The 59220-nt window shown below is 36.5% G+C and overlaps 2 protein-coding genes and 1 long non-coding RNA gene across 4 annotated transcripts; 2 read left to right on the top strand and 1 right to left on the bottom strand.

Moving 5' to 3' along the window:
• Positions 1-38519: 38519 nt before the first annotated feature.
• LOC110914156 lies at positions 38520-39197 on the top strand. Its single transcript, XM_022158969.1, has one exon. It carries the CDS (start codon positions 38520-38522, stop codon positions 39195-39197), a length of 678 nt encoding a protein of 225 aa, XP_022014661.1.
• Positions 39198-42094: 2897 nt separating this feature from the next.
• LOC110912396 (ABC transporter B family member 27) lies at positions 42095-47261 on the bottom strand. Of its 2 annotated transcripts, none has more exons than XR_002577891.2 (17): positions 47009-47261; positions 46083-46157; positions 45963-45998; positions 45808-45882; positions 45573-45697; positions 45401-45500; positions 45131-45302; positions 44595-44713; positions 44408-44518; positions 44186-44330; positions 43615-43747; positions 43451-43526; positions 43287-43352; positions 43097-43204; positions 42888-42995; positions 42608-42824; positions 42095-42525 (listed from the first exon to the last, which is right to left on the bottom strand). XR_002577891.2 is itself a non-coding variant. In XM_022157092.2 (17 exons), the coding sequence occupies exons 1-17, from the start codon at positions 47090-47092 to the stop codon at positions 42319-42321; spliced, it is 1938 nt and encodes a 645-aa protein (XP_022012784.2). In that variant the 5' UTR covers positions 47093-47261; the 3' UTR covers positions 42095-42318. The 2 variants fall into 2 exon arrangements, 1 of the variants encoding a protein (XP_022012784.2); XM_022157092.2 differs by having other exon boundaries at positions 42608-42805.
• Positions 47262-52160: 4899 nt separating this feature from the next.
• LOC118487287 lies at positions 52161-55015 on the top strand. Its single transcript, XR_004881226.1, has 4 exons — positions 52161-52290; positions 52419-52709; positions 53109-53332; positions 53518-55015. It is a non-coding gene; the product is annotated as an uncharacterized LOC118487287 (long non-coding RNA).
• The last annotated feature ends 4205 nt before the right edge of the window (positions 55016-59220 follow it).

The raw sequence follows: 59220 nt of genomic DNA, 5'->3' as shown, positions 1-59220 counted from the left end.
TACTCCACGGTCATCCTTTTTGCATTTATACACCCAACGGGTACCAATCTTCTTGTAGTTCTTAGGTTTCTCAACTAGCTTCCAGACACCTAGCTTCTGTAATTGTTGCAGTTCTTCCTGCATTGCTTCAACCCAAGAATAATCTTTCAAAGCTTCTTTAATAGATTTTGGTTCTTCTTGTGAAACGTAACATGCAAAGGACCAATCATTTTGTTGACCAGATTCTCGAATCGCCGCATACAAGCCTGCATTGTTGTTGTTTCGCAACATGTTTCTTGTTTGAATGCCACTCTGTACATTTCCGATGATGTTTTGTTGAGGATGGGTATTGTGAATCCTTGTTGCTGGATTATCTTGAACTGGAATATTTGTACCCAGATTGTTGAGATTGAGATCAACAACCAATTCAATACCCGGAATTGACGAAGAGGATGATGCAATAGCTTCAACTGTTCTAGGGGCGTCCACTGGAGGTGTAGCCTCTGAAGTACCATGAACTGCTGTTGTTGGAGCTTCTTGATCTGCATCGAGAAATTCTTCATCCTCTGAAGATTCGTTCAATTCGGTAGCATCGTGAAAATCCTATTGTCGAGAGCATTATTGTTCACTGAAGATGGTTCTTGATTGACAATAATTGGACGAACCAACGGTGAATCTGTTGCGTTGTCACTCTCGGAAAACATCCTTGCTGCAGCATTTTCTTCAACTGCTTCAACATTGATCGAATTGAAAAAATCATCGTACTCAAACATCCAAGGCTGACCAGGACATTTGACTGGCAATGTGTGTACTCTGACCTCAGACCATTCCTCGACCCTTTTAGTCTCTAGATTCCAGATTCTTAAGTTCGGGGTGGCATACTCAAGAAAGTATCCCTCAATTGCTTTTGCCCTAAACTTTCCATTAGGATCGATTATTATGCGTGATAAATCTGGTTTCCGTTTGTTAAGAAGCTCAAAGCAAGTCTTGTTGTGCCTTTTGACTGTAAGGACTCGGTTCAACGTGTAACATGCGGAGGCCACAGCTTCACTCTAGAATGGAATGGGCAACTGCGACTCTACCAACATAGTCCTAGCAATCTCGATCAATGTACGGTTCTTACGTTCAGCGACGCCATTCTGTTGAGGAGTGTAAGCCGCACTAAATTCGTGAAGAATACCTTTTGATGTGCAAAACTCAACCATGGCATGATTTTTAAATTCAGTATCATTGTCGCTGCGTATCCGTCTAACTTTCAACTTATACAAATTCTCAATCTGAATGATCAAGTTTTTGATAATACCGAAAGTTTCACTCTTGTGTGCCATGAACGCCACCCAAGAAAATCTTGAATAATCATCAGTTATCACGAGGCAATATTGATCATTCTGGATGCTTTTATGCTTGACAGGACCGAACAAATCCATGTACAAACGTTCGAGCGGAACAGCCACCGTGTTGATCTTCTTAGTCGGGTGTCGCTTCTTCGTTTGTTTTCCTTTCTATTGTGATGGTCCCCCTGAATTTGTGGTCTTTTTAGGTTTCCATGTCTGTTGAGTTTTACCAGTTTGATTGTTTGAAAATTTAACTTCGTGATTGTTTGAAGTTTTTGAAAACTTTGAACTTTCTGGTTTAACTGAAACAGATTGTTTTTTAACCACATCAGTCTTAAGTGCTTTCTCAATTACCTTGACTTGTTGGCGTTTCTGTTTCTTTTCCCTTTCTCGTACGAGGCGAGGATCTTGTTTTGAAGAAACAGATTGCTTTTGGTAATTTCGTTCACGGGGATCATCAACTTTGGCTTTTAACTTATGAAGATACGGACAATTTCGAATGATATGCCCAATTTCACCACATTCAAAACATGATCTTCGTTCAACAAACCCCGAAGTAACATGTGATTGTCTTGTCGATGATGAACTTTGTGATCCCGAGGTACTTGGTTTTGAACTCTTTGGTTCATTTCTTTTCAATACTTTTGCTTGCTTAACAAAATCTAAGTTAGATTTGTTTTCAAATGTTTCAATTTTGTCCGTTCCCTTTGATTTCACAAAGTTCACCTTCTTGTCCTTTTTCTGAGTCTGTTTCCTTTGACCTTGAGTCGGTAATTTACCTTTTGGTTTGGTATGATTTTGCTGCTTTTTCACTGTCGGTAATTTCTGATTGCCATATTGTTTTCGAACTTCGGCCTTTGGAATCGGAGGGCACTGTGTTACCACAACATGTGAACCCGACTTTCCCAAAAACTTACTTATCGAATTTTCAAAAACTTTACTGATTAAAGATTGATTTACATTTTTAATCGGAAAATCTTTGTCAGAATAGATTTTATCATCACCAACAAGAGTGTACAGCAAATTCACACTCTCAGACTCTTTTGCAGATGTGGACTCGATCGGAACAGTCTTAGCAGGTTTTACGGGAGGATCACATAGAATATGATTCTCAAGAGGTATGTCCTCTTCTTTGATTACCGCATCAGACTTTGCTGAGTCAATATCATCGGGTTCATCATCAGAAGAATCAGCATCCTCAATAATAACTGGAGGATCCTGATTCGGTTCAGCAGAAGACACACATGTATCTGCTGACACATCCGAATCTGATGATACTTCCTTCTTGTATCCAAGTCCGGTCGCAAATTCCTCAATGTCTAAAGGAACAGATGGTTCAAAGTAAGTTCTATCTTCTTCATCAGGCATGGCATCATAATTGTGTCTAACAGGTGATGGACATTTCTTATATCCAATGCATGTGACATCCTTTTTCTCTTTCTGAACATCAATGATGTGATCCAACACATAGCTAGAGCTTAAATAACTGTCTAACTTGAGCTGGATCGCCTCACTTTCAGTTTTAACACAAGCCATCTCTTTTTGCATTATCTCAAGGCGATTGATATACAACTTTATGTCAGTTTGTTTTCTTGAAACCATTTTTGTCAGCTCGGTTTTATCTTTCTTTAATTTTTCAATCACCGATTTAAATTCCTTTTCATGGTTTTCATAAAACATGTTGGCTTCTGTGCATTTAGAAAGATCTACTGTCAACTTTTGGTTATGGATGAATGTCACATTATACGTGTTTTGCAAAGCCTCATGTTTGCTTTGCAAATCACACCACTTAGCATTCAAAGAAACATGTTTGTTTTGCAAGTCAAACAAATTAGCTTTTAAAGCATCATGTTTGCCTTGCAACTCAGACATATTTGCATCCAAATCAGCACAATTATCACAATTAACAACACTAGGTTCATCGACACATACCTGACTTGATGAACTGCCAACATTAGCCATAAAGGCTGAATGAAGAGAAGAAGAAGAATAAGCAGCTTGATCCACCAATATAGATCTTCTATGATTTCCTGCTGCAGTTTCTCCCAATAGCTCATCAACATCTGCATCGACTGACACACTTGACGTGTCATCCAAATGATCATCGCCTGAAGTTGAGGATTCTTCATCTGAGCTTCTACTGTAACCAGAACTGTCTTCGTCTTTAGAAGATTCATCACCGTTGGTGGAAGATTCTCCACCACTGACGTGTTTAAGATCCTTGACAACCTCAGCAAAACAAGCTGTTCCATCCAGAGTATCATTTCCCAACTGAATTGACCAATCACAACCTTCATCTACTTGTACCACAAGAGCCTGGTTGGCATTTGATGGTCCTGCTTGACTTGGGTTGTTAACAGGTATCAACGTACGCTCGTTATTCCTGTTCTGATTCTGTTGGTTGCCTTGATTGCCTTGATTCCTGAACGGCATCTGGTTCCCATGCTGAACTGGCTTTGTACATTCTCTCTTGAAGTGACCCCGTTCACCACAATTGAAGCACTTGACTGACTGTTTGTCGAACCCATACTTGGTATCTTTCTTGCTTTCCAAGCTGGTTCTGCCAGTCCTTTCCATGAAATCCTTTGCCCGCCTTACAGCACTTGCGAAAGCCCATTTGATGTCCATCAAATCCATTTCCTCCTTATCGGTCTGCTGATAATCTTCTTGTGTCAGATTGATGTTTCCGATCTGACCTTCTACTAACCCACAATACGCGCTCACCAAGGTGTTCAGTAGCTCCATATGTTCCTTTGCTACTTCAACAGTTACTTTCGAGAAGCTTGAAGTGTAAAGCCGTACTGTATTTGGCTTAGATGGCTGACCAGCAGATGATGTGCTCCCATAACAAGCTTGTTGTTGAACAGGAAGTGGATTCCCGTATAAATCAGTTGCTACAGTAGATGGCCGATAGACTTGCTGTTGTGGAGCTGGTTGTAGAGGATTTCCATACAAGTCTGTGGTTGGAGTGGCTTTACAGGAACTTGTATCAGATTGCCATATAAATTTGTGCTAGTAACAAACGCCGTTTGAAGTGGAGCATGTGAAACTGGTCTTGCAGAAGTGCTGGAAGTTCCATAATACATATCAGGATTTTGTGGCACTGGAACCCTTTTCGCCTTTAGGGTTTCTTCCTGATCTTTGTTTTCCAAGAGCTGAACGAAGTCATTGATGTTTGTCGTAGCCAACACTCCATTGTATTTCAGGATTTCCAAGAAGCTATTCCATTGAGGTGGCAACGCATCAGCAAACTTTGTGACTACCTCTGCTGGAGTTGTTACTACCCCATAATTACCCAATTCAGTCAACAAGTGATAAAACCGACTAGTCAAATCTCCCAAGGATTCTTTTTCCATACACGTGAAGCCATCAAACTCTTTCTTGAGTAAGTCGTGTTGCAATTGGCGAGTCGCTTCATTTCCTACACCTCTCGTCTTCAACGCATCCCATAATCGCTTTGTCATTTTGAAGCTGACAAATTGATGATAGATATCCTTGCTCAACGCCTGAGTTAGAATAGCATATGCCTTCTTTTCTAAATCATATGCCTTTTTCTGGTCTTCCGAAAGATCGGCAAATGTAGCGGCAGTCGAAGCAGCAACCTCAAGAGCTTGATTGAAATCTGTGGTAAAACGTAACCACAATTCCGTGTTTTGCCCAAGGACATATGTATGGAATCTATCTACCCATCCAGGATATTCGTTTATATGCATCAATTTCGGTGGGCGATAGACTTCTGGTCTCGCTTTCGCTTAAGAGAATGCTTTGAATACTTGGAGTTTGATTTGAAACAAACGCCCATTGACCTGTCGAAATTGCATTTGCTTGTGAAGATACCGGTGCGGGAGATTCGGCCCACGAAGGTCACAAACCCGTACTTCTATACTTACTTTCTGCCGTAGACGGATTACCCCACCAATCCGGATTCATTTTGAATACCTAAAACTGAATATCAGATAAGATCACCTGAAACAAGTAGTTAAGATACTTTTGCAACCCTTTTGTTAAAACTTGACAACAATGCGACGAAATAAGTATACGACGAAACAAGTTGATTATGATGTATGACGAAACAAGATTGATTATGATCGACGAAACTGATGATCGACGAAACTAAATAGTCTCAACGAAACGTTTTGTTTCGCCAAAAACAATTCCTTTTGGGCGATGAAACAAAAGCCCAACTCTTGATCGACGAAAAGGAATCCCAAACAGAAGCCCAATTCTTGTAGCAAGCCCAATTCTTTGAGTGACGAAACAGATTTTAAATTTAGGTGCGACGAAACAAGTCTTGCTTTGAAACCCGACGAAACACCTTTTGAATCCTTGGCGACGAAACTGAATGACCAAATGATGATCGACGAAACAAGAGTCGACGAAATGCTTGTGTTTCGTCGAAGGTTGTTTCGCCTGCTTGTTTGTTTCGTCGAACAAGTAACAGAGAGTTGGTGAAAAAGTTGGTGAAACTTTTCAGCTCAACCTTATCTTTACTGACACAGACACACGACTTTTCAAACCATCACCATGCTTCTTAACCAAACAAAGTATGTCTATCAATATTTTAATCAAGTTACAATTTTCAATACACAAATAACTTGAACAGTTACTTAACAAAAGATCTAAAGGTTGATTTTATGAAGAACACTAAGAACATGATGAAGTTTCCGGTAAATTTATGAGTTTTCCGGTGAGCCCAAAATTTTCCGAACACGAATTTTGCTCGAAATGTTTAATAAGAACCAATATTTAACATGAAGACATGTGCTCAACAAGGTTTTTAACAAAACAAACAGCAAAACAACAAGATTTAACCAGATTTAAAGTGTTTTTCCAGAAAATATGAACTTTAAAAACCCGAAAAACAACCCGAAAACACCTCGGTTTTAACAAGGAGAAGAGCCAAGGCTCTGATACCACTTGTAGGTCCGGCTAGGGGAAGATCTAGTCGCCTAATCCTTGTGTACAAACCAACCCGGTTGTGCGGAATCCAACCGAGATAGCAAACCGAGATAGAGATCAGGAAACACGAGATACTGGACACGTAGATTCAACGATTAACATCAATGTATTAATACTTGAAAACAGTTACAAAGCAAGGTTTACAAATACACTCTATAAACTCTCTCTAGTTCTCTCGTGTGTGTGTGTTCTCACACTTGTGTCCTCTCACGTCTCTAACTTCTTTCTGTCTTGAGTCTTGTTTATATAGGATCAGGTACGGCGAAACAGAAGCAGGTCTTCGACGAAACGCATGAGCAGACGACGAAATAGAAGGGCAGTCGACGAAACTCAATCAAGGTCGACGAAACAGACATGTTTCGTCGACATTATACATGTTTCGTCGACTTGGGCTTTGGCCCAAACATTTGAGGCCCAAGACTTGTTTGTTTCGTCGACTTTGTTCAGCTTGGATCTTGTAATCCGGCCCAGTGCTCAATGTTTGGCTCTCAACTTCGTGTATCGAACTTTGGAACGTACGACGGAGGAATGTCGTGACGTTGGACTTGAGTCGAACCTTAGACCAACCGAACTGAGTCGCGTCCACATATCGAGTACTAACAGGTGGGTTGCTATGTGTTAATTAAAACCCTAGCAACAGGTATAGATTTCGAAATAAATAAAAGCTCAAAGAGATGATTAATCGTCGGCTAACTTGTAACTAATCTATACGATACTACGTTAGGAGGTGCATTTTAACATACCCAAAAAATAAAATAAGAACTTATTCCCTCTTAATTTATAGATACACACTTAAATCCTTGAGTTTTAACAAAATTGTGGATAATTAGTTATATTTTTCTCTCTTCACAACAAACTTAATTCTTTTAGGTATTTTTTCCATATATTATAAACTATGATGTTTTAAAAAAAAAATTGAAAAGTACTGTGATGACCTACTCATTTTTGTCGATGTTTCGCTAGTTGTCTTGCTCAGTATTGACGTGCTGATTAAAAGGTACAAGTAGATGATGCCTTAGTGTGCAAGTGATTAAAGCCTAACGTACTTGATCATTATAATAGAATGGTTAATAGCTGCATAATGTTAAGTGATTAAATATCGTCAATGCCTTAGAATGTTTAATAGTTACTTTGTTATAGAGATTTATTTAAAAAATATATATCAACACATGTGTAAAAATATCAATGGGATATCTCATAATGAGTTAAACTTATATAATCATTTAATGAGTTAAATAATTGGTTTTATAACATATTCGTTTCAAAACTTTTAAAACTAAAACTATTGTCAAATAACTGATTAAACAATTTCTTTATACTTTAGTCAAATTTTAACAAAACTTCCTAATTTAAAGGATTAGTCAAATGAGAAATGTCAACAAAAACTAAAACATAACTCCGTGATTTAAAGGTTAAGTCAAATATGATAAAAACTAACAAAAATTCCTAATTTAAAGGATTATTCAAATTTTAAAAGAAACTAACAAAACTTTATCAATTAACACATAAACGCGATGGAGCTGAAAAACCAGTCTGCCCTTGCTCCTTCCTTCGTCGCTTCTCACCTTTAAACTTCCACATCCCCTCAACGCCCTCATCTATTGCAGATTAGTGAATGTTGCAATTGAAGCGTCGTGCATTTATAGGGGTAAGGAAGATGTTCATGCTGTAAAATCGTTCTCGGTTGTGTTTTCATTTGGGAGAATATCTAATGTCGTTCCAATTGTTCTTATGACTAGATGGATTTGTTTTCACTGAATTTATATGAATCGCCATGATATCTTGCCGGAAGAGCAATCAACGTTGTCAGATCCTAGATCCGTGTAGCCGGTCAAGCCGTTGATCATGTCAGCTGCAGTCTCTAAGGCAGTAACCTCTTTGAAGAACGAGGTAAACCCTCCATAATCTTTGTTTCACTTCAGTTCATGATGCTTCTATTGGTTGTACTTACGTGCAGTTAATTACAAGTTTGTTTTCTTGTAGACGTACATGTTCAAGTATGAGTGTATGACAAAGTTCATGGCCAATAGAAACGTCATGAACTTAAGATTGAGGACTAACCGACTAATTAAGAATCATTTGTTGGTATATCGTTTATCCTCTTTAATTAATCAGAGGTTTTTTTGTATTAATAGGAACCTAGAAGATATATCATGGGGTGCAGCTGGAGCCAACTTTGTGATCGAGTCCACCAGGGTCTTCACATGCTAGGGGTCAAGGACAAGGCTGCCGCTCACTTGCTTATAATCAAACAAATGGAATAGGTTTTCAGTCTTAACTTGCTTAAATGGTATACTATTCTCTGATTTTATTACTATAGTTGCTTGGTAAATGATCTTTTTACCATTTTATTAGTTCTGTTAGTGGTGATTTGTCATTGTAATTTGATTAAGCATGATCTGAATTTTGTTTGGGGGGGGGGGGGGTTGGGGTTGAAGATAAAATGGAGATGCTTTGGCAAAAGGGTCAGGTTGACAAATGAGAACATCTTACTAATCGCCTTTTGTGTTCATTTGGTGCAAAGTGGGTGGCTTAGGTGGGTTGGGTAATGCGTTACGACTCAAAATTGCTAATATTTGTCCAAGCCGAAACAGGTTGGATCGGGTTGTGCCAATAACAAAGTACAAATTGTGCCAAAGTTTTAATATATAATTAGCATGTCAAATAGTTTTGACAAAATTCATATAAGTTCTAATCCTTTATATAAAATGATCTAGAAGGTATTACGAAGTAAAAATATACATTCGGATGCTTTCGACCCATTGACTAATTTGATGGTTTTTTTGTGTCAACTAAAGCTTTTGACTTTATCTGATAAATATAAAATATACTCCGAATCAACCCGCTAATAAGTTAATGGATCAAAACCATCACCTTCGTTAAAATTAGCAACTCTAGGTTTTGAATATTAAGTGGTTGGAGTTCTGATCCTGTGTGATTTGGGATACCATTATCTTATATTACAAAAGGGTAAGTTATTAAAATTTCATGTGCTTGGCACTTCAATCAGATGCTCCTAAATGAAAGTGCTGCTGAAATAGTTGCAGAATCATTTAATATGACTTCTGAATTTGAGGTATATATTAGTTGAATGAATTGTTTGAACTTAAATGAGCGCTAAGTGTTATATGTGTGAGTTTATACATGCATGTATGTATTTTGTTCATACACTGCAATATAATGTTTTTAACATACCAAATTTATGTAAATGACAAAATCTTGCTTTTCTTTTTTGTTTAGCAATATTGTAAGATTTAGTTGATTTTCTTTTTGTGTTATTGGGTATAGGTTACTGTAGGTTCATGATTTCGGACCGAAACTGTGATTAGTGTGTGATTAAGTTCAAGACGGGAAAGATTAGAGACAAATAAACACTTCTTTGTATTAATCCGGTAGTATAACGTTATAAAGCGGCCCGATTACAAGCTAACCGAACAATACCAAAGGAGTATACATCCGGGGAGAGACCAAGCAGTGATCTCTCCCCCAAGGTCCAAAACCTTCCTCACACTCTCTGCAAACTCTCTCTATCTTTGCAAATGACCAAGGGGTTGGTATTTATAGCCACACCCACTTGTCTTGCAAACACACACACGGTCAAACATATAACCCTCTCGTTTGACCACTTCAAACGAGCGGGTCAATACACGTTCGTTTGACCATTTCACTAACTATTACATAATCAGCATAAAATAAAACTAATCTATTCGAACAGCATCGGACACAAAAACTGTACCAACAAATTCCCCCTTGTCCGTTGCTGTCGAATGCTGAAAATGCAACTGCAATCGATCTTCAGTTAAGTATTTGTTGATGTTATCTTCTCTGTGTTAACAAGTTCCCCCTTGACCGATGATCCAGGTAAGTAGTATCTTCACTTGAATCTTCATACCAAACCCTTGAAGCTTCTCGTATAATATTTCCCCCTCAAAGTAAGCGTATCCGCGTTGGATGTTGTGCAATCTCCTCGCAAGGCTAAATTGACCGATCTTCCGCTGACTTTCAATACTCCAACCGGCATTTGATAAGGGTTCCATTCTTTAAAAACTGCATCAAGTCTTGATCTTGTCATAAGAACTCCATTTCATTCAAGCATACTACATTGGTAGAGTTTTCTGGTGAACTATCTTCTGTAAACCATCGGAATCGACCAAGTAATGCACTTTGATCCTCAGCATCAACACTCAGGAAGTCAGCTAGACCGAGTATATCACTTGCAAGCTCAACCAGCATGCCTAGTTGAACTACATACAGATCTCATTGTCTCGCCTTTGTGAAGTTGACCACGTAATGCACTACGGATCTTCAGCATCAGTACTCAGGATGTCAGCTTGAACAAGTACATCGTTTACGAACTCAACGAATTGAATTACACCCAGATCCCTGTAAAATCTCATAAAGATTCCCCAGGTCTTCAGTGAACAGCGCTTTGAAACTACTGTAGAATTTAGATACCTGTATGTTTCCGTGCAAAACCCTTCACGCTGGCTGGAGAATTAGTTAAAATCCTCAAATATGTGTTTTTGCAAAACATTCCACGCAGAACCTTTGGTGTCACCAGAAAAACACAAACTCCACCACCTGTGATTGCTTTTAGAAATTTACCGAAGAAATTCCAAAACATATGAAAATTTTTATCCCCCCATTTCTTTGGTAAAATCTCTAAACCTTGACAAATTCCCTCCACTGAGCAGAACTGTCGTCAACTACACTGAACAGATTCTCTCCATTGAGTAGAATCTTTCAAATATTCTCGGTTTTTCTAAAAATCACGAAAACGACTTTCTTCTTTGCATATTCTAGTTGATAGTGAAAGTCCCCTAGCCCCGTAGGATCCGACTTGTATCCCCCCAAAGTTCTGCTAACACCTAATTCGAAAGCTTCCATCATAGGCATAACTCTTCGACTTTGTGAACTCGTTAGGACCGGTCTTGGCTCTCTAGGTTCCTCCAATCGTTACCAAATGCGAGAATATGACAATAAACAAAATTCTTTCGAACATTTACGAATACCGATAACAAAACAAATTTTCACGTGCGGAAGAAAAATATACCGTTTTTGGCCCATAATAGCCACGTCACCAATTTTGACATTTGTACCAGTAACCATGACTACGCGACGTTTAACGAAAATCAAGTTTTCATCATCCTCATTGATCCGCGCGCTCCCGAACCCGTATGAATTTTGACGTTAAAAAAATAAGAGTTCGGTTCAGATAAAGCGAATACCTGACCCCACCTTGCCAATCGCGTAAAAATTCTTGGCCCATGAAGTGATCGTGTAGTCCCGGTCAATATTCAAACAATCTCACGAGGCCCATATTGAACTACGAGTCCATCTGGCAAGAATTCCAAACAAGTGGGAACCTTGTCTCATGGAATAATTGAAAGATCATATGCCAATTATACTAGATTCCATGTGTAGCCCAAAAAAAGTTTGTGAGGCCCAATAGTTATCCAGCCCATGCACACTCCAAACCATTGCTACACCCTAGCCGCAAGGATGTTACCAGCCGTAAACAAGCTTCCATGCTCTCTCTCCTCAATCTCTTCGATACACCTTCAGCAACTCTTTCTCTCTCTCTCTTCGATACACACCTGTAACCAGCATCCACCATCTCTTCTAAATTCCACCTATCAAAACAGCCGACATTAGCTCATCAGATCGAGCGGCGAGATCTTCTCGGAGCTTGATTGCATTGTTTCCGTTACGAATTCAACAGTTTCACGAAGAAACGAGTGTTCACCGGCGAGAATCCGGTACATTCGAATTGAAAATCGGCTTTTAGAGAGAAAATTAGTGTTAAACTTTCATCTGCCATGTTGGCGTTCTTCCTCTGGCTTACTAACAATCATGATTTGACGAACACTATATGTGCCTTACGAACAATCATGATTTGACGAACACTATACGTGCCTTACGAACAATCATGACCTGACGAACACTATATGAGCCGACGAAGAGTTAAGGCTTACCACGAAGACTGAAGTTCACGAAGATTATAGGTCCACGAACAATTATGATGAAGAGTTGTAAGGTCTACAAAGAATGGGCCTATGAACAATTTGTGTTCGTTGCTGTTTGGGCCGACGAAGAGTGAAATTGGGCCGATGAAGAATCACATTGGGCCGACAAACAAACTACAACCAACGAACAATCAAAGGCCTACGAAGATTTATTCTTCGTTGGATGGTAAATGGGCCGAACAATTGACTGGTGAACAATTGAATAACTTAACAATTGAAATGGGTCGACGAAGTATCATGCCGACGAAGACTCATTCTTCGTCTGTTCTGGAGTCTTCGTCACATGGAGTCTTCGTCACAATGGATTCTTCGTCCAAAGGAGTCTTCGTCCAAAGGAGTCTTCATCGATGCAGATATGAAGAAACCCTAGTGTTTCTTCAACAGCCGTCACCCATCTTCAAGAACACAGCCATTGTTCTTCTGCAGATCTGATGAAGAACCTTCAAAACAAGATGAAAACTTTACTTTCTTGGTGTAAAACAGAAAACCCAACTCTTTGGTATGAACCGATTCATCTCTGACCCATGTAAACCCAACTCTTTGGGTTTTCTTCATCTTTACCCACTTTTACATCTCGAACAAAAATCACAAAAAATCACAGATCTAGAGCACATGTGACTTAGCAAACTATTAGATTCACTAAATCGGGTACCATGGCTCTGATACCAATTGTAGGTTCATGATTTCGGACCGAAACCGTGATTAGTGTGTGATTAAGTTCAAGACGGGAGAGATTAGAGACAAATAAACAATTCTTTGTATTAATCCGGTAGTATAACTTTACAAAGCGGCCCGATTACAAGCTAATCGAACAATACCAAAGGAGTATACATCCGGGGAGAGACCAAGTGGTAATCTCTCCCCCAAGGTCCAAAACCTTCCTCACACTCTCTGCAAACTCTCTCTATCTTTGCAAATGACCAAGGGGTTGGTATTTATAGCCACACCCACTTGTCTTGCAAACACACACATGGTCAAACACATAACTCTCTCGTTTGACCACTTCAAACGAGCGGGTCAATACACGTTCGTTTGACCGTTTCACTAACTATTACATAATCAGCATAAAATAAAACTAATCTATTCGAACAACATCGGACACAAAAACTGCACCAACAGTTACATTGGAAGTCACACATCATAAACTTGTAAGTGAATCTGCCACAATATTTGTAGAAATGTACCTCAAAAGGGAAAACTTAATTGTTGAATAACGTTAAAAGATTGCTTTTTGATTTCATAGTTTCAGTTTTAATTAGAATTGATAGTTTTGACCCATTTACTTATGAATAGGTCATTTTGGGTTATGATTTATCTCAAAGGTTTCAAATATTAAAGGGCTAGCTAAAGGATTGCTTGCTTCCTTGTCATTTAAACTTGCCCACTCTTCCTATTATTGATAATAAAGGAGAAAATTTAGGCATACTATAAATCATCACAGCTTTTTATACTTATCTTTGATGGCAATGTAGTGTAGCTAATGATCCGCTATGTGTTATACTTGCAGGTCAAAGATGTTGCTCTGTTGTGAAGCATGTTACAATGAGTTTACCAAGTAATTTAGGCATGAGACTTGAAGTGAACTTATTTATGTTTCTAAGTATATTTTACATTAAATTATAATTTAATTTGTTTTTTTTTTATTTTGTGTGTTTTTACTGTCACTAAGTTAAGAGTTAATAAATATTTTTATTATGTAAAACGTTGCCCCTGTTTTAAAGATAGTAAATATTTTATTTACATGAATGGTCCAGCTATAATATTGTGATAGCTACAAATAGGTCAAGTAAATTTTGGTAAACAATATAGATTCTATTAAACATAAGATATACATGAATGTCTACATTAAACACGAAAAAATGAATTTAGTAAATTCTTAAACTTGTTGACATTCATAAAAAAATAATATTTGTTATACAAGGTTTATATAATTGTACTCTACTTTTAAACTTATTTTAAAAAGCGAAATTACATATTTTTTAAAAGTTGTTTACCACTAATTTTTTAAAATTTGTTTTCAAGCATGTTTAAACTTTTATTTTTTTTTATTTATTTTTTTTTGTAATTTTCGATAAAAAGCACCATATTATAATATCTCTAATTCGTAACATTTTTGTGCAATAAAGGTTGTACGCAATGTTTAATAGGTTTTTTATGCTTATTGTGATTCTATATTGTTGTACAACATTCTTAAGCACTCCCCATGTGTCCATCACCGTACATTCTTAGGTGCTCCCCACATGTCCATCACCGCTTACAATGCAACGGTCTAGATAACCCTCTGTCCCTCTCACTTTTTCTTCTTCTTCTTTAGTTGCGATGGTGATTTTGGGGAGATGAAAAAGAAGTTTCGGTTCCAAAAATGGAAGAATCCAGCGCCACTGTGAGTGGCGTTGCACGTATTCCGATCAAAATTGTAACTATGTAGAAATTGAGAAAATCCGCACAATTAGTATAATAATAGTCATGCGTAATAATTTACAAAATTTAACATTACAAAATTTATCTTGTAAGTCAAGAATTTTATTATCCGTAAACCCATGAACGGCGTCAAAAAAGGATTGTGTAGTTTTAAAAAGGCTTCCAAAAATTCTACAAAACAAAAACAAATTTTGCATTACAAATTGTCGCCTCCGCACATCGCGCGGGTTTCCTACTATTACTTCTACAATGTGGATAAATAATATTATGATAGTTTTCTTATTAATGATATACTTATTTCATTGGGTTTTTTTACATATTTCCCCTTCCTTAGTACTTCTACAATGTGAAATAATACTATAATAGTTTTCTTATTAATGATATACTTATTTCATTGGGTTTTTTTTACATATTTTCCCTTCCTAAAAGGCCTTATTACATAGTTACCCAACCTTTAAAATCAATTACATATTTCCCCTTCTTAAACCATATATATTACATATTTCCCCTTCCTAAACCATATATATTACATATTTATCATTTCCACTAAAATTACTGTTATTAAATTACTACTTTACCCTTAACAAATATATTAAATGATTATTTACAATTTTAAATGAACTTGTCGACATAGCCATTCACCATGAAAGAATTTTCATACCATAAATTTATCAAATTCCGTGATACTTACCTTCAATTTATTTAAGATCGTTCCCTAAAATTATTATATCTATACTTTCTATAAAAGAAGAAACTCCAATGACATAAGAAAAGCTGGTGTGTCAGCCTGGAGAGGCTGTCCAACAAGGCTTTTCTTATGTCATTATCGCATCATAATCATTAATATATAAAATCACTTTAATTTTCAAAGGTCTGGCCCACTTCTAGAAAATCACTTTAAAATCAATTTAAACATCTGCCCACATCTACAAATGGGCAGTTGTTTATAAAACCACTTCAAACCTCTGCCCATATTCAAAATTTAAAATCAAAATTCTGGCTCCAAATTCAATATTCAAACTACATATGAATCTGCCTCCCTATAAATAACATATGTGAATTTGGCTCCACATTCAAATTTCAATTTATCTCTCTCCTTTATATTTGCGATCATATCTCTCTTACTCAAATGCATAGCTCTCATGATTGAGCCGGTTAATCTTCGATTATAATTCTTTGTTCCAATATCATTGTTCCAACATCGTTGTTTGATTGAAGCTCTGTTTCACACACTCACCTTTGACCTTGGCTTTGCATATCATCTGCGATTACAGCTTTTTGTACTTCACGAAATTTTTCCAACATCATTGTTGCAACATCATATTTCTGCTGTATACCAACACATCATTAAAGAATATCAACACCGATTTCCTTAATAGCTTTTGAAATACCGAGTTCGTTAACCCTTGAAAAGTAGCAGGAGCATTTATTAATACGAATGGTAAAACTAAGAATTCAAACAGCCCTTGATGTGTTCTGAAGGCAATTTTATGAATATCATCTTCATACATTCTTACTTGATGATATCCAGATCTCAAATCAAGCTTAGAGTACACGGTGGCCCTACCAAATTCTTCCAACAATTCCTCAATGAGGGGTATAGGAAATCTGTTTTTAACTGTGTGCTCATTCAGTTTCCTATAATCAATGCAAAGCCTCCATGACCCATCTTTCTTTTTAACCAACACCACCGGTGATGCAAATTAACTCACACTATGTCGAATGATTCCCAAATCCAACATTTCTTGCACCATCTTTTCTATAATATCCTTCTGACCCATTGGATATCTGTATACTCTTTGATTAATAGTCACTGTTTCATCAATCAACTTAATTCTGTGATCACAGCTTCGACTAGGAGGTAAGGATTTTGGTTCTTGAGATACATCATCATATTGTTGTAATAGTGCTTGAATTCTTTTATCATTCTGGTTGTCTTCAATCCTGGTCTAATGTTGAAATGCACCACCCATAACACTTTGCATGCTGAAAAATTCCAGCTAAACCATGGAACTATCTTTGTTTAATAAACCGGACAACTTCTCTATCGAACATAATGAAATATCACTCTTAGTTATGCCTTTCAACTCAACCACCTTAGAACATGCCTTAAACTACATAGACAGCTTCTTAAAATTCCATACAATATCATCCAAGGATTGTAACCACTGAATACCCAAGACCATATCATAATTATCCAATAGCAATAATAATACATCTGTTTTAAACCATACCCCTTGCATTAACCATTGGAAATCTTGACAGAGTTTATTACACTCTAACTCTTTCCCATTCGCCACCAAAACTTTCATTAAAGGTACATCTTTAGTATGGCAGTTCAATCTAAATGCTAATTTGGAATTTACAAAGTTATGTGTGGAACCAGAGTGAATAAGAATGTGAATTTCTCTTATACCAATAGTTCCCACTACCCTCATAGTATAAAAAGTGCTAATGCCTGTTATTGCATGAACATAAATATGAGCATCCAAATCCCTCTCTTGTATGATATTCTGATCACATTCTTCTTCCACTTCATCATCATCGTGAATTTCTAAAACATATAGATGTTTGAACTTGCAATTATGTGTTGGTGATACTTTTCATTACACCAAAAACACTCTCCTTTAGCTCTCTTTTCCTCAGCTACTCTAGCAGGAACCTTTTTTAACATTCTTTTCCAATTTGTTATTTGATGGAGTAGGTAATAATGCCCAAGTATTAGTTGTATTTCCTATGGTCTTATTACCCATAGACGACCCACTGGAGTAAGTAGAACCACTATTGCTTATACTATTATTCACCGACTTTTTCAACTCTTTTTCTTTAGTCCCAAACAAGGTTGAGTAAAAAACAGTCTGTTGTTTAGCCATAGATATGGCACCTCTCATAGTTTTAGGGTTAAAGATCTTGACTAAACAACGTATCTCAGGTTTCAAACCACCCACATACAAACTTGCAGCATATTCATCATGCAACTTTACTCTATTTAACAGGGAATCAAATTCTTTAGTGTAATCAAAAAGTGAAGCTGTTTGATTTCAGTTTTTGAGTTCTTCCATTGGATCCCCAGACAATCTTTCAGAGAACCTGTTGATAGCTGATCTTGAATACTCATCCCACGTTATATCCTTTATGCTCCTATTCTGGCTATCTACATAACCTTGATGCCATTCAAGTGCTGAACCCTCTAAATTGATAACTGCATAATGCAGTGTTTTGTCCACCATGAAAAAGTGATTACAATGAATAATCCAACCCTCAACCTCACTGCCATTGAACTTTGGAAAGTCCAATCTTCCAGTTCTAACCATTCTTTGTTCCTGATAACCCCCAATTTGTTGCTGATTTACCAATTTGTTGCTAATTTCGGTCATTTGAGAAACCAACGTCGTCATTCCGATCTGCAGCATCTTAATAGCTTCTGAGTTTTGATCCAAAACCGTTTGCTAAATCTCAAGAGTTTTTACATTCTCTTGAGTTGTCTTCTCCAATCTTTCCATTTCTTGTTGGCGAGTAGTCATGTTTTTGGAATCAATCGAACAATGATTAATCCCGAATTGAATCAAATCGGACTAAAATTGATCGAAAGAATGATCAATTTCTAACAATCAAACGAAACACGGTGAAATTAATCGAAGGAGTGATTAATCTCGTTGACAACTGAATCGAATTTTGGAAATTTCTGTGAATTAGGGTTCAATCGAGAGCGTCCAAAGGATCGAATCGCTCTTATACCAATGTTATGATAAGAAATTGAAGGAAGAATCGTAAGAGAAACGAAGGTTCAATTCATTATCGAGATACCTTTCTTACAACGATTACAACTGCTTATAACAGCCCAAACAACGACTAACTAACTAATTTCTACTTCCTACCTTCAAGTTTACAATATTACAGAATACATCCTTGTAATTAACTATTCTAAAATGACCAAACAGCCCTTTTTATTCTAACAACCATTTTAACATGTAACATGTTTGTAAAGACATTTGACATGTTTTTGATAATTATATAAATTTTAACTTGATATTCTTTTGTTTTACATGACCTGGCCCGATATGAACCGAATTTTTTTATATACCAAATTTTAACTTGATATTCTTTTGTTTTAAAAATATTATGCACCCTCATGAAATAATTCATGGGTCCGCCACTGATTCAAACAACCAGAATAAAGTACACATGAGATTTAATTCCCTGTTATTCAAAGATTTAATTAAACTACAAATGAGATAAGAATTTTTATTCAAACCCCTTTGAATAAACATAGAGTTGCAGGAAATATATATAAACAGGAAAGAGCAAAAGTCGTTTGAAAGATGTGAACTCAGAAATTGTTAGGAAGGTTTCATTTTAGATTATTATATATATAGTTGGTCTGTCTTTTATCAATTTTAAAATGTGTAGTTTAATTTTAATTGTCTACCCAACAGTATAGAGGTTTCTATGAAGTTTTCTCTTTAGATTATGCAAATGTTGCGGTGAATCTCATTTAGATTAGAATGGCTAATGGAAAATTATATATTAATTTTAAAAAGGAAACTAAAAGTTATTTAAACAGTACTAAATATAACTCGTATTGATGATTAGTTGTTTTGACCCATTTATGCTAGACATCACTATATAGTCGTGTGACAAAAAAAGTTGTGACGATTATATACTCGAACGATTTTTTGTTATAAATTTGTGAACCCCAAATTTTGTATAACTTGAAACTTGAACTTTTATAAACATTATAATATAATTTATCAACCTGGGACATACCAAGTTTCTAATATGATATCAAGACCCAAGTTTAAAAGCTTTTACACCTAAGTTTGCATTACCTTCTATACAAACATCTTTTGTAAAAAAATACACTCATAGAAGATTTTTTAACTTCATTGATAATATTTATATATCACATTTATCTTTATAAGTATTATTATTATTATTATTATTATTATTATTATTATTATTATTATTATTATTATTATTATTATTATTATTATTATTATTATTATTATTATTATCATTATTATTATCATCATCATCATTATTATTATCATTATTATTATCATTATTATCATCATCATTATATGGTAAGTTGAATCACAAAAGGTGAGAGTACTTGTCTCTACAACGACGAATTAGAGATCTATCTCCGGCGATTGCTCCTGCGCTGTATAACAGCCTGTAATTGATCGTGCGGACTCTCGTCTTGCCGATCATAACGAGTTTTGTTAGTAGTGCTTCGAGCCCGTTTGGATCGGTGGGTCTGTTCGTCTTCCCCGGTGCCCCTCAACTGCTGTTTTCTCAACCGGAGTTCTCTCGATTTCCTCGCTTCCCTCCCCGTTTCGTTAGCTTGTTTGCCTCTTCTCCGGAGTTCGATTCAGTCTCTGTATAACAGCCGGTGATTGATCTATGCGGAGTCTCGTCCTGCTGATACGAGTTTGTTAGCGGAGTCTTGAGTCGCCCGGTTTTTGAAGTATGGCGTGGGAAGGTGAGGTGGATGGGGATACCCCTTGGTCGGAAGTTCAGTATCAAAAGAACAGGAAAAGTAGAGGCAATGGTGTGGAAATCACTTTCTTGGTGCAGAATTTGCCTAAGCTATGGTGTGCGTTCCAACCCCATGGCTTTGTCTCAGATGCGTACTTGGCCCGTAAGAAAGATAAAAGTGGGAATTGTTTCGGCTTCATCCGTTATGTGGGAGTAGAAAACGTGGATGCTACTTTGGTGGCTATGAACACAGTAAAAATACTCGAAGCAAAAGTATCGGTTGCCCTGGCAAAATATGATAAAAATCACAAAAAGTTTATCTATACGTCCAAGATTGTTGGTGAGAAAATATGGAAGCCAAAAGATCAGATGCATGCAAACCAGCAAACCCAAATGGGTGTTTCTTCCGGAGGAGCAACGGTTAAGGAAGGGCTCTCTTATGCTGACCTATTTCGTAAGGATAGCCATGTTAACAACTTGGGCTCAAAGACGATTACTATTGATATCAAAGGTTCTAAGTACCCGTTACACTGCATGGGACGTTCAATCCATGGCATTATTAAAGATCTCAGAACTCTCAACAGTTTAAATCAAATATTAAGCAATAGTGGACTGGAGAACTATGGTCTGTCATACGTCGGAGGACTAAGTGTACTTCTCACACTCGGTCTCAACAGTTTAAATCAAATATTAAGCAATAGTGGACTGGAGAACTACGTCGGAGGACTAAGTGTACTTCTCACACTCGGTGATCCTGGTAGAGTTAGAGATATTATGAGCAACCATGCAGATTGTTTGTCAAACATATTCAGTCGTTTCCATGTGTGGAATGGTGAGGATCTTCCTATGGATAGGGTTGCGCCTCTCCGGATTACCGGCGTCCCGGTCCATCTTAGAGATAATGCGATATTCGACCAAATAGGGAGCCTCTTTGGTAAGGTCTTACAGGAATCTTCGTTCTCTTGGGAAGAATCTGACAACGCAGATAGCTCAGTAGTGGTACTGGTCCCCCTCGGTAGAAGAATTGAGGAGTCTGTGGTGCTAAATTGGAGGGAAAAAAGATTCGTTGTCTGGGTCACCAAAGACGTGGGCGTTTAGAAACCAGAATTGGATGAAGAAAAATCTATGAATGACAATGAGTTGGAATCCGATGATGATGAGGAGGAAAATATGGAGGATGACATGGAAGAAGGGGAAATCAGGCGAGATGAGTCGCCGGTCGATGGCTGTAGTCCTCAAGGAACTGAAGAGTCTAAGGAAGATCAAAAGTCAGCCAATGATGTTCATACCAACAGCTTTAATTCGCTGCATGGGGACATGGAGCAGCCGTCTCTTAATCCTAGGTGTGAATTCCAAGAGGACAATGCACGTGGGGAAGAGATGGTGAATGATGGTTTGCCAAGGAATAATGAAGTCCCAGTCAATGTAGTGGCGGCTGACCCTGGGCCCCAGGTTATTAATAATGCGAATTGGACCAAGGAGCAAAATGGGCCTAGTAATACTCCTGGGCTTAATAAATTACAATTGGGAAAAAGAGATCGCAATGTTAGGAGCCCACCTTCTGTGGGCTCAATCCAAGGTAATGTCACCAGGCCCAGACATAGAAATGAAGATGTATCAGATGGGTCCATCGATTTAAACCGTCCTAGAGATAATAGTGACACACCTGATCCGGTGCCTAGCAATTCGTGTCATTCCCACCAGGTATCGCCCCTACCTATTCGTCACCTGATAACCGTCGTCAATCCGCTACTCTGGCTTCAGATAATACCCAGTGCGATGAAGAGATTGGAGCCACAATCAGTATCGGTCAGCGTGTTGGTATGCAATTGAACGGGTTTGAAGAAGAATTGAGGGAAATCATAATAGGCGAAGTTGTACAAATCGGTCTACAATGAGTATTCTATCTATAAATCTCAGAGGTGTCCGGGATCCCCGGAAAGTAGACTGGATTCGGGGTATTAAGACTAGTCAGGGGGTGCACTTTCTGTGTGTACAGAAAACAAAAATCAGTAATTCGGATGGGTTTCTATTTAACCAGATGTGGGGTAAATCAGCTTTTAATTTGGCTTCAGTTGACTCGCATGGGAGATCGGGTGGATTGGTATCGCTATGGAATCCTACCGTTTTTTCAGAAGTAGAAACAGTAAAGCACATGTACTTTCTTTGTGTTTGTGGCATTCTCATTCTCTCTGGTATTAGATTGAATTTGGTAAATGTTTATGCTCCAAACGATGCGTCGTAGAGGAAAGAACTATGGTCGGATTTGTTGCTTCTCAGAAATTCTCAACAGGGGTTGTGCGTTTTTGTTGGAACCTAAAGGTTTATTCATAGAGGGATATATAGTTCAAGGGTTAATGTTTTTGTTTAGTTCATTTCACTGTTGGGTCGATATGTTTAAATGGGTTTTGTATAAGTTTTCGAGTGGGCCTAAGGGTTTCGACCCATATGTTTAGTATTTAAGTAAACCTTTACCATCAGGTTTAGGTTGATCAGTACGTAGAAAGGAATAGGCGACCGAAAGCTTGTGAAGTCTTGTATCAGTCTCGTTAATCGTTGAATGCAAGATTTTCTGGTTTGTTTTATTTATATATTGTTTCGGTCTTGATTGTTTATACTTGAATCAACTTGTGATTGATTTCCGCACATTCACAAGTACCTGTTTGATATCATTGAAAGGTCCTCTCGGATTTTACAATTGGTATGAGAGCCAAGAAACCAATTCTTGGTTCGGTTTTGATATCATTCTGATTCAAGGATATATCTTATATTACTGATCCGGTTTTTGCTAGTGTTTGTTTGCAGTGACAATAGTTTCGATTGCATGTTCAGTTTTTGGATCATTCAATCTTCAAACTGTTCATAGAAAATATTGAAAGATTGTATTGATTTTGGTTCGTGTGATTTCAGTGTGTTGTTTGCTGATTTCTCGGAGATTTGGTGATCAAAGAAAATTTGAAGATTTCGATATCTTTGAATTTTCAAAAGTGTTGAAAATCAGGGATTACGAGTCAACAACATTATCTCACAATTTTTTTGCAGCTCTCGACTCAAAATCAGTTGCAGTCTCGAGTGGTCAACATCTGGTCTCGACTCGCAATCAGCTGTCTCGACTTGTCAACATCACTGTCTCGACTCGCAACCTGCTTTAGTCTCGAGTTATCAACTTGCCTGTTTTGATTCACAACTAGAATTAGTCTCGAGTCATCAACTGCTAGTCTCGACTCGTAACCAACTAAAGTCTCGATTTGTCTACTTTTGGTCTCGACTCGCAACCGTGATCTCGACTCGCATCGACGATTTGCAACGTGAATTGGCCCTTGGACTTTGAACTTTGAACATTGACCTTTGGACCTAAAACATAATTAATTAATTAATTAATTAATCATGTCTACAAATAATGTTGACTTAGCTGCTCTTAACAAACAACAAGAACTGGATTCAAAGGTTGGAACCACTACACAGATTCCAAGGTTGACTGATGCAAATGACTTTCCTGAGTGGAAGTGGCGTTTTGAAAAACATGTGAAGGTGAAGGATTCTAAAATTTGGAGATGTATTCTAAGAGGTCCAAGGGAGATAATGACAGATAGTCCTACTGAACCTGGTCTGAAAATAAAGAAACCCAAAAATCAATATACTGAAGATGATCTTGATATAATTGAAGAAGACGAAAGAGCACTGTCCTACTTGACCTTGGGATTGGGTCCAGACATTGCTATTGGTTTTCGTGCCTGCAAATCCGCCAAAGAACTGTGGGAATCCCTGATCGATGTTTATGAAGGGAATGAGGACATGAAGGAGAGTAGAAGAAATTTGCTAAGACAAAATTTCAACAATTTCAACCATATCTATGGAGAAACTGTTGATAACCAACTTCAGAGGTTTGTCAAACTGGTCACTCAAATGCAGATGGAAGAAATTCATACATCAAATGCTTCGATAAATAGACAGCTTCTGAACGCGTTGCCGAAAAGCTGGGATCATCATGTTGCTATGATCAAGAAAACAAAAGATCTTGCTAGGTGCAGTCTGTCAGAGATGATTTCTCACATCAAAGCTTGTGAACTAGATGATAAACAAAGAGAAACCAACTATAAGAACAACATGCTAGCTGCAGGATTCTCTGTTGCTCCTACTTTGTCAAACAATAACAACGCAGCTCTCTTGTCTCAAGGAGGATTTCAAATGTTTAGCAATGCAGCGTCTGCTAAATCTTCTCCTACCTCAGCAAATGTCTATTACTCTGGAACTTCTGGAACTTCGACTCAAGCTGCTCCATCACGATCTACTGCTGCGCCATCTTCAAATACGTCTGCTGCTGCTTCCTCTTCCGCTGTGAAAAATGAGATGATTGCTTTCTTTACACAACAGTCTAAAGAAAATCTAGATATCGCAGCCTCTGTCATAAACTGTTTGAATGCATTTGTTGCAGGAAAAATTGATCCTCCTAAATGGTGTGGTGATGACTTACATCAAATTTATCCTGATGATGTTGAAGAAATGGACATCACATGGCAGATGGCTATGGCTGCTTTCAGGGCAACTAGGTTTATGAAAAGAACTGGCAAAAATAAATGGGGAGCTTCGTTTAATGGGGCTTCAACAGTTCCTTTTAATTTTCGTTGTTACAACTGTCATGAGGAAGGACACTATGCATGAAACTGCACCAAGCCACCGATTAATAGGGAAAAGACTCCAGCCCCGCCTGTTACACCTAATCGTGAAAGAGCTCTTGTGACCACATCAAGTATAACGGATGATGCTGCTGTTAGTGGAAGTCCTCAACCTCTAGTATTAGCTCAAGCCTTGGTGGTTCAGCCTGATATCAACTTTGATTGGAGCTCAGAAATTGAGCGACTAAATATCTCAGCTCCAGAAAAACAAGCAAATCCAAACAACATTGCTTTTATGACCTCAAATGTTCAAGTTCCTGCCATTGGGGATGAAACTCTAGCACCTGAGGAGGAGATTTCAGCTGAGAACATTGCTCTCATGACTTAGATTCTTTCAGCTCCAGTCAAAGGTCTCACCAAAGAAGAGGTACTTTCTGTTTTCTGTACTCCTGAATGTAGAGAAAGAGTTGAAGCATATCGAATTCACAACACTGAGCTAATTCAAGATTATCAAGATATAAAAAATAAAAATTTTACTTTATCAAAAAACGAAAAACTTTATAAAGAAAAGATTGAAGCTCAGCGAAAAGACATCATCAAACTTAAAGATGATGTAACTGTAAAAACTACTTAACTCTTATATGTTCAGGAGAAACTATGCAACGTGACTAAAGAGCTGGAGGATATCAGAGATAGATATAAAATAAATGAGCTTAACATAAAGAAATTTGATTCTTCCAGCAAATTAGTCAAAAACTTGTGTGATCAACAGCTCGCGTTCAAGGAAAAGAAAGGGCGTGGTTTGGGTTATAATCAGACTCCTCCTCCCTACAATGATAATTATACTTATTTACCAATGACTGAGGAGGAGATGATGAATGAAGGTAACATGACTTATGGTCCTAAAAACAATAAGTCATCATTTAAAGAATTACCAATTGAGAAACAAAGGTCTATTCATACAAATTTTGTTTCTAAAGGCTTGATTGATCCTAACGTTTCGTCTTCATGTGCAGATGAATTTTCTGAAGTAAAGTGTGGAGATGTTCTTGGGAGTGAACCAGTTGTTCAATTCTAATATTTCTGAAAATTATTTTGAACAAACTGAATCTGATATTGCTTTTGGTCGGTCTTTGTTTGCGTCATTTTCTACTTATGTTTCGTCTAGTGAGCCTGATGTTTTGGGCAAAACTGATAATGTTTGTGTTGAAACTTTGAACAATAAGTCTGGTGATGAATTTTCTTCGGTAAATGATTGTGAATGTGATGTTTCTGACCCCTTGGTTGATGACAGTGTTACAGGTGAGGTCCCTCAGGACACATTCAGTGAAACCACTGAAACTTCTTCACAAGAAAATCAAGAGTATCGTGATTTTTCTTCTGAATCTGTCTCAGTGGGCATCCCTAATGTTGAATCTAGTGGGATCCTATTGGAAACTGTAGTTGAAATTGAACCTGAATTAGTTTCACATGATAAATGCGTTGATGAAATGTATATTGATGAGACTTCTGCATGTTCAAATACTGAAACTGAATTTAGTAAAGAAGAACAAGGGCTTGAGATAAATAAAGAGTCATCAGAAAATGTTTTTGAACTTAAAACATCCACTTCGAATGATGATCACAGTAAAGAAAGTGTGTCAAATTGTTCATCAACATCACATGATTGTTCTAATCAGCAGACACCAAAATGCTCAGAACAACCACAAGCAAAACATATTCGGAAAACCAAAACGTCCAATCATTCAAAACCAAGCAAAGCTTATCAAAATTTTCAAAATACTCACAAAATGAAACGTCAAACATGTTTTAATTGTGGAATTGCTGGCCACATTGCCAGAAACTGTGTTCAACTCCCAAGTGCACAATACAATAAGAAGTTCATTCAAAATCAGAAGGTCAAGTCTAACCGATATCGTTGTTCAGAGTCAATGATGACTGAAAGGTCTAAGACAATGAAGAACAACTATCGCAAAACTAAACCTTCTGATCAAAATTGGAATGCAACCAAATGTAGAAATCAAAATCAAAGAAACAGTCTTCAAAGAAATCAAAATAATTGTTTTGATAACTATAATTCTAATTGGTCAAACACTTTTTGGAAACCTAAAACTGGTACTGCACAATCTAATACATTTGGCCAAAGGTATCTAATGAAAAATCCTTCAAGATATCTGATCAAAGATAATCTCATTTGGCAAAGAGTGACATATTTTGATGCACAAGGGAAACCCGGATCCACTATGGGTTGGGTTCCTAAATCTAACTAATCCCGCTAATCGTGCAGGAACAGCTGTGGAGGACTACCGTGCGCCTCTGGTACATGGATAGTGGCTGTTCCAGGCATATGACGGGAGACTTGTCTCAACTGGTCAATGTAAAAGAATTTGACGGTGGATATGTCTCTTTTGCGGGAGGAGAATCAAGAAGAATCACGTTGAAAGGAACAGTGAAAAACGGTGTTTTAAGCTTCGAAAATGTGAATTATGTCCTAGAACTGAAACACAATCTGTTGAGCATTTCACAGATTTGTGATCGAGGAAATTCAGTCCATTTTACTAAGAAAGGATGCTATGTGTTGAAGCCAGGGATTGTGATTCCTGAAGACTGGTTTTTAATGTCAGCAGAGAGACGTGGAAACGCTTATGTGATTGATATGAACAAGAAACCATGTGAAGAAGTTACTTGCCTATTCTCGAAGATTTCAGAACATGATGGTCTACTGTGGCATCGTCGCCTTGGGCATGTGAACATGAAGAATCTGAACCGACTGACTAAAGGTCAACTAGTCCGTGATCTTCCAATCAAAGATTTCATGTTGGTTGAAAAATGTGTTGCTTGTGCGAAAGGAAAAGCTCAGCGAAAACCTTACAAGTCTAAACCTGCACCCTCAACGAAATCCGTCCTCGAATTACTTCATATGGATCTTTTTGGTCCAGTGAATGTGTTGAGTATTGGCAAGAAAGCTTATTGTCTCGTAATCGTTGATGATTATTCACGTTATACCTGGGTGTATTTTCTCAGCCACAAGAATGAAACTGCAGTCTTAGTGAAGCAATTCATCACACTGGCAGAAAATCAAGCAAGCACCAAAGAGAAGGTTATTCGATCTGACAATGGAACAGAATTCAAGAACGTTACTTTGGATACATTCTGCAATGAAAAGGGAATTGATCGCCAGTATAGTGCACCTCGAACTCCTCAACAGAATGGAGTAGCTGAAAGAAGAAATCGTACTCTTATCGAGGCTGCACGAACTATGTTGGCTGACTCGAAGCTTCCTAGTTTCTTTTGGGCTAAAGAAGTTAGCACGGCTTGTGACGTCCAGAATCATGCTTTAGTAAATAAACGTCATATGAAAACTCCTTATGAGATTCTGGAAGGACGTAAACCTTCGGTTTCACACTTTCGTATCTTTGGATGTCCATGTGTATTATTACTTATGGACTCTAATGGAAAGTTTGAAGTCAAAGGAGACGAATGTTTCTTTGTTGGATATGCTAAAGGATCTGCCTATAGAGTGTACAACAAAGTAACTAAAAAGGTCGTCGAGTCGTGCAACATTGAATGGCTCGAAGAAAATGCTACGGATGCTAGAGTTGGACCAGATTGGTTATATGATTATGCAAATTTGATTAAATCATTTAACATTTTGTCAAGTGTTTCTTCAGATGCAGACATATCTACTCCAAAGCAACCGTTATCCTTTGAAGATACTGAAGAAGAAGAACAGACAGAAGGAAGCTTCAGACATCACACCATTGACCCACCGGGAATGCTGTTTACACAGCATCCTCTGCCCCAACAAATGTCTCATCAATCTCCTGAAGGTGCACAATCTAGTGGAATTTCACCTAATACAGCTGGATCAGAACTGTTTGCTAATCCTATTCCTGAAGAGTATACTGTTACCACTCCCGTGAATCATAGTTCGGTAGCACCTAATGAGGGGGAGTCAAGCAACATGCACACATCTCTAGACGAGACGATACCTGAATTTGTCATTCCAACAAGTGTTCAAAGAAATCATCCTATTGAGAATGTGATCGGTCCTATTAGTGCATGCGTTCAAACTAGAAGCCAATCAGGAACCATTAATTTGTGCTTATACTCTAGCTACATTTCTCAAATTGAACCTAAAACTATTGATGTAGCGTTGCAGGAACCAGGATGGGTTGATGTTATGCATGAAGAGTTAAACCAGTTTGAGAAGCTCGGAGTATGGAAACTGGTGGAGTTGCCAAAGGAAAACGCAAGCTTGGAACTTGCTGGGTTTTTAGGAACAAGCAAGATTCTGAAGGAGTTATTGTTCGTAATAAAGCACGATTGGTGGTCCAAGGATTCAAACAAATAGAGGGTCTGGATTATGATGAAGTATATGCTCCGGTTGCGCGACTTGAAGCCATTCGAATCTTCTAAGCCTACGCGTCATATATGAGGTTCACTGTGTATCAGATGGATGTCAAGACAGCGTTTTTATATGGAGATGTGAAAGAAGAAATCTTTGTTGAGCAGCCACCGGGTTTTGCTCATCCAGCTCATCTAGAATATGCCTACAAGCTTGACAAGGCATTGTATGGATTACACCAAGCACCACGCGCTTGGTATGCTACTCTAACTGAGCATCTTCTGGCTCATGGATACACACGTGGCATGATAGACCAGACTCTGTTTATCAAGAGAGTGGGTAAGGATCAAATCTTGGTTCAAATTTATGTCGATGACATTATCTTCGAATCTACAAGTGAGGAGCTTTGCAAGGAGTTTGAGAGAGTTATGCAAAAGAAGTTTGAGATGAGTGCGCTCGGAGAAATGACATTGTTTCTGGGTTTACAAGTTAAACAAGATTCACGGGGCATTTTGATTCATCAAGGGAAATATGTGGACGATGTGCTGAAGAAATTCAAGTTCACTGACGCTAAACTGGCAGAAAATCCAATGGCAGAAAGACCATTGTTAACTGAAGATGCTGAAGGATTCTCCGTTGAACAACGACTTTATCGGTCTATGATCGGTTCATTGATGTATCTGACAGCTAGTCATCCTGACATCATGTTTGTTGTCTGCAATTGCGCACGATATCAGGCTAATCCTAAAACTTCTCATCTTACTGCTGTTAAACGAATCTTTCGGTACCTTAAAGGCCGACCCAGGTTTGGTCTGTGGTATCCGAGGGATTCGAATTTTGACCTGTTTGCGTTTTCTGACAGTAACTTTGGAGGCACTGACAAGGACAGGAAATCCACCTTTGCTGGATGTCAATTTTTGGGTGACAGGCTCATTTCTTGGCAATGCAAGAAGCAACAAACGGTAGCTATTTCCACAGCTGAAGCAGAATATGTTGCAGCTTCGGCGTCTTGCTCTCAAGTGGTGTGGATGCAACATCAATTGCAGGACTACGGTTTGACTTATCTTAAGATTACCATATACTGTGATAATGATGCTGCCATACAAATTGTGAAAAATCCTGTTTTCCACTCAAAAACCAAGCATATTGATATTAAGGTTCATTTTATACGCGACTGCTTTGACAGAGGTCTTATCAAATTGGAGCAAATCGACACAGATGCAAATGCTACCGATTTGTTTACCAAACCTGTCAACAGTTCGAAATTTCAAGTGCTTGTGGATTTTCTGAAAATGATCCGTTTTACTGACTGAGCATGTTTTTGTTTTTTTTTTCGTAGGTAAATTTGTTCATAAAGTTTTCTATTCTTAGGTAGTTTTTATTTATGCTCAAATTTAGGGGGAGAAATTATGAAAAATACAAAACATTAAAAAAATAGAAAAAGCCAAATAGAAGCATTGCATGACATGGGAAATGAAATGAATTTTCAATTTTTTTAATGTTTTTGTATTTTTCATAATTTCTCCCCCTAAATTTGAGCATAAATAAAAACTACCTAAGAATAGAAAACTTTATGAACAAATTTACCTACGAAAAAAAACAAAAACATTAAAAAAATTCCAAATGTTTGTATGAGAAAATTCCAAATGCTCTGATACCAAGAGGGACATATAGATAGATATAGAGTTTAGGGGGAGAAAACTCAGAAAAGAAATATATATATATATATATATATATATATATATATATATAGTGGAGAGTTGAAATGAGAAAAAAATTTTTAAGAAGAAAAAAGAAGAAATTTCAACCAATAAGAATGTTTTATTTTACTTCATTTAATATAAGTATTTAATGTTACTATAAGGGTACATTGCTAAATCTACATAGATCATTAATTTGTAGTCTTCCTTTTTAATAGCTAACTATAATAAATATTTTGTAACTTATCTTCAAAATATATATTGTTTGAAAGAAATAAAATAAAATAATTTAAAGTGTAGGATAAAATACGAGGTGTATACGATAAATTACGAGTTATGTAGAATAAATTTCAACGTGTAGGATAAATTTTGAAATATGTAGGATAACTTTTGATGTGTGTAGGCAAAAATAGTTAGTGTGGAGGTTGATAATCTTTATGACTAATTAATTAGTCAAAGGTGATAATAAATGAGATAGGTTAAAAAAACTATTTAATGTTTTACAAAATTACCCTTTGTTCTTTTTCTTCTCAACTAAATTTTCTTCTCAAATCAACCTTCCCCTATATATATATATATATGTATGTATTGTTTTAGAGGGAGAAAATGAGAAAAATACAAAAACATTAGAAAAATGAAAAAGCCAAAAAGATAAATTGCATGATATGGGAAGTGAAATAAATGTTCGTGTTAAAGGGTTTGACTAACACATGTAAGGTGCCATAGCTGAAAAGACTAGGATCTACTGCGATATGTCGATAGGCTTGACGCTCAACATGATAAAAGATACTAAGTGATATAAACATAACGAACTATGTACCATGTGGGTAACATACCAACGGCGTATGATTTTATGATCTTAAATCTTGCGTTGATAGATAGCCAACATCTGAGGTTTCGGGTCTTTATATTGTTGAATCATCCGGGGATATATTGGCTGTCCTTCTGTTCAGAACTAAAATTGTACATGACCCCAGGAAAGAAAGTCACTTGGAATTAGCTCATTTCTATTTGAATGTCTGTATGTTGTCCCGATACACACAATTTTGATCTGATTCTGAAATCTTCTCTGAAAAAAGTCGTGTACCTCCTCTGTTGCATCCAGATATATGCTGACCTGGAGGTGCTAGGCAACGACAGCTTCTGCTGCATCCAGATACATGCTGACCTAGCTGTACGTTGTCGCGCTATAGATCTAATACACCCAAAAGAGGCCCTCAAGTGCCCAAAAGAAACCCAAGAAACCTATATCAAACTGAGAAAAACTCATTTGATCTGTATATTATACCATCTCTGCAAAAGATCTATTCTGTTCTCTTCTCAACCTATTCCCAATTAAGATTTCAGAAATCTGGATTGGACTTGTGAAATATGTGGTAGGGAAGATACTTGCATGATAGAGTGTGCTGTTTATATTTCCAGGATTTGATTAGTATTTATTTGGGTGTTCATTGTTAAGAAATCAAAACATGATAAAACAGATTATATGCAGACCTAGACACAGTCAAGATATCTTAAAAGATCCCAAAGAGGACAAAAACCCTAAGGAATAAAATCACAAAATGAGAAAATTCCAAATGCTCAAAGAGCCAAATTCGTACCAAAATGGTATTTGCCTCGCCCTCGTTAGACACAATCATTGGTCGCTCTGCAGTACGAAAGTACTGACCTGTCACCAATGGTCTAACGTTGTAAATCAAAAAGGATGACATCAGTATACTCACCTGCTACGATGAATCGTTGTGCTTACCTTGATCGCGGGGGTATGCCTTGGAATGGGACACACGGGTATAATAGTATAATATTACCTTAAGCATATCACGAAGTTGAAAATTGAAAGTTGAGCGTTAAAGTTTAAGTGGACAAACATATTGGCAATCGCATAGACCAGTTTGATTAGGCTTGTTCTGAAAAGTGTTCCTTAGTCTGCCTGAGAACGAATTTTGATCCCATTGCAATTGTAATTGTATATTATGGTAGTTGTTTATATTTTGAGTTTTTTATTTGTTTCTAGTTCTTAATATTAAAAAATAAAAATAAAAAAAAGAAAAATTCAAAAATACAAAAATAATGTCTTGCTTTTCTATAAAACCAAAAATCCAAAAATAGTGTCTTGCTTTTCTATAAAACCAAAAATCCAAAAATAGAGTGTTTGTTTGTTTTTCTTAAAATTAAAAATGTAATCGTTCTTGAAGATTTGACTGATCATCAAAAGTTGAAAGAATTTAAATTGTGAAATCCGAGCACAAGTACTTGGATGTACCTAGTGTTCATATGGTACTCTCCCTGTTGCATAATAATGTTTGCTTATGAGTTTGTGAGCATGTGTAGAACTTGATTTCAATCAAGAACAGGGGTTGATGAAGATTGAGATGTTGTTTGCTGTTGACGAAGCCTGAAGCAGCACAACTACAAGATGTACCTGAGTCAGAAGAATCGGATACGAAACGCCGTCTGACAGTGAAAGTAAATTTGAAGAAGTACCGTGAACCTGCATGAAAGACAAAGATTGAAGAAGAAAAGAGTTGCTGAGAATCCTCCTCTCACATTCTTTTTAACAAAGACTTTCAAGAAGATGCTGATCGAGATCCTGATATGAAGCTAACCACAAGAGCTGAAGAAAGAGACCCAGTGCTAAGAGTTCAGAAGTCAAGAACTTCCACAACATCTGCAGCATAGCGACAACCATAGACTACGTTGAAGACGTTGCTGAATTCACGCTATGAAGACAATTTGATGTGTTGGTAGTCTCACACTTTAGGGCCTAACAATCTCCCTCTAGTATGACCAGTATCGAAATAGTTTGACTCTAGTATGATGTGTTGGTAGGCTCTATCCTTAAGACTGGAAGCATTGATTGTTTCTGTTCAAAACTAAATTAATACATGACCTCAGGAAAGAAAATCACTTGGAATTAGCTCATTTCTATTTGAATGTTTGTATGTTGTCCCGATACACACAATTTTGATCTGCCTCTGAAATTTTCTCTGAAAAAGTCGTGTACCTCTTCTGCTGCATCCAGATACATGCTGACCTGGAGGTGCTAGGCAACGTCAGCTTCTGCTGCATCCAGATACATGCTGACCTAGCTGTACGTTGTCGCGCTGTAGATCATTTAAGCACCCGAAAGAGGCCCTCAAGTGCCCAAAAGAAACCCAAGAAACCTATATCAAACTGAGAAAAACTCATTTGATCTGTATATTATACCATCTCTACTTAAGATCTATTCTGTTCTCTTCTCAATCTATTCCCAGTTAAAATTTCAGAGATCTGGATTGGACTTGTGAAATATGTGGTAGGGAAGCTACTTGTATGATAGAGTGTGCTGTATATATAATTCCGGGAAATTGATTAGTATTTGTTTGGGTGTTCATTGTTTAATAAATTAAAACATGATAAATATTAGTAACAGGCAGTTTTATGGTAAAGGTCTGGGGAGTTGAGTTTAGGTGGACAAATATACTGGAAATTGTCTAGATCATTCAGAAGTAGATCAGTGTTGATAAGTGTGGTCAAGCCCGAAACCTGTGATTTGATCCCTGAGCAATTATGATGTTTCCTTATTTTATTTTTGTAAATAATATTTCGATATTATTTAATTTTATGTTTGTAGGTTATGTTTTCATAAAAACATGCCCAGGAAGTTGAAAGGTTGTATTAGTAAAGTTTGAATTTTAATTGGATTGCTAATATAATTAAAAATTTTTAATAAATCCAATTTTAGACTGATGTGTGGTCTCGATTCGAGACCGTGGTCTCGGCCCAAATGTGTTAAAGGCCTGGCCCACATATTTGGGTTATTTAAAGGGGTCTCGACTCGAGCCCTCATTGTGCACTCGAAACAAATCACTGTTACACTCAAAAACTCTCTCATACTCTCCGACGACTTCTTTATTCTTCTGATGAGTACTCCGGTCTCGACTTGCTGATTGAAGGTAGTTTGATGAATCTAATGATGTTTAGTTGAAGTTTTGCAGGATTTCTTGAAGATTTGATGAAGATTGTTTGAACATCATATGAATATTTGAAGATACTCATGAACCCAAAAATTGGACATATTTTGGTCTTCAAAGAATTTTGAAAGTGTTATTGAACTTTGATCCAAATCATAACAGATCAAAAGGTGTTTGAGAGATCTCGACTCAGATTGAAGAACATGTCTTAGGAACTGGAGATCTATGTTTGCGAGTCGCAATCTCATCAGTCTTGACTGAGGTCTCGAGTCGATTTCATTTTGGTCTCGAGTCAAAACATGATAGTCTCGAGTGATCTCTCTCTTGTCTCGACTTAGGTCTCGACTCGAAACCTCATAGTCTCGACTCGAAACATTATGGTTTCGAGTGACTTCATATCATTGACTTTTGCAGTCTGAGTTGTTCTGAGTTGTTGATCAATGACTGACCTTTTTGACTGTTGACATGTCATGTTAACTCTGAATATATTTCATCTTAGTTATAAGTTTTATCAAGTTAACAAATTTTATGAGCTTAATGTTTGTTTTGCATGTAGATATGGATTTGAAGCTTATCTCTACACATAATCAAGCTGGATACTTAGCTGCTCCTCCGGAAAAGCACAAGAGATTATATACATCGCTGATTAAAGGGTTGAATAGTTGCCGACTTGTTCATGCATTGAGAGAGAATCCTGTTGTCTACGAGAGTCTTATTCAAGACTTCTTGAAGACTGCAAGTTTTGATGCCCTTGGAGCAGAAGGCAAAGGAGCTTTAATTGCTGAGATACAAAAGAAAACGATTACTGTAACTGAACAGATGATAAGGGAGGTGCTACAGTTCAATGACCAGGAAATTGATCCTATTGAGCTTCCAGCAGGAACTGTGGAAGCGATTTTGCCGAGATTAAGTTATGAAGGAAAGTATCCATCGTTAGTGAAGAAATTTGTGCATCCTTATTGTCGTCTGTTGGTGCACATGTTTATTCTCTGCATGACAGAAAATCGAGGAGGCACTGATCAATTAAACATTACTCAGTCTGCTGCTTTTACCTGTCTAATAACCAATGAACCTTTTAATTACTCGAAGTACATATTCGAAGGCATGAAGAGAAATGTGACAGGAGTTCGAAAGGACAAGTTCCTGATGTATCCAAGATTTTTACAGATGATTCTAAACGCTCGTTATCCAGATTTAGTGAGATCTGGAGATACTTTAGAATTGAAGCCAATGGGTCCTGCTTGTTTCGGTGCTCTCACTCCTAAAAAGGGTACTGAAAAGAAATTTGAAGGTTTGATTCCTCTAGAGAAATTTGGTCAGTTTGCAGAGACTGAGGATGTAGCTACTGATCCTGTATTAGTACAACCTGTTCCAGTAAATGCAATGGTTGCTGAGGAGCACGATGTTCAGGGTGTTGTTGATAATGAGCCTGAGACAGAGATTTTAACAATCAACTCTGACGATGAAGGCATAGAAATTATGTGTGATTCAGGAGATGATGAAGAGCTTCCTCCTGAAAAGGAAGCTGATGTTGCTGTTTCTACTGTTCCATCTGTGATTACTGCTGAAAATTTGGCTTTGTTGTTAAAATCTGTGACTGATAAGATGGGAAATCCTCCTTCCAATCTTACAGTATCAAATGAAGAGCCTAGTGAGAACCCAAAGGATCCTGATTCATTGCCTCTGAAGCGGAAAAGGAGGGGTCCTCGACTCGGAATGTATGTTGAGCAAAACAAAGATAAACTCTTGAATGTTGCTGAAGATGATGAAGGTTTGTATGACTTCGACTTTGAGAAAAGTGTCACTGATACCACCTCTGCTGAAGAAGACATATTTGAGTTTATGCTGAAACTCAAGGAAGTGTGTTGGAGACTACCTCAACAGATACACCAGTTGCAAATGTTGTTTCTGAGCCATTAATTGAGACAATGCCATCTATTGCTTCTGAAGATGCAGGTCCTTCTGGGACTGTTCATGATGAACCTGGCAGTTCAAGTGGTAAGAGAATTGAAGAGCCAGTGAGGATGCTTTTTGATGATGATTCTAGTGATGATGAGTTTATTAGCATGAGGGAGATGAAGAAGCGAATGGTTGTGCTTGAGCAAGATTCTATTCATAAAGACGCCATCCAACTTGAAGATACTATAGTGAAGAAAGATCAACAGATTGAACAGCTTCAAGGAGATGTCAGTTTGTTGTTCAATATGGTGTATGATTTACGTGGAAAGCTGGAGAAGAAATTTGGGCATGAATTTTCTGATCCAACAGATGTAGAAAACAAAAGAAAAGCCTTTGATAGAGATGATGCTAAGCGAAGTGCTGCTATGGAAAAATACTTTGAAAGGGTGACTGATCCAGTTGCAGAAAAGGAAAAGGCTGAGAGAATTAAGAAGGAAAGGGAGTTTGTTATACTGAAGAACAAGAATCTTAATCCTGATGATGATGATGCTCAAGCAACTCATCATTTAATGGATGTTGGAGAAACTCTCTATGATAAAGTTGGAAATAGATCTGGTGTGGTTAGCTGGGGATTTGATCATGATCGTCATAGATGGTGGATAAAGAGAAAGGTTGGACCAGTTGAGTGGTACAAGAATCCAGCTCAGTTTCAGACTTTTACAAAGGTTGATTTGACAAACTTGTCTAATTCACCTTATGTGGATGATAAGCCTGGAGGTCGTGGATATTTGTTTTTCGAGAGATTGAAGAGGGAGGTTCTTCGTGGTTTTCCTTCTATGCACACTGCGGAGTCTCTCGTTAAATCAGCTAAAGGCGTTAAAGATCCATACACAAACAAGAGAATGAAGATTGTTCACTGGCCAGCTACTGACAAAGAAAAGATGATTCCTTTGGTGAAGAAGATTCCAAAAGGTGCTTTGAAGTCATTGCATTTTTATGCTTATGATGAGCGTTTAGGGCAGGCATTAATTGTTTGTGATGACGGTGTGAACTTTCGTTTGGTGGATCAAGTTGATTTGTTGAGTCTTGCTCTTGAAGACTTGGAAGTGTTAGCTCGAAATCAAATTAGAGCCACTGAAAGGTATGAAGAAATTGCAAAAGGATGGACTGCTGCTGTTGCTTCAGCCATTCATATTCGCACTAAAGAGTTTGGTGGACTCAAGGATCGTTTGGGTGGTAGCAGTGGTCGTTGAAGTCTCAAGATCCTCTATGCATAAACCTAGGGGGAGATTGTTGGAACCTAAAGGTTTATTCATAGAGGGATATATAGTTCAAGGGTTAATGTTTTTGTTTAGTTCATTTCACTATTGGGTCGATATGTTTAAATGGGTTTTGTATAAGTTTTTGAGTGGGCCTAAGGGTTTCGACCCATATGTTTAGTATTTAAGTAAACCTTTACCATCAGGTTTAGGTTGATCAGTACGTAGAAAGGAATAGGCGACCGAAAGCTTGTGAAGTCTTGTATCAGTCTCGTTAATCGTTGAATGCAAGATTTTCTGGTTTGTTTTATTTATATATTGTTTCGGTCTTGATTGTTTATACTTGAATCAACTTGTGATTGATTTCCGCACATTCACAAGTACCTGTTTGATATCATTGAAAGGTCCTCTCGGATTTTACAGTTTTTAAGGGGATTTCAATGATGTTCGGAAACCAGAGGAACGACTTAATTCGGAATTTGTGGCTTCAAATGCGGAAGCTTTTAACAATTTCATCCTTTCGGCTGCTCTCAACGAATACGATATGGGTGGAGCAAAATACACCTACATTTCGGATAGAGGCGATAAACTAAGCAAGCTAGACAGGTTTCTTGTGTGCATTGGGTTTCTAGAACAATGGCCGGGAGCAGCCCTTACGGCATTGGAAAGACGATATTCTGATCACAGACCGCTCCTTCTATCTACTACTCCTATGGATTTCGGGCATGTCCCATTTAGATTCTATAATTCTTGGCTGGAAATGAATGGATTCATGGAGTTTGTGAATGGAAAATGTAGTCAGTTTGTCTTTAATGGACCTGCAGATCTTGGCCTCGCTACGAAGCTCCGGTGGTTAAAAAATAGGATAAAAGAGTGGGTTTCTGCGGAAAAAAAGAAAACGGATGGGTTATATAATTGTTGGAAATCAAAGGTAGCGGAGTTAGAACTTTTGGCGGAAGAAAGATCGCTCCAGCAGTTTGAATTGGATCAGCGATTAGATCTCAGGCAATTAATGGCAGAGGTGGATAAACAAAAGATAGCGGACACAAGACAAAAATCTCGAGCAAGGTGGGCAGTAGATGGTGACGAAAATTCGAGCTTCTTCCACTTTATTGTAAATGCTAATATAAGCTCTAATCGTATAAATGGAATTCTTGATGGCGATGAATGGATTACTAACCCGATTGTCATTAAACAAAAGTTCCAGGATTTTTTCGCTTAACTTTTAACAGAACCTAAGGAGGCTCGGCCACTGCTAAACTGCCCGAATTTGACAGTCCTATCGCCAGAAGACGGTGACAGCCTAATCTGTCCTTTCACTCTCATGGAGATAAAAGATGCAATATGGGAGTGCGATGGAGATAGGGCCCCTGGGCCTGATGGCTTCAACTTTAAATTCTTAAAGAGATGTTGGAACGGGTTACAAGCCAAATTTGTTAAAATATTCGAAGAATTCTATGTCGATCTGCACATCAATTGAAGTTGTTCGTCTTCTTTTATTGCGTTAATTCCTAAGGTAAAAGACCCATTGAAGCCATTAGATTATCGTTCTACCAGTCTCATCGGGTGTATCAACAAGGTAATATCCAAAGTTCTTGTCAACCGTCTGAAGAGAGTCATCGGGCAGCTTATCTCCGAGGAGCAGACAACATTCTTAAGCGGGAGAAATATTACTGACGGCCCACTTATGTTAAACGAAATTTGTGCTTGGCTGAAACAATCAAGGAAAACTGGTATGATATTTAAGGTAGATATTCACAAAGCGTATGACTCTCTTTGTTGGTCATTTCTGAATGTTGTTATGAAACAAATGGGTTTCCCAAAAAAGTGGCGGAATTGGATAATGGCAACTCTTCATTCAGCCCGGGCGTCTATCCTCGTCAATGGTTCACCTACTTTGGAGTTCGAATGTTCACGGGGGCTACGACAAGGAGACCCCCTGTCTCCGTTTCTTTTTTTAATTGCTATGGAAGCACTTTCTGGGATCATGAAGAAGGCCTTGGAGGTCGGGCTATTTCATGGTATTAGATGCAACAACACAGTTTCGGCATTATCGCATTTTCTCTATGCAGATGATGTGGTTTTTTTGGGTGAGTGGTCAGCATCCAATGCAATATATCTCCGTCGTATCCTTAGAGGTTTCTACTTAATCTCTGGCCTTCAAGTTAATTTTTCTAAAAGTCGACTATATGGGGTTGGAGTATCTGAAGTGGAATTGATAGCCATGGCAAATACGCTTGGGTGTAGAGAAGGATCATTCCCATTAAAATACCTTGGGTTATACGTGGGTGCTAATATGAACTTAGTAAGGAATTGGAGGCCAATAATCGATTTATTTAAGAGTCGGCTATCGATCTGGAAAGCAAAGAAGCTATCATATGGTGGGAGAATAACGTTGATAAAAGCCGTGCTAAGTTCGTTGCCTACTTACTTCTTCTCTTTGTACAAAGCTCCTGTCCAAGTGTTGAAAGAATTAGAACGGCTCCGACTTATATTCTTTTGGGGTGGAACAGAAGAAGATTATAAGATGAGTTGGATGGCTTGGGATCACGTGGTAGCACCAATTAAGTATGGAGGATTGGGCTTCGGAACCTTACGAGATGCTAACCTCGCGATGCTTGCGAAGTGGTGGTGGCGCTTTAAGACGGAACCGAATAGTTTGTGGAGGAAAGTAGTGTGGGCTATCCATAATAACTCACGAACATGGAATGTGATACCAGTGAAATTAGCAAGTGCAGGTCCATGGAAACAAATATACAACATTGCTCCATTATTAATTAATAAGGGGGTCGATATCGGAAGAAATTTAACTGGGGAAGTCTTTGATGGGTCGTCTGTGGCTTTTTGGGTGGATACTTGGATTGGGTCTGAGCCTTTATTAAATGTTTTTCCATTATTGTTTCAATTGGAGAAAGAAAAATGGTGTACCGTTGCGGATAGGATGCAAGTTGGTGAACACGGGATAATGTGGAGTTGGGTATGGAGGAGACAGTTGGCTGGCGCCGAAGAATTACAGGAATTTCAGCTTCTTTCTTCAACATTAGTGGGAGTCTCGGCTAGAAGCGGTCTCGATAGGTGGTCTTGGAAGATGGATCCTTCAAACCTGTTCTCGGTTGCTAGTGTTAAAATGGTACTTCACTGTCATAATATGTCTGATCAGTCTTATGTCGTGGAATGGAACAACGGGGTGCCGAAAAAGGTCGGTATAGTTGCGTGGCGAGCGGAGAAGGAGAGACTTCCAACTAGGGTCGCATTAGCTAATCGGGGCATCTCGATCCAGACTTTGGAGTGTATTCTCTGTCGGGAATATCCGGAAACAAGTGACCATCTTCTCGTTTCATGTGGCTATGCTCAGATTGTCTGGCAAGTTATCTTCCAGTGGTGTAAATGTCACACTATAATAGCCTTTAGCCTAAAAGATATTTTAGATTCCTACAAACAGTTTGGTGGTTCAAGAAAGAAAAAGAAGGCCTTTCATGCAATTTGCCAAGTAACTATTTGGAGCCTTTGGAATATGAGGAATGAGCTTATGTTTTCTGGGAAAGATAAAGCAGTTAGTTGCATTGTGGAGGAAATAAAGACAAAGAGCTTTCTATGGATCAAGAATCGGTCTAAAGCTTCGGAGATGACCTGGGAGCAATGGCGGGTTTTTGATGTGTTCTAATAGAGATGTTCGGTGGTTAATGGTGATCGGATGTATTTAGATAGTTATGTGGTGTAATTGGTGATTGTAATTTTGGTGCTAGCCGCTGGCTAGGAATTAATAAAATTTTTCTGTTGGCCGTTCAAAAAAAAATCATTATCATTATCATTATCATTATCATTATCATTATTTCTTGTAAATAATAATAATGATAAACAAATTTGGGTGAACTATTACATACATAATATTCCATCTAAACAATAATACAAATGCATTATTTGGGTTGAAAATATGAAAAACTGTATCTAAATATGTTATTGGTGTCAACTTACTCTATACAATTGACCCTATATAGCATGTCATGGGTTGAACACATAGAACCGATGTGACGCTCTCAACCGTAAACAATGAGAAAGCGAGTAACGTTCGTTTTGTGAATTATTCTCAACAATTTGCAGCACAACAGCAAGAATCAGTAAACCAAACAACAACAGCTTCTTGTCCAAAAACATATAAGTTATATAAAATCAGTTAAAGACATCCTGTAACTTGGGACATGTTTGTAGATCAAGTGATGAATCTTTCAATAGTATATTATACAAAATCCCTTTGTTATACAAATTTTCTCCCCATCAATACATATGGTCTTTGCATATGTGTGTGTGTATCAGATCTTCATTGGGTTCAAATAGTTTATAGACTATGATTCGGCATTTTGAGGAACTTGTAATTGTCTTCTTACGAGTGCGGTGTAAATCCCGTCCATGTTAAGAAGTTCCTCATGAGTTCCACATTCTGCAATTTGACCGTCGGATATCACAGCCACCGTGTCTGCACTCTTCACAGTCGATAGCCTATGTGCTATAACTAGAACCGTTCTTCCTTGCATAAGCGAGTCCATTGCATCCTACTCATACGAAAACACGCACATTAGAATCTATCAACTCACAGCTCATTACGAATGTGAAAATATGGCTTGCTTGGTGCACCTGAACAAGATACTCGCTTTCAGCGTCTAAAGCACTAGTGGCTTCATCCAATAGTAAAACTCTCGGATTCATCAACAGCGCTCTAGCAATGGCGATTCGTTGTTTCTGACCTCCGGATAACCTCAACCCGCGTTCTCCCACCATCGTTTGATATTTTTCTGGAAACGATGACACAAAATCGTGGGCGTTTGCCATTTTCTTTTGTATCCCACTTCAACTAGTAAGCACTCAAGAACTTAAAAATCCAGAAAAATAAATTTTAAATAGATAAACAACTTACAGCAACATTTTCAATGTCGGAACTGCTGGCTTTGCCATCAAACCCGTATGCAATGTTGTCTTCTATAGAACAGTTGAACAAAACAGGCTCCTGGCTCACGATACTCACCTTAAACGCAAAATAAACATAAAAGTCAAAGTCAAAGTCAACGTATTGATGAATTTGTGCTATTGTGCTAATAAACGTATGAAATATGCGAATTAGAGTACCTTTTTGTGTAGAAACTCGTGCGATATTTCAGGTAAAGGAACCCCATTTAGCAAAACCTTTCCTTTCACTGGATCATAAAATCTTTCGATCAAATTTGCTATGGTGGTCTGTGCATAAACATATATTTGTCATCAAGATTTAGCGCGTCAAATACCTTGAAAACACAAAAAGTAGTGATCTTTACGATACCTTTCCTCCACCACTTGGTCCAACGAGGGCTATCTTCGAACCAGGTCTCAGTTTCAAAGTAATCCCCTGTCAATTTATTTCGTTAGTACATGAACCGGTGACTAATTGTGCGTTGACTTTGACCGATCAGAGAAGAAGGTGATTTTTTTCTCTAACGCTATTACCTTAAGTACCATATGATTAGGGCGAGACGGGTACGAAAACCAAACATCATCTAGTTCAACATCTCCATCTGGATCACTACATTTTATAAACCATAATCAAAGAAATAACTAACTATAGAAATTCATTGATGCAGAAGATATAAAGAAAGACTCTGAAGTCTGACCCCACAGGACACTGGTCCCCTGCTTTTTCCATGCTCGACACACGGTCTAGAAGCTGAAAAACTCTCCTACTTGCACCTGCAGCTTTCATGGCGGTTGTATATAGCCCGGATAATGAAGATATCGAGGATCCAACTGCAAATAAGAAGTTCTATTAGTATTATGATCAGTATATATATATATGTATGTATACAGGATCCTAAGACTATATACATATATATATATATATATATAGCGAGAGAGGCCAGTTAACGTACAAGACCACCTTATCGTGCGATGCGTACCGGAGCATCTTAACCGCACATTTGATCTAATCTAGGCCTTCAATTGCATGCGGTGGCACAATAGTAATTAACTTTGCATAATTACACACGTTATTTGCATAATTACGCATGGGTTGGGTTAAACCCTAATTACGCATGGGTTGGGTTGGGTTAACCCTAATGACGCACGTTATTTGCATAATTACGCACGTGATATTGGTGGTCACGTGCCATTACACGTTAAGAGCCTTTTTGTATTTAGACCTTTCACTATATATATGTGTGTGTGTGTGTGTGTAAGTTATGGTACCAGTGAGGCTGTAGAGAATGAAGGATGTAAGAGATCCAGCAGTCATGGAGCCTATTATGGTCAAATAAGCTCCATATATCACCACCGTAATTACAGATAACGTTGATGCTCCACTCATACCACCAGAGAATAAACCCGTGACTCTCTGTCATGTAAACAAGATATGTTATAAATCTTTAATAAATAAGACAAATATATTATGATAAAAGATAAAACACTTACTGCTTGTCGGAGCCCGAGTTTTAACGTCTCATCAACTTTTTCAGAGTAGGTTGAAATTGCATAAGATTCTTGTGCAAACGACCGCACTGTTCTAATGGCACCAAAAGATTCCTAGACATAAATATGTGAAAAGTCAACCACAAGTCAAAACCAGAGGACCGAACAGCAGTTGGTTGAAGACGCAAACCTCTGCAATTGAGGCAGCAACTGCGGCTGCAGCTTGTGTTGCATGAGAGAGCTCCCGAAGATACCTTCCAAAATAGCGCACCGCAACAGATATTATTGGTACAACAACCAATGCCAGCACTTCATAGAACAAAAAGCAAAAAAATATATATTATCTGCAAATAGTGTTCACTTTTAAGGGTTTCATCGGTGTCAAATACATCAACCCGGGCCCAGACACACTTAAAACCATATAAACCAAACACGGCCCATTAACCCGTTTATTTAAACTAGTCAAATGGGTTGACGAATTGTGAACAGGTTGTAATAAATGTTAAACTACACGCGTCGATGGGTCGACGTGTTTGATTAAACGGTGCTTAATTCAACAAGTCAACAAAAACACGGCCCGTTTAATTAAAAGGGTTAAACAAATCAACCTGAACACAACATTTTTATTAAAGGGAAAACCTGATTATTTTTGTGGGCCATGTCAGAAATTGTCATCCCTATTCATTTTACGTAATTCGGTCCAGGATACTGAAAACGAAAACTTACGTGTTAACTTCCAAGAAGACGAGAACATGAAGCCTAGACCAATAAATGCAGTAGTCAAGTTTCTTAGTGCTTCGGAGAGATTAGTAGTCGCCGCATTTTTAATGATTTGTGTGTCCTCAGATAGCCTGCTGAGGAGCTCTCCCGTTCGAGTAACATCATAGAAGGCTATTTCCTGAACAACAAGTTACATATCTTTTGTTGTATTCACCCATTGTAACAATAGGTAGCAAAACATGCGGTCGAAACTCAAAACAGGTCGTGTTGACTCACCTGCTGCATAAGGTGGCTAAACAGTTGCTTTCTCAAACGAGCAACAACCCGTTCACTAGCCGAAGAAAACAACCATGCTCGGAGTGCTGTTGACAATGAACTACGACCAAAAGGTTATATAGAATTCTTGATATATATGATTTAGTTAGTGATTTTTAGGAAAAAAACACACCCAACAACAACCACCAACACAACGGCTAGTATAGTATCCTTGACAGCATTCAGAGCCTCGGTTTGCTCTTCGGGAGACTTTATATCTCTTGATACAATGTCAATAATCTTCCCGCCAAAAGACGGCTGAACATGAAAACACCAGTATAACACTATAATATTATATAATCTGTAAAAACCGAGTTTAACTAGTATAATATTTTTCAGATAATTCTACCAACTCAGAAATGGCATACAATTAGCAGGCTCGAGGTGGAAGCGATCAATAACGCAATGGTGGCAATAACGAGCGTCCCTGCATCAGGTTTCGCCTGCAATGTAAGAACAAAAAAATGATTTCTAAATCTTAAAATTGCAATGAAATTACACGGGCCTGTGTAAGCGATCTTACCAAAAGTAGAACTCTGGAAAATCCAACGTTTGCTGCCTAATTTCACAAAAACGATATGGTGAGTCAGGAAGAAACTGCTTTAGGATAAGTAACAGAATATGAAACCGAAATGATGGTCACCTGTATTGCATCTCCATGCTCAAGATCGGTTGCAGGACTATTAGATGTCCCGGTTTCATCTTCGTTTCTCTTTACCTACAATCATAAATATATACTAACTTCACAATAAGAAGACGCTTAACGGGGCGTTTGGATGAGTGCTTTTCAAGTGACTATAACCGCTTAATAAATTAGACCATATGTAACGGTTTCATTCTTTTTAACCGCCATATCATAAAGTGTCTGCCACATCACTGTCACACGTAGTCATAAGTTCTCGCTCACTTTTTTTCACCTTTGACGTGTAATGATTTCACAAGTTTTCACTACCCACTACCCCCTTAAAATAATATTTAAATCTAAAAAAAAGAATTAATCTGATTGGTTGACAATTGGTGGGGCCACCTACCTCCTTCCTCACACCCGTTATCCGCCTAACCTTCCCCACCTTCACGCCCCTAGGAACGGTGTTTAACGCCCAAGAAAGGTTGCCACCTCACCAGGGGCGTTAGCCTATTACGGATAGCTCTAAAATTTATAATCAAATAGGTAATTCTACATTTATCTCAACAATCATACCCAAAACTGATTATTGCAACTTCATAGTTCAAACACCCCCTAAAACTTCTTGTTATCTAACTTATTTTTATACCAACATAAGACAGCCTGCATTTTTTATTTAGGCAATGTTTGGCAAACAATTTATGACTTTTCGGAACCCAGATCCTTACACCCTAAATTCCAAAATCCCAAAAATAATTTCAACAAAAATCAAAACAAAAACTGAAAATTGGGATTCTACTGGTCACTTCACAGCTACCACCATTAGGTTTTCTTCCAAGATTAAATTTTGAGCAAACCCCACAATTTAAATTTGATAAATTTAAGAATACAGAAAGAAATACGATATAAATGAGTGATCGATCAAGAATTAAAGAAAGACTTACATCTTTTCTGATCAGAGGAACTCTGTCACCTCCAGAAGAAATGATCGATCGGCTGGTCCAATCCAAATGTTTCTTCTTCCCCATCTCATAAGATTTGAATAAACCCTAAAGAATTAGAGAGTTGCAGGAATAATTTATCAAGAAGAACCAATAATAGTTTGATTGATCAAAAAATATTGAAAGACGTAAAGTCCAAAGTTGTTGGGTATGTTTTAACTTATGGAATAAAAAAGAAATCAACATGATATCAATCAATATAGTTGTTGGTTGTTGTTTTGGTCTTTATATTTATTTAAGTTGTCATTGTCAAATTATTTTTTTATAAAAGTATGGTCAATTCTTTATATTAATTTAAGTTGTCAAATTAATTTTTTATAAAAGCATGGTCAATAAATATTTTTGACATCTTTAGCCCCAAAAAAAGTAACATAATCCCGTTTTGTGGAATTTACCTGTTTGAGGAGGGGTGTATTCGGGTAAAAGCATTTTGAGTAGGCTACCGAACTAAGTAAGATCGTCGTCACTTAAGTGGGTATCAAAATCGGGTAGTGGTAACGGTTATATGTCACCGAATGTTGGAGATTGTGGGGGGGGGGGGGGGTAAAGTACAGAGATAGAGTAGAGTAAAAGTGATGAGGTCTATTGTTTTAGTTAGTTGAGATAAGCATTGTCACGCATTTAAGTGATACTGAGGGTAAAAGTGAGGTAGTTTTATATGATTGGTGCCTAGTAAAATAGTTGAGAGTAGTGCCCCATGCTCACTTAGAGAATAGTTATGGTCAAGAATAAGAAAACACAAATCGGTTAGGTCTATTGTAGATTTTATATATAAACCATAAAAAGAGATAAATGGTTAAAAATAAAAATGTGTTGATAATGTGGCAAAGTTTTTTGGTGGGTTTTGAATGTTTTAAAAAAATAGATGTTATTATAATATGGTAGCTAATCAGACATGTTTAAGGTGATTTGGGTGTATTGGTGTTTTTAAGTGTCTTCATTTTAGAACAATCTAAGAAATATTTGTGACTTGTTTACTAATAATAACTCATAGTAACAATTTAACTAACGCCGCTCTAATAATATTTTAGTTGTGAAGATCGAAACAAGTTGACTCGTCAATAAATTTAATATTTACCCATAATCTAATGATATAGTGCTTTAGTGTTTGCCCCATAAAATATGAGGGTTTAAATTCTTGCAGTGTAAATAGTGATATTTAAGTTTAAAAATTTGTAGTTAAAAAGTTTAATATTTATATTTAAAATATCATAAATATATAAATTTAAATATGATCTAAAAAGTTATTACTAAATAGTGATCTAACTTATCTAATTACAACTAGTCAATGTGTTTGGTAGGTATTAATTTGGTTTATTACAGTATCGGTATGGTATCGACAAAACACTAAATCAACTGAATGAGAAACAATTATCACAATAATTTAGGAAAAATTTTAATCTTTTAAAAACAATATTTAATTAGATAATAAAAGGAATTATTTTAGTTTTAACACTTTTTCAGTTGTGAGTTTAATTCCCAATAAATCTCACATAATGAAATAATAATTAAATTGTGAGTTTGGCATGGCATGACATGGCAAAGAAAAACTTAAAATTGAACCATCAAACATTCATACTTGTACTCAAGGTTTTAATTTTAATGGTTGTAAATCACTTGCATTTAATAATTGGTTTTCTTTTTAGTTAAAGCATTTTAACGTTGTTATATTCCATAGTGTAGATTGCAATTTGCAACTACAAATATAACAATTCGATGTAATCAATCACACATTTTTTTTTTTATAAATTTTCAATTCAATATTATACGGTACAAAACACACAACGAAAACAAAAAAAAAAAAAAAAAAAAAAAACAATCTTACATTCTTTTTAACGAATGGAACTTTATTGCTTCCCGGGGACATAATCGAAAGGGTTGTCCAATCCAAATGCTTCTTCTTCCCCATTACTTTCACAAGATTCCAACAAAACCTAAACAAACATATACTTCACATTATGATGTTTAGTCGATGTAAAATACGTGTCGATTGTTATGTCGAGTATAGGTATCGTATTGGTACTGTAATGAACTGAACAAATACTAATCAAAAGCCCGCCGCAAAGCGCAGGGAATCCCACTAGTTTAAATCAAGATTTGTCAACCATTTATTAAATAGGGTGTGCTTAGGTTAGCAGTTTATAAAAAAAGTTTGTATTCGGGTTTACCCATCTAATAAATGGTTTATATTAGTTAACCCATAACATGACTTTTTTCATGTCATATCAGAATTTGCCGCTCTTAACTTAAACTTACTTTGATTTTGCCTCCGATATGTAGACATATACCTAATTATTTCCTGAGTTCTTTTTTTTGCTTACAACTTCTCTTTCTTTGCCTGAGCTGCACGTAGTTTCAACCTGATAAGTTAAGTTAGTAGTCATCTTTTGAGTGATTACTGGAAAACCCTTTTAACTTTTATAAAATTTGTATACGAAGCTCTAGACTTTATTTTCTAATAATAAATATCTTAATTTTTAAAACTTAGTGATAAAAGTTTTTGGAAGAAACTTACTTTTTAAAAGAATGTTATTTTTCATTGATAAATCCTCTTAAATTGAAAATAATAACATTTTTATGTGTGACAAGTATCTTAATTTTTAAAACTTAGTGATGAAAGTCTTTGGAAGGAACTTACTTTTTTAAAAGAAAATTGTTATTTTCCATTAATAAATCCTCTTTAATTTAAAATAATAACATTTTTATGTGACTAAGTACCTTAATTTTATATATAAAAAAGATATCGTTTGTTAATTTTTATAAATACAAGGATTTTAATCATTCAAAATTCAAGTCTAAAGGTTTATATGTAAATTCGACAAAGCCCACAAATTTTAATAACTACCCTTTTCTCTTTTTTTTTTTCTTCATATAACAAATCTAGAAAACTTATCTTTCTTTTTCTAAACTTACTTTTTAAAAGAATGTTATTTTTCATTGATAAATCCTCTTAAATTGAAAATAATAACATTTTTATGTGTGACAAGTATCTTAATTTTTAAAACTTAGTGATGAAAGTCTTTGGAAGGAACTTACTTTTTTAAAAGAAAATTGTTATTTTCCATTAATAAATCCTCTTTAATTTAAAATAATAACATTTTTATGTGACTAAGTACCTTAATTTTATATATAAAAAAGATATCGTTTGTTAATTTTTATAAATACAAGGATTTTAATCATTCAAAATTCAAGTCTAAAGGTTTATATGTAAATTCGACAAAGCCCACAAATTTTAATAACTACCCTTTTCTCTTTTTTTTTTCTTCATATAACAAATCTAGAAAACTTATCTTTCTTTTTCTAATGGTCAGTTTATCATATATATGTAGCAAAATTTCGTTTTCTCGTGCAAAATTTCGTTTTCCCAAACTCTAAAGCCACACACCTTCTATGATCTATATTATTATTCTTTCATTACTATGATCTATATTATTAAACTTTCATTACTATGATCTATATTATTTTTCTTTAATTACCATCAATCCAAACATACCTTTAGTCTTGCTGAAAAACGTGAACTAGTATGATGCACTTTTCTGTGTACCTCTCACTCTTTCAACGGTGTTTCGACAAGATCAAAATCACTTGGTGTTTCAACAAGATAAAAATCACTTTGACGATAGTATATAGTCTGTTAATAAATTTTCTTTCTCTCTACACTTTCTATCTATATATTATTATATAGAGTTCTTATATCTTAGATTAAGTTTGATACAAAGTTTTTAGGTAAGTGAACTTCAATCTATACGCTTTATTTTATTTACTATAGCGACATCATAAAATGGCTACCCTTAAAAAATACTGATAAACATTCATGTTTTCATATCTTTTACACCAATAACTTAAGAACACAATTCAACTAGGTGGTGTTAAGATCTGTAACCTCAAAGTAGTTACGCTTTGAAGAATCGAAATCAATTAATCAAATAACTATTGATGATTGGATTTTGTTACAATTCATGTCAACTAAATCACATTTCTTAGCATATATAATCATAACAACTTATTCATTTATCACTTTATTAAAAAAAAAACTAATTATCATGTATTAAAATCACAATAATTAGTTTAACCAAACACTCCTATAATATCCATCATCAACTTAAAAGTCGAGTTTAAATCATACCTTGATAGGAGTGAAACCCATATACGAACTTAAACATCTATTACCTCATCATATTATAGATCGCTAAGCGGGTTTTGAGTAGAACCTCTTGCACATCCTATTAGCATGTTTGAACTAGTTAATCATCGCCCTCAAAATGTTTCCAAACATAGATATAGATAAAGGGGGTGTTTGGGTAAACTTATTAAAAAATGTGGTTATAAACACTATTATCAAACACTTAAAAGATCTTAATTCCTTTCTTATAGCCAATTAGCTTAAACTCTCAGATTTAACAAAAAATTACCTAACTTAAAGCCACATATTAGGTAAATCAAAAAGTAACTTTCTGTTGCCCACCAAAATTAAGTATTTTCTTTGGTAAAATAAGTTTTTAGCCTTAATAAGGTTTAGCTAAGTTTTCACAAGTGATACATGGATAATATATTCATCGGATCGATTAGGCGAGTAAATGAGTATGTGTTCTATATCTCACTCTTGTCTTTATCAAAGGAAGTAATATTTCATATTTGAAATAACCTCGATAAGATTGTTGTATATATATATTTTACAAAGGGACACGTAGTGTATAATCAGTTTAAAACATAGAGAATCTATACTATATGATAAAAGAAATCATTTAGAGGACACTTGTCATTATATATATATATATATATATATATATATATATATATATATATATATATGGAACCCATTAAGTCTAACCACCATCCAAGTCAATATCCACCGTTGGATCATGCTGAGATGAAATCTCAGCCGTTTAAACTCCAAAAAATAACCGCTATAGTGGCGGTTTAGAGCGGTTTAGGACAGTTTTTTTCCTTAGCTGGTGGTTACATCCTAAATCCTAATTTCCCTGCCCATTATCTCCACAACTGCCCATGATCTCCACAACTCAGTTTTTTTCCTTAGCTGGCGGTTACATCCTAAATCCTAATTTCCATGCCCATTATCTCCACAACTCTAACCATTTCAGTTGAGAATATATTCTTATATAATGTACAGAAAAGAGGCTCACAAACAAACAAAAAAAAATCTTATTCTACAAATTACTGTTAAGGATTGTCATTCTACTCTTCATATAGCAGCTCAACTCGAGGTTAGTTGTTTACGATTTCCCAATTTATGTGTTCCATTTTGGTGCTTAAATGTATATAATTTGCAATATTTGTAATTAGACAGGGTTGATTATTGTGCCATTATAATTTTGTTTTTTCTTTAACCCAGATTGTTTGAATCGTTATACAAGGGTGTTCAGCTCTATCGTCGTATGTGCTCTAACTAGCCTCCCGCTACCATCCTCCGACCACCCACCAGAGTTTGTCAATGATTACACAACGACCACCCACTGGCATGAAACCTACAATCACCGGCGTTGAATGCTTTTTTCCAAGTTGTGGTTACTCTCCAAACAGTAACTCTTTCATCTTTGCAAGATCGGAAGATCTAGGGTTATTGAAGACGAATGATTGAAGGAAACGTTTGTGCTAAGAGATCGATTAGGTCTCTTTTTAGGTGGTATAATCCTTAATTCCTCTGCCATCACACGTAATCTCAAGTGCTTATTACGAATTCTGGTTTGAGAAATCATGTCTATTCGGTGTGTTTTTTTATTACACGAAACTTGTGTACACGTATTTTTGTTTGTCAATTCGTGTTTTAATTAGGTTTTAAGGAGTTTATTATATGATGGATCCAGAATCAAGGGCTAATTGTTATATTTTCCTGATATGGGGTTTTACGAAGTTTATTATATGATAAAACTTTTACCCAGATTGTCATACTCACTCATTATTGTGATTCTAATAGCCTCATCCACAACTTTAGATGTATCAATATTTAAAAACGTAATTTGTTTAAAATTCAAGTTTGGTTTTTTGTAAGTTTACCTAGTTCTATCTTTATCTTCATTTGCAGGTTGAAATTTATTAGGAAACTAAACTGATGAAATCCCAGTGCAAGTGTGGTAGAAATTACATTTGGAGATCGCCTTGGTGCACTTCTTGACACTGTATGAATTCTTCAAAATCTGTAACAAAAATACAGATGGGATCACTTGCAAATCTTGGAATGAATGTTGTCAAGGCAAATGATCATCTGAATTCTTCCGAGAAGCACACCAAGTTTTTAATAACCGAAGCGTAAGAATTTAGCTGGATTTTTCCTTTATTGATTTACATTGACATTTTGTTATATTATGTTGTATAAATAAAAATTAATTTGCATTTGCACCCCGCTTCTAGTACTTTATCTGTATTTTACAATACATTATTAGTTTTAGTTTGCTTGCATCTGTTACTAATTCTTTTTTGATTGCATTATTTAGATCATAGACGTGATGCAGCAAGAGCAGAAAATTCATTTACTCTTATATTTTGGGAGTGAATTAATCGGTATGCAAATCTTCAAAAATGGTATATAGGTTTTTTCTACTGTTATTTCTAGATATAGCAAAATGTGCATGTTAGGCAACAATTCAAAACGGGCCAGGTTGGGTTGACCTTAAACATAATGGTTTTGGTGACCAATAACACACATTTATCTTTGAACTATGTTTTGTATCATTTTTACCTTCGTTGGTATTCTTTTGTTACTGATGATTAGGGGTGTTCATGTTTGGTTTAAAACTGAGAAACCATCCAAACCAATCATCGGTTTGGTTACATGTTTGTCGGTTTCAAAAAATTCCAAACCGTAGCATACGGTTTGGTTTACGGTTGATACCAAAAGTCGGTCGTACGAAACCGGACCATTTGTTTGATAATATATTGAACTTAAATTAAAATAAACTAGCTAAATAAGACTTGAAGTGGAACCATTGGGCGTTTATATTAGCTTATCCCTATATAGGCTGTATGAAAATTCATAATGTCTCTGGTCAATTCAAACAAAATCTCAATATTTTAGGTTAGTAATTAGTTATCTTATTATTGTTTTCTGTTGATGTGATAAATGGATAAGTATACTAGAGATTTGAACAATTTGTTTCCATCTAAACAAATAATTCAGTATCAAGTTTCATACTTAAATATATATACAAAAACGAACAGATCTTGGCCGTTGGATAAGTACAGTGACTTTTTTTATGTTGTTACTTGGACAGGGGCAAAATTGCAAAGGCTAAAAGACTGTTGATGTTGAAACTGGTAACGGTTTGTTTAGTTCGGTTTCAAATTTCAGCGGTTTGGTTCTGGTTTATAATAATCAAAAACCATTTATGGCTTAGTGTTTGCCTAAAAAACACCCCTACTAATGATGATACTTGCAAAGCGTGAATTGTTTACTTGAATATGCTTTTAAATGAATAATTGGATGTCAGTTGAAACCTCGTACTTACTTAAAGACTTTTTATCTTGAAACAATTGTACTGGCCGATAATCATATTATAGGTTGATAACCGGTGCCCAAATGTTTTCAAGTGTGAAATCAATTATCAAGCACAAGTGTTTGCACCAGGTGGAGATCTTATAAAGGTTCAAAGAGTGGTTTGCATGATCAGCAACAACACAGTAGTTGCCAAGGGGTTGCAAAAAAAAATGTCACATTTTGTAACAAATTTTTGTAATTTTGCTCATCACATGATATTTCTTCTAAAAGACCCCCGTTTAATATACGAGTTTGATAAAAGACCCTCATCGCATTGATACACAAGACAACACACAAGTCTTAAGGGGATATATGAAATTATCCCTTTTGGTAATATAATAAATTTGACTACGTAACTTGTACTTCTAAAATATTTTTCCTAATAAAATTATGTGTGCAGCTATCAAGACCGTCATGCTCTAGAGGATGAGGTCAAGATTTTTGCAAAACCACAGACACGAAAGTGTAATTGGACTAAACCGAGAAATGCTAAAAATTGAGTTGTACATAATATGGCTTATTCATAGTCAAACTTGTCTAACAAGTGTCTTTTTTATACTTTCACAGTAAAAGCACTTCTTGACCAAGACTTTAGAGTTGACTGGATGTGGACAATGCTACACCATTGACCTCCTAGATAATAACGGTGAGATAAAACCCGGTCAAGACATAACAATCAAAATAGACAATGGAAGTGCTTTTGATCATGGGGATATTTTGCAGTATCAGGAGCTTCATTACGTGGGTGGGTAGGGGGTGGGTGGGGGTGCTTGCAATTTTGACCCATTAACATGATAGGTTGATTGTATAATTTATATCTCTCACAATAGCTAACATTGAAAACTTACCTCCAACCTTACTTTAATAGATTTTTAGGCATAAATTACATTTTAATATGAACATTATAAAGAAACATTCAGCAAGTTTTGCTCTTTTCTAAACAAATAATGTTTTTGTTTAGAATTCAAATAGATGATGCCACTCGTCCACCAGAAAAAAAAATTACTGCTTAAACCCTAGGTTTTTTTTTGTATTTTATTTGTTTGCTTAAGTTGCATTTTAAAATTAATCATAAGTAAACGTACTTTGTATATTAGCGAAAAAGAATGGTGCCAATCATCACATGCCATTTTTCACTTGGGTGGTGTTTTTCGTTTACTCGTTTTCAAGTTACGAATTTGAAGTATCCAAAGTACCCAAAGTACAAAAACTAAAAAGTTAATTTGTCACGAGTTAAAGATTCTTATAAAGGAAGACACAAAATTGTTTCGCGAGATTTTAAAACAACTATTGTTATACCTATTGGTACCTCCCATTAATATTCTTATGCATGACAAGGGGTCTCAAAAGAATATTATTGGTACAGAAATACTTATTATTTCGTGAGATCTTCTATCTATAGTATATATAGAAAATAAATTATAAAATATTGTTATCTCTGTTATAGATATTAATCATCAACGAATAAAGTACATGTCTACTTTTAAAGTAACCCGTCCACCGGACGGGTATTAAACTAGTTATATTAGGTCATATCTTATAGATAATTATTATTTTAATTTAATCTCTTTTTAAATATGTATTTAAAAACACAATATTATTAAATTTTGATATTAATCTACCATTACGTAATATTTCTTTTAACTTAATAATAGATTTACATTTTAGATAAGACGTATATAATATTATTAATTTTGAATATGTATTTAAAAACACAATATTATTAATTTTTATCATAGTAAATTAATATAATAGTTTTAATAATTTATTTTTCTTTATTTTAAAATTAACACTTTGATTCATCGATAAGTAATAATTTTATATAGATATAGAAAATAACATAAGAGTGGCAGGTAGACATGCATCAAGCTGCGCCATAACTCCTTTTTTAATAGCAAATCCAATTCTATCGAAAATAAAACTTTGATTCCTCGATGTTGAAAATTGTTTTGCACGACATTTTGCACTTTGTACATTCTACTTAACTATTAGTTTAAATTTAATGTATACTTCTCATTTATAATATTATTTATTTGATTTTCTATATCATATGACAGACACCTACTTTTTATTTGTAATTGTTGGATCTGAGTTTGATTCTGATTGTATTTTGTGTTTGTAATTAAAGTGAAAATGGATGAGTGTGCAGCGGAATTAAGATGAAAACAAACTTTGCATACAATCAAACGAGAGTAATACTTTGATCAAACTTCTTTACACAATGAATCGGAAGATTGAATTTATTTCAATAACGATTACAATGATTGATGAATGAATGCAAACTCCCCCTCAGCCAGAGCTCAGTTGTTTGTTCGTGCAAAGAAGACGATTGTGCAAAAGAGCTAATAGAACAGTACAAAGTACTGATCTATTTATAGGCACTTGCAAACTACTGAGCATCTTAGCTGACGTCACCATGAAAGTGACATCTAACCTCCTAACAAACTCTAACCTCTGATCTATACAAACACTGCTGTGTTAACTACTGCTATTACATTATAAAACAAAACAGACTATTGATCAGCTGCTGCAACCTTCTACTGCTGTGAACCCAGCAGCACTTGTCCGGATCATCAGAGCTTGACTCAAAGCAGTAGATTGAATCAGCAGGGCTTAAGTCTTTCATCAGCTCTTTATATGAGCAGCAGTTGTAGGTCAGCATTTAGCAAGATCAGCAGATAGGAGGTCAGCAGTTGTTGAAATCACTTTCAAGGGGAGAGATTTGTATGTAAACATCTGCTTATGTAGGATCCACTGCTCTGATCCAGTTTTGGCTTTAATTATCTGTTCCTCTGATAGGGTTCAATCCCAACAATCTCCCCCTGGAACAGATAATGCCAAAACTCTTCATTATTGTGGACATTTATTGCCTCATCAACAGTTCCCTTATCTGTCCTTTAAATTGTAGTTCAAAGTTAAGGCATCTGTGTATTCATCATCCCTGCTAAGTGGAAGATCAAGGAGATCCTGCAAATCTTCAAGACTCAGGCCAAGAGCTTGTTCCCTTGATATTTTCTCCACTTCTCCACCAGACCTGAGCAAAGTCAATACGCAGGTCTGTTTGTCAGTTTTCCACTTTTGTATTTTTGAGCCTGGTGGGTTTCTTGGGAGATGTTTATTTGCAGAGGTATTTGGTGAGGCTGGCCTATTCATAACTGGCTGACCAGTATTTGCAGTTTGACCCAAACCAAGAGTTTCTATGATCATTTTCTTTATGCCTTCTTTTACAAGGCCATCTCCTTTTATCAACTCTTGGATGGTTTCAGCTCCCAACTGTTTGTGTATCCTTCTTTTGTAGATGGCAGCACCAGTTGGAGCAGTGGTTCTCCTGATTTGTAGCTTTGATGGTCTTTTAGAAACCTCAGCTTCAGGATAGTCAGGCTTTTGAGGAATTTTTGGATCTTTCTTTCTTAATTCCTCCAACCTTTTGTAGGTGATCCTGACCACATCTTCTTTCCATCTAGCAATTTGTCTTTTGTTTCCATATTCAGCAGCAACCAGTTCTTCTCTCATTCTTTTCAGTTCTACCTGTTTATCAGGTACATTCTTTTTAAACTTTGCCCAGTCAGGAGGAGTGTGAGTGACTTTCCTTCTTATCATGTCTTGAATTCTTGCTGCTTCATTTTCAAGCTCAGGAACAGTCCACTCTTTGTACATGTATCTCTCTCCTTTGTACTTCTTGTGAGCCATGATGCTTTCAATGTAGTCTTTCTTCAAAGTTTCAGCTGCTCTTTCTGAAATTTGTTGACTGACATTTTTTGCAAATCGTTCTAAGGAGCTGACTTGTGTGAGCAGATATTGATAGTTTCTAGAAATTTCTTTGTCAGATTTCCCTTGTGTGTTTCTCTTTGAGATATCCTCTGCTTGCTTGGCCTTGATCTTCAAATATTCATCAACATTTTTAGGCCAGGGATATCCTTTTATTGATGGCAACCTCCTTTTGGCAGGGTCATCCTCATAGTAAAAAGATTTTATTTCTTCTCTAACAGCTTCTAGTTCAAGAGGAAATTGAACACCTGCAGGAGGTAAGGGCTTGTGCATTTGAACTGAAGAGAGAGCAACTGGTTTTGGTATTGTGACAAGAGCTAAAGATTTTGAAGATGTTTGGGATGGTGAAGTGTCATCATCTTTGAGAATTAGCCTTCTCCTCTTTGTTTGAGGAGGGGCTGATGATGTTTTGGATGGAACAGTGGTGGTGGATGTAGTGGCAGTGATTTGTGATTGACAAACAGTTGTTGAAACAACTGGTGTTTCAACCACTGTTGTCTTTACAGCAGATGTTGTAACAACTGCTGTCTTCTGCCTTTTGGCAGGAGGTGATTTTGTTTTTGGTGGTGATGGTGGTAAGGCAGTGGATGTAGTGTGTGTTGAAGTGGTGTGTGTTGAAGTAGGAGTAGATGTTGAAACCACTGAAGTACCAACAGTAGTGGGTACAGCAGGAGTTACAACAGCTGTTTTAGGTGGTGGTTTTGAAACAGACTTTGAACGTCTGGTTGGAATGGATTTGGGTAGCCTTACTATTTTTGTAGGCTTCTTCTTTTCATCAACAAGATTTTCATCATCTTTTGACCCTGAAGTACCCTGATCCGGATAATCCACCCTGGCTCTCCTTTTGGCCTCTCTATCCCTTTTTACACTTGCAACTGCTTCTGCCAGTGCATTT

This window comes from Helianthus annuus, chromosome 15, assembly GCF_002127325.2.
Source record: "Helianthus annuus cultivar XRQ/B chromosome 15, HanXRQr2.0-SUNRISE, whole genome shotgun sequence".
In the NCBI taxonomy this organism is placed as follows: domain Eukaryota; kingdom Viridiplantae; phylum Streptophyta; class Magnoliopsida; order Asterales; family Asteraceae; genus Helianthus; species Helianthus annuus.
This window is presented reverse-complemented; position numbering and strand designations above follow the sequence as displayed.

What these genes read in the sequence shown, in the direction of transcription:
- LOC110914156 (XM_022158969.1), top strand. Translation starts at nt 38,520, where the DNA reads ATGGGTGGAGCAAAATACACCTACATTTCGGATAGAGGCGATAAACTA.
- LOC110912396 (XM_022157092.2), bottom strand. Translation starts at nt 47,092, where the DNA reads ATGGGGAAGAAGAAACATTTGGATTGGACCAGCCGATCGATCATTTCT. An exon ending in GTCTTCTTGGAAGTTAACAC is followed by an intron (nt 44,714 to 45,130) that starts GTAAGTTTTCGT and finishes TGTTCTATGAAG; the next exon opens with TGCTGGCATTGGTTGTTGTA. An exon ending in CTAATCATATGGTACTTAAG is followed by an intron (nt 43,353 to 43,450) that starts GTAATAGCGTTA and finishes ATAAATTGACAG; the next exon opens with GGGATTACTTTGAAACTGAG.